General features: G+C 39.1%; 1 protein-coding gene and 1 long non-coding RNA gene across 2 annotated transcripts; one reads left to right on the plus strand and one right to left on the minus strand.

Annotated features, from left to right (window-relative positions):
• The first annotated feature begins 2,450 nt into the window (after positions 1-2,450).
• On the plus strand, positions 2,451-20,979 carry LOC123967189. The gene is made up of 2 exons (XR_006824204.1): positions 2,451-2,522; positions 19,554-20,979. It is a non-coding gene; the product is annotated as an uncharacterized LOC123967189 (long non-coding RNA).
• On the minus strand, positions 18,626-42,343 carry LOC123967188 (heparan sulfate glucosamine 3-O-sulfotransferase 2-like). The gene is made up of 2 exons (XM_046043222.1): positions 41,737-42,343; positions 18,626-19,947 (listed from the first exon to the last, which is right to left on the minus strand). The coding sequence occupies exons 1-2, from the start codon at positions 42,246-42,248 to the stop codon at positions 19,329-19,331; spliced, it is 1,131 nt and encodes a 376-aa protein (XP_045899178.1). The 5' UTR covers positions 42,249-42,343; the 3' UTR covers positions 18,626-19,328.
• Positions 42,344-61,867: the final 19,524 nt, after the last annotated feature.

Raw genomic sequence — 61,867 nt, forward strand, 5'->3', positions numbered from 1 at the left:
ATCTATTTAAAGGGTTTAGGTTAGTTCAATCACTATGAAGTCTATGAAGATTCTCAGTCATCCATGTCATAGTTATCCAACGAAGGTTAAAATCAAGGGCAACTGGACTTGGTTGAAGATACTGGAAGATGTTTCGTTCCTCATCCAAAGGACTTCTTCAGTTCTGACTGACTGGCAGGGAAACTCAGCTATTTAACCTCAGTGGGGTCGTTATCCCGGGTCATCGATACCGCTGGTTCGTTAGTGTTCCTTGTTGCTGTGACGACAGTCGTTACAGTCGTTAAGACTACCTGTGGCCAAGACTGAACGACCATCGTTGGTATCTTCACCTGAGGTCAATAGGTTACGTTTGTTGAGTTTCACTATGAACTTCACTTTTTCTTACATTTTCCAATTGCTTGTAATGTTGGTGATGTAAAGAACTGAGCCTTCTTCTGTTGCACTGAGGGATGCGGGTAAGAGCACTAGATACATTTGTAAATTCAAATGTTTTTAAACATTTTGAATGTGAAATAAATAAATTTGAGTTTCTCCTTCTAGGCAGCAATTAAGTAAGCAATTAAAATATGCAATTGATGTGAAAAATATATTACTACATAAATATCACCCTTTCACAAAAGTCTAGAAACAATAACTTAAACTCTGGTCTTCATAAGTACAAATTAGGACACATTAGTATGCATGTTTGCACACTAGTAACAGGAAGCTTCATATTAACTGTATTAAGCTAGAAGTATTAGCTAGCAACTTAACAGTTTGAAGTCCCATTGTATGTTTTTATAGTAAGCAACATGGAAGAGAATGGGAAGGAGCTACCTAATTGGCTACAGATAATTCCCCGTTGAAATCAAGCTATGCAGGGCAGTCTCAACACACCCACAGGCAGCAGTATGTCTCCTTTTTTCCAGGATGTCTCCATGCTCATTCACATTCTCCTTATACATCCATGGGCATACTTGGAAAGACATCAGTAGAACCCAGTTGTAGCAATCAGCGGTTTGACTGCAGCATGGATTGTTGTATTGTTTTTATGTGACCAGATGGCAAATTATTTTTCCGTAGTGATGAGGGCTAATATTTTTTCTATTGCAATCTCTCAAAAGATACTGAGAAATTAACGTGATAGAGAAGTGAAGTAATCTGAATGTCTGTGAAGATTCTCAGTCATCCAGGCCATAGTTATCTAAGGAAGGTTAAAATCAAGGGCAACTGGACTTGGTTGGAGTTATATGGAAGCGTACAGAGGACTAATTTCAAATTATCATGCAAACTTGAAAATGAAAAGGGAATCCCACAATAACATTATCATTTTCCACGCATATATGTGTTATTTAGGTAAAAATGAAAATGAAAATGCAATCATCCAATTTTCATTTTCATTTTCACACACTTGTGTGGGCATTTTAGGTCCATATTGAAATGAAATTGGAAACTGCATTTGACATTTCATTTTCAAAGACTTACTCTGCTCTGTAGTGAACTTTATTCAAATGCATTTAGCAAAACAGCTCCCCCAGTCTATTGCATTTACATGTCCATGTCCTCATGGTCTTTTTAGGTCAAAATTAAAATTAAAATGCCATTTTCTAACTATGTGAAAATGAAAATGAGAACAGCATTTGACTTTTAATTTTCAAAGACATACTCTGCTCTATAGTGGACTTTATTCAAATGCAATGAGTGAAACAGCACCCCAGTCTTTTACATTTGATTTTCCATTTCACCATGGTCTTTTTAGGTCAAAAATCAAAGTGAAATGCAATTTTCTAACTATGTGAAAATGAAAATGAGAACTACATTTGACATTTCATTTTCAAAGACTTACTCTGCTCTATAGTGGACTTTATTCATATGCAATGAGTTAAACAGTGCCCCCAATCTATTGCATTGCATTTACATTTACAAGCAGCTTTCCAAGGGACACAATGCAAATGAAAATGCAGTCTGTCAGTCCTCTCATCAAGGCGGGTCCTCAGTTAAGACATCACTTCCTCTTCCATTTGGAAGGCCACTTCAGGTTCTCATGGTTCAGTAGTGTGTCTACCATTACACAACACTAGGCTATAACTTCACAAATCAAATGAAACCTGTCGACTGAACAGCTTAAGGATGAATCTATACCGACTTCAAACTTGTAATCTGTAAGTTCTGCCATTTTTATGTTGCTTTTTTTTTTTTAACACTTACCTGTTGAACTTGTCGTTAGCAAGTTCTGCAGCTAACGTGCCTAACTGTAACGTCAGCTGTATCTAGTGTGTATTGTGACATTAAGCCCACACGCCGTAGCCTGTATGTGTGTCTGTTACTGCGGTAGCCAATCAAAGTTTACCTGATGGATGCATGGCACGTGTAAAAAACAAACGGTAAATTGCTTGGCACCATTGTGTAACCTTCTGCTTACGTTAACTTGCTTATACCTGAAAGCTTTAACATCAGTGTTTCCTGTATACAGGCCAGCAGAGGTGTTTCCTGCCAGGCTGACAGAAGACAACAGACGACTCCTCACTCCTCCTTAAGTACAGGTTTGTACTTAGCCGTTTACCTAATGTCAATAATGCTATTAACAGTGGTTCTTAGTTGTTTCTTCGTGTATTTTTCTGTAATATAAGCTAAGAATTATTTCCCACTTTTACCACAAGAGGGAATATACTGTTTAGTTAGTCATTTTAGTAGTCACAACACGGTAGAGCATTGCTGTAACATGGGTCTGAACAGACCGTGTGCTGGTAACAAGCTACTGATCTGCTTGTTATGTTGTTGTTAAGCAGACATAACTCTCACTCCTCAAGTACAGGTGTGTACTTAGCTGTTGACCTCATGCCAATACTGATATTTATGTCTCTAACACGTTGTTAGCTTAGAATCTATGCATTAACTCTCACTTTAAATATACACTGTCTTATTTTTGTCTTTACAGGTATCCTGTATTTGGGAGAAGTGGTGTTAAAAGATCAGTGAAGTAGAAAGTATTTGCTAGTAGATAGAGAAGTAATGTATGTAAACACGGAGGCCTACAGTTATTGTTAGGGTGGGGGTGTCAAGTAAGATTTAAAAAAAACAGTAGATGTGAAACTATAGTCAAGTACTTTTCTGGTAAAAAGACAGATATTAAACAAACAGAAGTATAGCGCTTACTGTAGCCACCTCTTGTTTTATACACATGTACACATTACTTAATGAAGCAGAAATGAGTGCAGCAGACATGCTGTAAGTTAACCATTTCAGCACAAGTGAAGGTTACTGATCTTACAAAGTCTTATGCACTTTCTCCTCACTTCTCTTCCTATGTACTCACTAACCAAAGTATCTGCAGCTACTGTACGGACTGTACTGTGTCCATGTTTCATAGAAATTTGGATCTTTTTACAAGCTATTTGTCCTAGAATGCCCACACAAATATGAAAATGAAAACTGGATGATTGCATTTTCATTTTTACCTAAATAACACATACATATGTGGAAAACGATAATGTTTTGCCTCTCATCCAAGGGGCTCTTTCAGTTCTTCAACCAAGTCCAGATGCCTTTGATTTTAACCTTCCTTGTCATACATAGGTGTAATTTGGCGATTGTGGGAAACTGAGTTCACTGGCTCACGTTTCATAATAAAAGTTCAGTTTAGATCACACAAATGAACAACTTCATCTATGGAGCTCCAGTGGCCCCAACACAAGGACAGAGATGTATTAAAACAATGCATGCTTTCATCTGCTTTAATATGACGTGAAGTAACTTTGACAAAAACATGAACCTTCAACTCAAACTATTCTCTTAAAGTTTATTTTCATAACATACTAAACATTAACTCAGATCACTGGCAGGTAGAAAATACTTGACAGTAATAATAATTATGTGATTTGTACTTTAATGACCGAAACTATGCAAAAACTCCTGTGCAGACCTTGAATCAGCACATTCTTGTGTTCTGATTCTTGCTGCCGGATGCAGCACACAAGTCATTTATTTTGAGTGTGAGAAAAAGACATTCGGAAACCTTGAGCTTCTTGAAAAAGTGTGGAAGCGTTGGCGTGTTTAAAAGAAAAAGACATTCGCTTCAAAGTCGAACAATGATCTCGTTCTGTGTCAAAGCACCAGCACGACATCAAAAAACAGAAGAAAAAAAATCAGCAAACAGAATTGCACATACTTGTTCTTGACACTTTTGTGATAAGTCATCACTCGACACTTACAGATAACAGAAAGTGGAAATGTATTCAAAATCCACACAAGTGCGATGGTAGCATTATAAAAAATCTCTTTCTCAGTCAGTGCTACAGATCTATATTGTAGGATGTTTTCTCTCTCTTTCTGCACAATATTTACTGAGGAGTTTGGAAATGTTTCTCGAATTGCTAGGCTATTCACTGTAAGTGAACATGTCCTAAATGATTGATTACCGTCTGATTCAGTCTATTACAGTTTTTGTATACATCAAGATCGCACTGCGGATGGATGCCTTTGTGTTTTGGTGCGTGTTGATTCGTCTTATTCTGTTTGTAAATTCAGTTTTCTGCTGTGACACTCGGAGCTCTTTCACCAGAGAACAGCTCATGAACATCAGGGAAACAACACTAGCGGATTTATTTACCACTTAAGTGGTATTATTGCACATTCTGGTCAGAGGTGCTCTCACCTTTGCTCATGCAGTGAAACCCCGGAGGAGAGGGAAACGTGCCGGTGCACTTGTGCATCTTTGTTTATGAAAAGCCCAACCAGAGAGGATAATATTCTAGATTGCTTCACACAGGCAGAAATTAAAGCTTTGTTAACCTGCTGTCAGGATATCAAAGCAGTGGACACAGAGACGGTGATTGCCTGTAATCTGCCATCTCACCAGGACCTGTACGCCTCCAGGACTCTGAGACGAGCAGGAAAGATTGTGGCTGACCTGGCACCACAGACACAAACTGTTTCAGACCCCTGATTCTGAACTTTGATATTAGAGTCATTTACGAACCTCCTCTGAAGATGAAAATGTACCTGTCTGAATCTTATGGCCCTTGACATACTTCCCATAGTTTTCTTCCTTTCTGTGTATAAAGCAAGATCGTTAAACTGAATTGATTCAGACTTAATATTGTTGATAGACTAGTTTCAGTAGTCAAACAGCTTTGATGCTGTGAAACTCAAAGGCTGACAATTCCAGCAGAGCTCACTGTAAGTCCCAGTTATGTCAGCAAACATTAATAATCCTCTTACATTTTGAACCCTTGTAGTGCAACTTGTCATGCATTTCGAGTGATTCTTTTGTTGGCTTACTATAGCTTTAGTGTCCTTGCCAACCACAAGCCATTACGCTGTGATGATTTTACATGCTGATGAGCCTTGTTATGTGTTTTATTTTTCTCAGATTTCAAGGGGGCGGGTGAAGCAATTCAACTGTAAATTACTGTACTGCCACAAGAAAAGACCTATTAAAATGTTTTGTGATTAATTTTGTGCAGGTGACAGGCTGGCCGAGTGTTGTTTTGAAGGCCCAATAATAGACCATTTTCAACTGTTGTCTCTCCCAGGACATCATTTTGAAACATGCTAAAATGAGCATTTTGTCTTTGACAGATAATCCATCTTTGGGGTGGTAATATTTCTCTGAGAACAAAAACATGTGAAATAGCCATATATATAGTCAAACAGCGAGCCGATGCAGGACTTCATTCACTGAACCCTGGATTAATATTGCCTCTTTAGGAGCCATGCTCAATCGTTTTGTGTTGCTTCACTATTGGTTCACTCTTGTTAAAACTGGGTTCCCAATTTCGGCTATTTATAATTATTATTGTATAATTACAACCCCCTAGCTAAGTTTACAGTTAGCCAATGTGCTGCCCCTGTCTTGCATCTCTCGTGGCTAGCCGAAAACAATTGTTAGTTCTAAGCCTACAACAGAAATGTACTCATCAACGTCGGAAAGGGACGCATAGGGATTGGATTAAAGGGAATATATGTAGTTTTTCAATGAAATTACTTCTTAATAAATCACTTTTTACTTCCTTTTTGCCAATGGGCTGTAGCCTCACTTACAAATGAACCACACACCTGTTTTCTCTGTTGCTTGAACCAGCAACAGAGCAACAGTTCACAAATTGGCAAGTTATTAATGCCTGGTGCACACTAGGGGATTTTCAAATCAAATTAAAATGTGGAATACCACAGACATAACGTCAAAATTAACTGATTTTTTAATTTTAATATTAAGAACGCACACACCAGACGATCAAATCAAGACGCAGGACCACACACTTGGCATTTATACTAAATCATTTCAGAGTGGTGATTCCTCGGACTTGGGATCTCACGGAAATCTACATGACCAAACATGTCTTCAGACATAAACAAACATGGAGGCAGACTGTCATTGTCAGTTTGTTGCTGGTAGTTGGCTGTTACGGTTTTCTGGTTGGAGGCTCCCATATTTCTATATCTATATCTCAATATTTGTGATTTGAAATCAGGCAGCCTCCAATCCAGTTGGTGACTTTAAGATTATATCTGTAAACCCCTCACACAACAAGATTAATTCTGCCGATAATCTGTTCTAATCAGCCACACATCGGGAAAACCCCAAAGATTGTTTGGAGGGGTTAATTGGACCCATAATTGGCCCAATAATTCTGTAGAGTAGCCAGCTAGACTATAACAGACTATTTCTTGGCTGCATGGGATCAGTGCCTCGTGGAGTCTCTCCTGGTTGCATGGCAATTACTCTTGGCCAAAATAATAATAATGATCCGCTGTATAACAGCAAATTGTAATTTTTACAATAAAAAGAAACTAGAAATTACATGTTGAGCTTTAGAAGTGGTGGTAGTTATATTATGTAACCTCTGGACAGAGCCAGGCTTACTGTTTCCACTCTTTCTGCTAAGGAAACTGTCTTCTTGCTGTAGCTTCGTATTTAACTAAAAGATATAGTCAACTTGTGAATATTTATCTGTATTCCCCAAAATGTCAAACTATTCTATGGTATCACTTGGATTTTATAGCAATGGCAGACTCTTTTACAATGAAAATATAGTTATGTTTATTTTCTATCAGAAGCATGCATGCAGATTCTCCAACAGTAAAACTCTATAAGGGAGAGTGATCAGTGGAGAGAGCTGGCCGGAGTGAGCAGCAAATATCTCTAAATATTTAACATGTGGGTTGAGGGTTCATAGCCACGGTAAGGGGAGATAGTAAAAGACGAGAGAAGGACTTAGACTGATACTGACTGAATGAGCCCATTTTCTCTGAAAGCATGAAAGTAATGACACAATGGAAATGCTTTGATAAGTCACATTATACTAAACCAGAACCAGTGTGATTGCAAAAAGCTTTGCTACAATCTATGATAATTTCCCATTGAGAATCTATCCCAGGCAGGCAGAAGCAATCTCTGTGGTTTTGCATTTGCTCTGATTATTGTCTCCTGTTCTCCAAAGTAAGCCATTAGTTCCACAGTTACAGAGAGTTATATTCAAGAATGATTCACCATTTTTTCCAAAATGCTTACAAATTAAGGGTCAATGAGGCATTAAATCAACAGAGCACGTCCTCCATCCATGTTTACGACACTGATGGCATTTTATTCACACCCTAAAAACAATCATGACAGCTTTATGGTTCCATTTCATTAGAGATGCATTCATAAATCCCAAGCCTACATTAATAATTATGTCTGAATAAGCAACACAAATGTGCATTATCGATCAAAATGCAAAACAGAAGCATTAATCCTGTAATAAATAGCTGTAACACAGACACTGTGAGGGTTCAAATACTGTAAGTCTCTGCAAACCTTTTGTTATCTTATCATGTCCACAGTTGCTCATGCACCCGAGGTGGTTGGGAATATATAATAGAGATGATGAGCACAAAATCTGGCATTTCAACCAGAAAACAGGAAATAGCTGCACCGTTATGTGGAACTTATGAACAAGTGCATGGCAGATCAGTGACTCTATGTAATGGCATTCAGATTACCTGCTTACTTTTTATTTTTTCACCCATTAGTAGTTTAGTGAGCTCACAGTGTTGTTCAGATTGAAGTGCTGTTCATTTTCACCACCTGCTTGGATGTTAAACGTTTCAGGATGTTTGTGCTTGAGCTGCTTACAGCCGAAGCTGGGGGGCTCTGGGATTTGGCATGAATGACAAAAGTGGTGAAAGTTTGGGCAAGTGGTGGTCATTTGGCAGAGCTCCTTATTGTGTTGTACTCTCCTTAACATGCCGCCAGGCACAGTCTCTCAGTTGAATATGGACTTAATTATCTAAGTTACAGACTCAGACTGACTGCATTTATCAGGCGTCCTGGAGAGGGTGTCTGTTATCACTGCACACTCCTTTTCCTCTGAGGGTCCCCTGGGCGCAGTCCTGTACATTGAATTGACTTCTTCTGTGATCCCACATTTAAATGGAAGACAGCAGGCAGAGTGCAGTCCTTTGCCAACACTGAACAACTGCGAGACTTTCAAAGATGCAGCCTCGCAAACAGTGTTGCGTTATAAGGCTTCAAGGCATTAAAATAATCATAGCGAATGACCTTCATTTCGTAAGAGGAGTTTCACACTCACTTAAACTGCAAACTAAACATACAACAACAACTAAGTACACACATAACTAACAACTATGCATACAAATGAATGAATAAATACAACCATGAACAAGGATAAAGGCAATAAAGACACACACAACTATTGACTATTGAATATAGGAATAGCTCAAATGAATGTACAAAGGCGACCAATGATAGACTAGAGAAATAGGATGAATCGTCTCCCCATTAAGAAAGTTGCTGTGCGCATTTACGCACGAGGTACAGCAGCATAACATCACTGATTGTTTGACACTCCGACAGGATTGGTCAGGATGAACTGACAGCAGCCTCTCAAATCATGAAAGTAATTTGTTAAAACACAAACACATAACCTATAGAAATCTATTTATACATGATCCATCAGGGGAGCTACTGCTTTCTTAAGAGAAGCCGAGCACCCCCGTAGTTTGCACCTTGCCTACAATCTCGACCATCGGATTCTTTTCTGGTACCGAAATGTTTCATGGTGTTGGTGAATTATTAAAAAAACAAAAACACCACTTAGTTTTGGGTAAAAATGCATTGTAATGCGCGTTACTGAGATTGTAATGGGTATAAGATTACTTAATATTACTTCAGTCAGGACAACTTTCATCAAAGACTGATATTGCAGAGTTATTTTTGGCGTAATGGCTCTGTTCTGGGATCTCCCTGCCCATCCACGCGTCTACGTGGAAAGCCATGAGGCAGAGAGCCGCAGTAAAGAACCCCTTACAGAACAGAGCAGGCATGCAATTTACATGTTTAATCAGATACTAGATGGGCACTGAAGCATGGTGTTTAACGGGCCTGTGGCTGAAGACCGTACTGTTTATTATCAGGATGCAGCCTCTGCTGCTCTGCGTGCCAGCTAGAGTTGCTATTGCTAAGTATTATGAAAATCCAGCAGTTATGACGCATATACTCATGGCCCTTGACCATAAGGATGGCTTGATTCTCGGGCCAATGGTAGCGTTCAGAGACAGATGTTGACCAAAACTCATAGTCTTGGGTGCTTTAAGGTTAAGCTATGGCTGCTGCAGTGATTGGCTCCTATCAGAGAGAATGGTGAAGTGCTATGCAGGAGACCACAGAATTGCAGAGGAGGCAAGGTGAGAGGCAACCCGAGCTCGAGTCATGGTTCCCCTCATCAGAGACACTGTTTTGCCAGTGGCATTAGAATCAGAAGAATCAGAATCAGAAGGAGGTTTTATTGCCAAGTAGTGTTTTACACATACAAGGAATTTGCTTTGGTGTTAAGGTGCTACACGCATACATAAAGCTGACATAAAGAGATGTAGAAATATATAAATATAAAAAAAATAAAATAATAATAAAAATAAAAATAACAATGGAACAACAACAATTTACAATTAATAACAAATTAACAACAAATATGTGCAATGTGCCAGTGCTGTGATTTGGAACTCTCTGCCCTGACTCAGGGAAATATTATGGCAGCAGGGGAACCCCTCCCAGGAGGAACTGGTCTGCGCATGTCTAGTGCTGAAATGATTCATCGATTAAATCGATAAAATCGATTAATAAAATTCATCAACACCTGAACAAAAAGCAGCCGGTGTTCTGCCAGCGGACCACTAACAGCAACTTTAGCATTTAACTGAAATCATGATTGATTGTTGAGTTGAAGCTATAGCCAAAGTAAGCCGCAGACCTCAGCTGAAAATGTACACACGTGCGTTTGTTGTTTTGCTTTTTGGGCCGTGAGTTGTAACCTCACAGTCACGAGTTAACTGGGTGTCGGGGGAGCTGCACCTTTTAACTCACCTCCAGCTCTCTCTGTAGCTGAGACAATCCCTGCTACCTGCGTGGGGCAGCCAAGCAAAAGTACTTCTTAAACGACTCATCTATGAATTGTTGAAATAATCTATCGAAGCTTCGAATACTAAAATCATTGTTAGCTGCAGCCCTATGCATGTCCCAGCGATCCGCTGTAGGGTGATGCCATCGAGGCCGCCGGAGTGACGTCATCAATCGGCGTCGTCGGCCTGTGCCAAGATAGAGAAAAACAAAACATAAAACAGCCAGCTGTGCCAGGAAAACTTAACTTTGGGCTAGTGGCGAACCGGACTCCAGTGCTTGGATGCAGAGTTCATGCTAGCGACCGATGGCTGGATGCTGGACAAGCTGTGGAGATGTTTATCCACCGCAGAGTTGGCTGCTGGGCTGGGCCTCACGGAGCAGCGGCTAAAGCAGGACTGTGGTTGCGGGAGTAGTTTTCCCTTTGCTCGGCGGCTTCCCGTGGGATCGAGGAGTTGAAGGAACTGCAGGTGGTGTTTGATACGGAGGTTTTCCTCAAACTCGAAAGTCTCTTTGTGAAAAGTCCCGACTGGAGCTGAATATCGTTTGAAATCAGTCATCCAGGAGCCTCGGCACTGCCATTCACGAATACTGACTATTGGATATTGCTTGCCAGATTGCTTGCTTATGAGCTTGCATAGGCTTGCATAGGAAGCAGCGAGGATGGGCAGGTAGGCTACGGCAGCTTAATAGTGATGGGAAAAGTCACTCTTTTGAAATACTCGAGTCACCAAATCTTTGTTTTCCAAATCTTCTCTTTTTTTGTGTCATTTCGTTCATTTTAACTAGGCTGGTTATTGCGGCGCTGCAGCCCTCTAGTGGGCGATTTAACAAAAAACAGCGCAGTTCACAAACACAGAAGGCTGCCTGGCTTGCTCTAATTGACAAAGTATAATGCACAAATTCACCTCTTGATCTTTCTCTATCATGGTTCTGTAAAGCCCCATGGAGCCACAACCAAATTCAAACCATGTAAAAACCATGTTTGTCAATATTGTTCTCAATATTCAATTAAGCCACTACTCCGGCTAAATCCATCCATTTCCACAATCTTTCCTGAGTATACAACCAGCCATATATATAATTATAATTACTATCACTATATCTCTAAAGTGCTCATTCATACAGCAGCCTAACGCCTAACCATGAGTAAAATCTATATATTAACATCAGATTTACAGGGAATATATTGAAGTAATAAGCTTAACACACTAGTAAAACACACTCTTATTAAAATTTAACAAATTTAATAATAATCTCGTACACTGCAGGTTGTTCACCAGTGAGGAGCGGTGAAACAACAGCACGGCTCTGTCGATAAATAAAAAGTAAAAGTTAAGTTGCGTTCTCTGGCGGACCGGTTCAGCTGTTAACTGTAAACAAACCACAGGGCTAACGCTAACATTGTGGCTTTGTTTTAATGGTTTAATGTCCAGGTCCGTTTGTTTTGGAGAGGAGACGACCTCTGTGGTAATTCAACTCCTGGTAGAACTCTGTCAGGGCACTGAAGTGGAGCCGACCCAGAACAACTGTCATCAGCTGTTGGCTGTAAACACTAGCAGGACTAAAGTTACGGTGCGGCTGTGTTAAAACTATAACTTAGCACAACATAACTGCGCTGTAATAACGTTATGCTTTATTAAATGAAAAATTAAATGTAAAAATTAAAAGAGGAATCAGCTGAGCCGTTAGCTGATGTGCTGCTGAAGATGGCTGCTATGGCTGATATGCTAGAATAATATGTTGCATGCCTGAACTAACGCTATGCTTGATTTTTGTAACTAGTTACTCCAAACACTGCATTTAATTGTGCACTGTCTCTACTTCACAGTAACAACTTCATTTCTATTGACTGCCTGGAAGGTATCTAACACTGTGTTGGGAGGGTGGGGGTGAGGAGAGCAGCGGGTGGACATCTTGTTGTGTTTTCTGCAGCTGAGTGTGTTACTCCACCAGTGTTTTTCAGGGCTTGCTACACTAGCTGCTAGGCAAGCATTATGATGTGTGTTATATAGTGACTCAGATAGGTTACGGAAGTAATAGCTGGACTACAATCGAGCTGTTTTCAGGCCGTTTAAGACTTTGCAAACCTATTACATGCAAAAAAAAAAAGATATTTAACACAGTAAAGGAAAGGGAAAGAGCCAAATTTTAGCATGAATTTTTTGTCAAATACATTAGTAAGTGTAAACCGGAAGACAAGTGGAAGGAGTTAGCCAAAACACGGAAATTTAAGGCTCTGATCAGCAGCTGAGAAGTTATCGGGAAGCATAAGTGAAATACTTAACAGCTCCTTCTCATAATTAGGCCTATATTGAAGAGTTGAGAGATCCTACTCCTAAACTAAAGTTACTTTTAGTAATTTGTAGAGTCAACCCTGATATCACAGAGAAAGTGTTTCACCAGAGTTGTACTTGACCAGAGGAGAAGTTGCGCTGGAGGGGGAGGATAAGGCGTGTCATTTCTCTGTAAACTTTCTGTGTTTCTTTTGTTGAGCTCCCAGGAATGTGGGCGCTTTCAGGCAAGGTCGGTCCCGCGTGCCGACTTCGGCTAGACTCGGCTTTCTCCGCTCCATTCGCTCTCAGTGGGCTGCAGGATGGCAAGGTTTTCATTTCATTCATACAACTGCTTGACTTGGTTGTGATGGCAACGGGTGCATAGTGTCTGCCAGGTGATGACTGAGTTCAAAAGTTCGTACAGGTCCTGGCGGTGGTATCGTTAGGATGCAGATGTTGAAGCAGACTGGAGCTTCTTTAAGTTGAAAGCAGCAGCTTAGGAGCTTTAACAGGGTTTCTTCCTTTGAGGGTTTGGTGGAAACCCTCTGTGCAGCTCCCGATTCCATTAGTCTGTAGGCATATATATATATACACAATACATTAATGAGAAAAATCAAAATCAAAAAGGTAGTGTTCATTTCAGTGATCTTTGAATACCAGGAATGTGTCTGTTTGTCTCTTCCCTGAGAAGAGTGTAAAAGGGGGTGGGGTGCATGGTACCTCCCTCTCTCTCTCTCACACACACACACACACACACACACACACACACACACACACACACACACACACAGGCATTCTGAGGGTATGTGAGTTTGTAGCATTCCAACCAACCCTTTCTATTATATGTTGACATGATATGTCCATTTCAATTCTGCATTGCAAAGTCAGTCTCTCTGTCCTTTGTGAGTGGTATTGTTTAGTGGTATGAGTCCTGAGCTCCACTTGATGGAAACCAGAGCTCATATGAGATGTCCTTTAAAATACGGTGGTATCAGGTTATCCTAGGCACGGACAGGCCAAGCACGTTTTAATTTACTAAACTGGCTTAGGTTGCCAGAGTTGACTCTCAATCATCATTATTCATGCTCAGGGAGGTCTTGCAGGCCTGTGGTAAATCACAAAATTGTCATTCAACTTTCCATTAGTGACCTCCTGAGTCCTGGTAAGGTCATAGCTGATGTTCCTGGAGAAAAGTTTATCAATTTTCTGGACAGACTTAAAATTCTTCATCATCACACCATCACCATTTTGATCATGCTACGACTGTTTATGTTTATGTTTTTATCGTTTGTCTTCCAATTTGATTTTCAAGCAAAATAGTATTTGAATATAATGCTGTTTAGCAGATGTCTTGGAAGTAACAGCACAATCTTCTATGGTAACAAAAAAAGATCACTGACAAAAGATAGTTAGATTTTTTGCTTTCTTGCAGAGAGATGTGAAGAGTGATACCACCCTGTCTTTATGGTAAATATGAAGCTAGAGCCACCAGCTGGCTAACTTACAGTAGCTTAGCACAAAGACTAAGCCTGTATTCGAAATCGCCTACTATATTTGTAGTACGTACTGATTTGGCCCAAATGTAGTATGTAGTATGCAGTATGCAAACAAAAGCAAAATCTGCAGTATGCCAAAAATACCTGGATGGCGTACTGATTTGGGAAAAATCTCCAGTATGCCTCGGACCAGTCTACCTCGAGTAGACGCCCTATTGGCTGCTGGGCGCAAGAAATGCGGCCGCCACCTTGAACCGGTCATACAGTTTTGATCTCGGACATCTGGTCACTTTATATCATATATCAGAATATTCTATTACTGTTGATCTCAATATGAACTGTATCCTGTGTCATAGCTACATGTATGACCTTTGCAGCAAAAAAACCCGCCTGAAAATCAGTTCGGTATTCAGTGGGGTATGATTAATTAAATGTGCTGACAGCTCATTGCACCTGCCAAACAGATTACACTGAGTGGAGCAGGTGACCGGTTCAAGATGGCAGCCCCATGGCTTGTCCGCGCCAGTATGCAGTAGCGGTCGATGGGGCGTCTATCTCTATATATGTCTATGGGCAAAACAACCGGTCTTCTCTTTAGAGGACAACAACAGAACTTGTTTTACCATTTTCACATGCTATTTCATCACTTCTAACAAGTATCGAGGCGAGATATCAACTGTGTAGATTTCAAATATGGGCAGTTTTATGAAAATTGTTGGCGAACTGAAAAAGTACTTGAACGTTTTCGGAGTTGAGAAGCTCCGCAAATGTGGTGGGGGAAGCTAATAACCCAGCCCGCAGGGTTAGCTAACAAGCCGGCCAGTCAGCTCACGGAGCCCCCCTGGTCCTCACGCCAGCTCATGGAGCTTACAGCCACACAGAGCCGAGGGACCGTAGCTGTGAGAGAGTTTAAATGTTCGTACCTCTGTTATTCTGTAACATTTTAACTTAAATCAAGAGACATCTGGCTCGTGATGGACAGGCTTGTGTAACGTAGAAGCACTTGGATAAAAAATTTTGGTATGAAAGAGGACTGTTACTTACAGTTGTGGTTACAGTACTTGCTTTTTATTTGCTTTTATTTCATATAATTCTTATTTATGCACCAATATACCAAAGCAAACATCTGCTACAGATCGGCTGCAGCCTTTTTCTCCTTACATACAATTAAAAAAAAGAAGTTTTAAGTTATATTCGTCTTATTGTTCCGATTTTGAAAACCGGAAACTGGCTAAGCCTGGATAGCATGCTGCAAAATAAATCAAATATGAGTTTCATACTGCATACTGTATGAATGCATACAGTATGCAGATCCATACTTTTCCATTTACATTCTAAAGCTTCATTTCATGGTAACTGTATCAAAATGCAGAGACACAATTATATGTTAATCAATTAAATTGTTTTAAATGTTTAGCATTTTTAAACAGGAAGAAGAAAGACTTGTACATTTTATATCATACAGTTGCTTTCCTTCCTACAATAATATAGAGTTATATTTTGCATGAGAATGTAATGCAAATCCCTACCTCACTTGCATGTGAAACAATATGTTGGTTACCCCTGAGGGTGGCTACCAACCGCTGCGGTATCCCAGGAGCTGGTATGCATCTTCCACCCCTACTGCTTAATTAGTTGAGTGTGCCTGGAGACCCATTTTGCACTTGACCTTTCTGAAGGTAAGGCAAGCACTGCATGTTCGACAGACCAGAGGAAATAAGGTGAGGAGAAAAGTTTTTGCATTGGTTAGTGGTGTGTGTACATACATGTAGACTTGGCATCTGTGGCTGGCTGACGTATTCCTTTTTCATTAGTGTGACACTGAGCTCATCAGGAACATCAAGAATGAAGCCACATTGCAGACACGGTGACACATTCTGAGAAAAGACAAACATCTGCATAGGATATAAATCCATTTTTTTGGGTACATCTTTTAATTTAGAGGAACAGCTTGAGGTATGGTACACAGTGATAGAACATGTTCCTGGAGAAACCTTGGAGAATGATGACATATTCAAAAGGTGCATTGATGCAGGTAGAGGTTAGCTCATATGCGATTTTAGTATTTAATGAGATTTCTTCTGGGGGTTTCTGGCTGCCAAGTTTCAAATCATCTAAAGGGAAGTCTGCTCTTCACATTGTCCATTGGAAAAAAAGGAAGATCCTCATTATCCTCCATAGCTTTGGCTCATTACAGGGGACAAGGAGATGTCTCGATATAAATACTTTAACACTGTCCCCCGAATGTAAGTCTTCTTGGGGAAACTACACATTCCAGTAAGAAACAAGCTAGATTACATCTTAAAATTTCAAGTGAAATCCGGAAAAAAAATAGCAGCAAACTTGGTACATTATAATAACAATAAATATTGTAAGATATTCTCAGCCTTTTTCTATCATTGTATTTGAGCATTTTGATGCAGTTTTTTGAAGCAGGTTATAGTCACTGTGCTTTCTGGGACACAGCACATTTGCAGCTTTTTTTTTTCTTCAGATGTCGTCCCCATAATACAGAGATTACAGACAGGCTTGTAAAGTTTCAGGGTTGGAGCTTCGGTAGAATTTCAATAGGTTTTCAAGGCAGGAGTTACGAAAGACCTCTACAGCTTTGGAGTCCATATAAGGTGACTCAGAACACATATTTGAATTTTTTAATGAGAAGGAAAATTATTGGACTCTGTGGTAATTGATTTTATTGTGTACTGACATTTCTGATGAGTGGCAGAGGTGTATTTGACCTCAGAGTCTTTCAAAGTTCATGACATTTACAACAGCTTCTATGGTATTTACTTTGAAGGTTAGAATGGTCAGTCAGATACCCAGTGAACACTTTGTTCTTTCATAATGAGGGGTTGATACATTAAATACATCAATAAACAGTGTGTTTTCATTGCCACAACTGCATGTTGTGACATTGCAGGCGTAGGACACCTTCGATACTGCAAAGAAGCATAAAAATGAAATAAGCACAAGCATTTGAGAAAAAGTTGTGCAGAACTTTTGAAAGCTGCCATTTTTCTCTCTGCAACATGTCTTGCATTCTGCAGACATGAATACTCCCCAAAAAGTTCATCTGATATTCATCAACAGAAGTTACGTGAAAGTAGCCATATGCAGGGCTGATAACACATCATAGTATTCATTGGGTATCATACGGTGGCAGCGGTGTGGGAGTTTTTTCTCAGTGCCATGTCATCAAGCCCTAAGCATTCTTGGGGAAAAGTTATAATTAACTGAACTGAGATAAAATTGAGCTTATTGCTAAACTGGTGTGTCTGCTGATGGCTCACTAAATAGCAGGCAGCTGCAGACGGCATTGGCAGGTTAATCAAAAGTTAATGGAGACTATCATAAATGACAGTTTAAACTGCTGTTGGCTAAAACACACGGGCTGGAAGAGCACAGTTGGAATGCAAGTGAATATCTAATTTCCTTAATATAGAAGGTCACATTGTCACATTTGCACATTAGTCTAGCTGTGATTAGATAGGGCTGCTCACTTCACAGCTGTGCAACGGGAGATTAAACAATGAAACTGTGACACCTATGGAAGAAAGTTTTCAAATACGGTTTCATCATTACCATAGAAGCTTAACTTGGCAGTTTCATCCATTGTGCTTTGCGTAGATTATCATAATAACATATATTTTCAATAAATTACCTCTTAGAACAATTAATTACAAGTGAATGCAGTTTTGGAATCTTTTGAATTGAGGAGGTATGTTTTTTCTAACAGCTGCTGTCTGTATTGCATTGCATCAACACTGCAACATAAAATTGCACATTTTTAATTTGTAGTTTTATTATATTTTTATAGATTCCTTGATTTTCTGCACTTTTCTTCATCTTTTTTTATGGAGGCCTGGAAATTATTAATGACAACTCTGATTGGTTTCAGGGCGCAAATTCAGGAGGTTAATCTAGCTGGTTAGCATGAAGACCCATTAGGAGAGAGAACGATCAAATCCATCAAAAAGAGGAATCTTGAAAGTTAATGAGATCAATGACATGCATGGCAGCATTTGGTAAGGAATGATATATCTTTCAACAGGCTCAATACAAAAGTTAATTCCTTGAAATATGGCCAGGAGATGGGGGTGAAAGTCATGCTCAAATGTGCAGGTAAATTCCTAAATCACATGAATTCTGAATGTAACTTTTGTGTGAAGAGAACTTTGAAGATGGGGCAGGTTGCAAGCTTTGATATAGACTTTAGTAACTTTAGCATGAGTCATTAGGTTATGAATTAAGTACCTGTCACAGAGACTGACATCAGGTGTTATGAAAACCCCAAAATGTATGTGCTGCACTTGTTTTGTTACATTAGAAACTGACCTATATTAGGAGGACAAGAATACACCACACATTTAGGGAATAAATATCACTGCATACTATAACTTGGCATCTTAAGAAAAAAACACTACTACTTACTTTACGTGTAGGTATGTAGTAGAAAATATTTCAAATAAATACTTGAATTTAAGAATTCTGCCTTTTATTTGGATGATCACAACAAAAATACTGACACAGAAAGAGCTGAAATTCAACAAGCAGTAAACCTTTATCAGTGTTATAGCATCTATCTTTACATATCGAGTTTTCCTTCTCAGTTATAGTACATTTATTCAGCATATTTGTCACTGCTGCCTATGAACTTTTGTCAATAAGTTTCATTGCAGAATAATTAACAGGCTGATTTGATTATTCATTTGACATTTTGCTGGAACTTCATGTTGAGAGCTCATTTTAATGGCAAAGCTGCTGGTTCAGTTTGAGCAGAAATTATGAATAAATAAGCAATCTAGGCAATGAATATTCAAACGTCATTAATGTAGGTCTGGTGTGACTAAATGACATGAAGGCATTGTGATTATTGCTTGCTATTGACTTGGTTAATCAATTAACCCTGCCTGTTGATGAATCCATATGTCAAGAAAACTTGGTTTTGTATATATATATTTTAAAGAAATGGCAATTGTTGTGACCCAACTCCAGTATGTAACACCTTTCATATGTTTTTATTTTAATGTCTGAGTTGTATCTTATTCTATATAAATTCTGTCAATCTATACATAGCTCAATTCAAGTCATTTGAACACATTTTGTTGAAGACACTCATTTGTATTTCAATGTCTCCAGAGGTAGCCATTTTAAAAACAGCCCTGTTTCTGTACGGCACTCTTAATCCCACTTGAAGTCTTGTCCCACAGTTTCATAGAATTTGATATTAAATGGCCTATAAAACTCCTGCAGCTGATCTATGACCTCCTGGTCGATCTGTGCGTGAGTCCTGCCCTTGGATTTGCCGAGGCAGCGCGGCTGGCTGCTGCTCTCCGGCTTCTTTAGACAGGGGAAGCCTTTGGTTCGATTAAAGTAGAAGTGCTTGTCTGTGATTATTCTTTTCAGTCCTAAAAAGTCCTGAACGCGGCCCATTTCCCCTGCCGGATCCGTGATCAGCCGCTCCCCGCTCACAAAATGCATCTGCGAAAGGTGAAAATACTGCAGCCAGTTCTCCAGGTGCAGAATATACATCCCAATCCGAATAGCGTTCCAGGAAGAGTCGACGAGACCAAGGCTTAGGTTCTTAAAGGCCAGCTCTTCAAACGTAGGGATGTCGGGCTTCTTGGAAAGAGTCTGCGTGTAGTCGGAGATTGCTCTTGTGACTGGGTTACGCACCACAACAATCAGCTTGGTCCCATGGGACATGTTGGAGATGCGTCTGGGTGCCTCTCTGGTGACAAAGTAACTTGGAGTCTTTTCTAATGTGATCTGGCTGTCTAGTGTCCGTGGCATTAGTCCCCTTGGGAGAAAAACAAAAAAATAAAACACACATGGATGAGTCAGCAAGAGTTGTTATTTTCCTGTCCAGGAGCGTTTGCACATGACTTTAGTAAGAGGAACATTTTAGCTTAGGAATGCAAACATGATGCCCTTCTTGTATCACAAATACCAAGTATTAAAAACAGCCTGTGTGACATTTAGCTTGTTAACAGCAACACAACAATGAAGAAAGGACAGAAAATACTGAAATGTAGGTTATGTGTGTTAAATCTGTCAAAATCTTGGTATTACAGAAGCAAGCAAATACAATTTCATGACATTTCAAAAACTATGGAAGGAAAACTAGGTAAAGTATGTGATATTATTGTGGTAGAAAACATATTCAGATCTGCTTCTTAAGTAAAAGTGTAATACTTTTCTTTTATATTGTAATACTACAATATGAAAAAATGCACCTTTATATGTAAAACTTACTTTAAGAAGAAAACTTGCAGCAAAATGTACTCATGATACAGCAGATTGATTCCTGTCATTGTTTTGTTGGATTTTTGTTACTCATCATGTATGCAGCATTTTAATATTGTAGCTGATCGAGGCGGAGATAACTGTTTTATCAACTGCTGGGTAGGTAGAACAAAATAACAATTTATCATATTTCAAATCTATAGATATCTTGGTATTACAGAAACTATAAAATACAGTTTGATGATATTTTTTAAAGACATAAGAAAGTAAACTGTAGGTATGCAGTACTACTGTATTTCAAACATTTAGTTTCCCGCTAACATAGCACAAAGTACACAGTGTCAAATAAAGGTAGACAAATCCCAAATAAACACAATGTGAATGTATTTGTTAGACGTTAATTGGTGATTGTACAGCTTGTACAATAAAAACATGCATAATAATTATCAACATCATGCTGCCAAGATAATGGCTTTGCAAACTACAGGCAATTGTCATATTTGTCATGTGAGTCTTCCTTCCCATTGTAATATGTCATTCTGCTTTGCCACTTTGATTCAATAAAAGTTGATTAATGAGCCTCTGATGTTGTTTGTTGAGACAATGAATGCCTTGGCCACAATTCAGAGACTATCCATACTTTGTTCCTTGTTTCCTTTCAACAGAAAAGGGATTTGGCATCAGCTCAATAACTCTGCAGTTTGGTGAGGATAATTACAATAGAGTAATATTAAACTGGTCGTTTACTTTTATGATTAAAGAAGATTTAGTCCCTGAATTCCTCTCTTTCACAGCATGTGAATCAGTTTCTGGATTTAGGTACGTTACCACACAGTTCTGATGATTAAATACCGGAGTTTCTTTATTATTACTGGGGGAAGGCTTCGATTAAAACCTAACCTTTCTCAAAGCTTTCTCTCTCAAGGTAGGGGTAGCCATAGGTTACCTCTAAAGTCTTGAAAATATTGATCCATTTAGCTTTATTTATGAATCCTGCGTTGTTGGCTTGGGCGCCTCAGGGCCACTAGGCGTCTATTAATCTTTTATGAGAACAGCACCTTTTCAAGCAAACAGCTTTGCTACATACTAAAAAACTTGCTGACATTTTCCAGGAGATGCAGCATTTAAACAGATCTTTGGTTGTGTGCTGAGGAAACTGTCTTCATTATCTGGCTTGTCAATTCCAAACATTTTCACCATCCTCTGAGATGAAGATTGTGCAGATCAGAGGATCCTGCATTGGTTTTAAACTGCAACTTGTCACATAACTGGGATGACAATGTGAACACATACAGTGTAAGGTCACAGATTTGGCTAAAAATAGTATATATAGCTTTCTGCTGTTCTCTATACAACTGTGTACAGCATTATTCTGCTGAGAGCATGTTTACATATACTCCATTGCATGAGGACACTAGGAATAACGTGTCCATAAAATGCTAATTATGTTGACTTAAGAGATTTCACAGCTACATTTTTCCCACTTTTTGTTTGGAGCCTGTCTATCAGAGGAAGTTGCAACATGTGCTATCTGGCCATGAGTTATTGATTCTTACCTCTGTTCTGTTTGTTTACTCTCAGTAAGTCTCAGCAACGGATAACTTACATGACTGTTACACTGACCTTATACAATGCAGAAGGACTGACAAGATGGAAATGGGGGTTTTAAAAAAAGAAAGACTGATGCATCTCAACTTGAGACGCATCATATAAATAAATTATTATGAATATAACATGAAGGTGTTATTCTATTCTTCCCTACAATAGATACTCTGGTTCTTTGACATATTTCTGTCCAGTTCCCCAAGTTGTTTGAGACTAAAGTTTTGACTTGAAAGTAAATGTAATTTTTTGGATTCACATATTCATACACACATGTAATCACAGTCCATTCCATAAGACCCCATTTACATTGGGTATTATTTTACTACATAAGGAAAAACAGATACTTTTGTGTTTTTAGGTGTAAATGAACACACTGCAATTGAAAGCACCTGGATGACATCTGCAGGTGGTCTGACTTGCACTGTGGTGTAAGTGCAATCAGTACAGTTAGGGACAATTCTTAAAAAGAAAAACTGATATCTCAAGCTGCATGTCAAAAAGCTACAGATCGGAAAAGAAAGATTAGTAGTGTCCATACCAAGCCACCAGGAAATGGTGCTGGGCTTTGAAGCTATTTTGTAGTTGACACACCGTGCATTGCAACTCTGGGTTCATCATGTGATGCACACTGGCTATTTTTCTCACATACAATTGTCAGAAAAGGAGAAGCTGTCAAATGGTAAATACATTTTTCTGAGTATCACAGACCAACCAAAATTATTGGATCTATAGGGTCCAATAACGTTTGGAAAGTCTAGATGATGCATATAATGAAATTATTTTATCACATTTGTGTGTGGTGAGCCACATGAAGTCAGCTGGCTCAGCCAGCAGAAGTGTCAGACATGCATGCTCTCAGCTGACTTGGCTGGAAAAGGACTCTATGCTCCGTGCCCCAAAAACACTAAAGCCTGAGGAAGCAGAGGCTTTTAACACAGCTAATGGCCGTATGTGATATAACAAACAGAATGCAAGTGATGAGCAGAGGTTTACTGTTTTTGATCAAATATTTTATTTGCTCAATCAAACACATGGTAGCAGCAGCCTCATTTATGTATCTGTTTGTTATGGAGATAGCAGGAATCAGTCCAGAAGTGGAACATGCAATACCTGAGGCAGGTGTCTGTACTAACCAACCATCAGCATTTTTTTTATCCACATGCCCCCAAGAAACTACCAGCACTGCACACAGCATCTGAAATTAAAAGATAAAATTGAGGGTCCTTATGGCAGTGGGTTCTGGTGTGCTTTTACTAAAAGCTGTTCAGTCCTTGCTTGGTAATGATTATTTGCAGTTAGAAACTGTACATGATTGTAATTCTAATGGAATTGCTTCAAGGGCAATCACTGATGTTTCTGAAACTTTAGCATCTTTATCAGTATGCATGTATCAATAGAAAGGAACTTTAAAATGCACTTTTATGTGAATCTTGCTTTGTAGGAGCGACACATGTATGAGCAGACACATGCACACACGCACACACGCACAGCCTTGTGGCACTATCTTCTTGGGGACCTGTCATTGACATAATGCATTTCCTAGCACCTTACCCTAACCTTAACCACTCACACCGCGCTCAACTACATGCAAACTGATGGAGTTCAGAATTTTGGTCCCCACAAAGCTGTCTGACCCCACAAGTATAGTGGAATACCAGTTTTTGTCCCCCACAAATAAAGTAAAACAAGCCCACAGATACACGCACACATACCTAGACACACACTTTGATTAACTGACATTTGAGTGAAGTGCTCTGATTGATTACCACCTTCTCACTCAGAGTCAACACTAAATTCTTCAGGGTAATTTACAGATTTCTTCCCAATTCTTGATGAAACTTTAAGTCAGAATGCATTACAGGCTTGGCTGTGACATTTTAATCACTCTGGGAAAGTGAACTCAGGTGTGGAAGATTTGCTCACAACTGTAAATGAGACCTGTTCTTGGTCAAATTTGTTCTGGATGCTTCAGCATTGCATTTGATGCTGTAATTACACAATTCTTGTTAGTAATTTCTGTAAAAAAAAAAAGGGACGCAAAACTCCTAGGGTAGGTCCAGTTCACTGCACGTAACTCAGGCGCAAAAATTCGCACACTTCTACCTCTAGGGAGCACTATAAGCAAGGTCAACACGTTTGGCCTTGGAACTCCCGTCTACGATGGCGGATATCAAAAACCTTATATCCACGTATTCGGTGGATCGAGCTGAATCTCGTGGTATAGGCCCCGCCCATTTCCATTTTTTTCGCTACATCTTGAAAACTGAAAAACCTATTTTAATTAACTCCTCCGAAGCTGCAAGTCTGATCGACACCAAACTTGGCACGGATAATCTCTGGACCAAGCTGATGAAATTTTTTAGAGGAAATTTTGATTCGACAAAAAATGTCGCAATTATATGCTAACAAATATTTGTGAAAAACGCTACTAACAGGAAATGATGTCATATCTTCGCTTTGGAATGGCCGATCCACACCAAATTTGGAGCGTTAATGTGGGACGCCCCCCTGAGGGCCTGTGCAAAATTTGGTGCAACTCGACCCTAGGTGGTGCTATTGAATCCCCAAAAATTGTTCCTCTATAACCACAAGTCACATTGACATGAAACTGGAACCGAATTGTTCAGCATAGCCCCCTTACAACAGGCACCAGTCTTCACCCAAATGTGCCCATATGTGGCACTGTTATTGCAGATTAAAGATGTCAAAAAAAATCCCATTGACTTACATGCATTTTATATTTCCATAACCACAAGTCCCATTGACACCAAATATTTTCAACCAAAGGACATTTTGCCGGATAACTACGGCTCACTACAGTGCACATTCATAAACCTTACGTCTACGTGTTTGGGGGATGCTGCCGATTCTAATGGTATATTCTAATGGCCTCTGCGATTACGTTTTCATTTTGCGAAAACTGGAAAACCTATTTTAACTAACTCCTCCGAAGCCGCAAGTCCGATCGACACGAAACTTGGCATGGACCATCTCTGGACCAAGCCGAAGAAAGTTTGTAGAGGGAATTTTGATCCGACAAAAAATGTCCCAATTACAAGCTAATAAATATTTGTGAAAACGCTAAAAACATGAAGTATAACATATCTCTGGCTTCGAAAGGCAACACAAAACTTGACGACCTTATGTGGCATGCCCCCCTGAAGGGCTGTGCAAAATTTGGTACAGTTAGTCCCTAGTTGGCGTTATTGAAAAGAAATCCCATTGACTTACATGCATTTTATATCTCCATAACCGCAAGTCCGATTGACACCAAATTTGGCTCAATTCTTCCCCACGGGCCTCTGATGACACCTGAAAAATTTGATTCAATTCGGATTCTAGGTGGCGAATAATCGAAGCTGAAAGGCTGTGGAAAATCTCATTGAAATGAATAGGATTTCCAACCATGCCATATTTTACCTAGGTTTGGAATGGCGGATCAACACCAAACTTGGGGTCCTTATGCGGCACGACTGCGGGGCACCCGGGCCGACTCCGCGGGGCCAGGGGGGGCGGCTTGCGCCAGGAGGCTTGGACCCCGCTTACAACTGCTTGCAGTTCTAGTTTAATTTAATTTTGTATGTTTGAATTTAAGGCAATTTAAGATTGCCTTGAATGGTTTGTCTGATATTTTATTATAAATATTCAAGCAATTCCATATTCTCAAGTAACTAACATAATGTAAAAGGACCTGGCTGGTTAATCATAATACTAGCAGCTTTATTAATTAACCCTATTATTTTTGTCTTTGTGATGATTATTTCAATGTGTGTATACCGTACATAAAGGAGAAAGTGTCTTACTCTACTCAACACATTGCTCTGTCCGTCTAAACACAGAGGACATCACAGGGAGTTAATAAAAATGGGTGTAAGGCAGCTACTAATGGGTGTGCACATTGCGTTCCTTTTATTGTGAGGTTTTTGATTTTTGTCCCTTCACAACAGGGAGACTTTACAGTATATGACAATGATGTCTAACGGCCTCAGTATGATGCACTGTAGAATGATTCTCTTTGTGAAAACAGATGAAGCAAATACTAAAATTAAAATGATTTATTTAGAAGTTGCTTCAACATTGCATGTGTCCATTATTAAATATGGCTTTTTACTAGAATTTGAGCAATGAATAAAGTAACCACTTTGACTATTCTAACAATTATGATCTATATTGATTGAATGTTATGTTTTAAGTTAGCTTTATCGCCCACTCCATAAGAAAGAAAGAAAAACACAAGAACTAGCATCCTTCTGCATCTCTCACCTACAGGTAGTTAGGGTCAACAGTGGAAAGCATGGCAGTCATTGCCACTCATTAATGAGCTGCAGTGTGCTGATTGCTAGTCTGCATATTATAGTGACCCTGAAAGAGCCTGCTGGCTATTTTGTTGAACAATTTATCTTTGTTGGCGCAGTAGAGGCAGGAGGTCTAGAGTTCACACTTAGTTCCTTCTGGATGCTGCTATATCATTATGGAGGAATAAGTCAAAAACATGGATGTCTTTGTTTCAAAGCACCAAGGGCTCCCCATTAAAAGCAGATACACTGTTCTCCTGCAGTTTTCCACTGGGAGAACATGCCACACTTTTTACAGCAGAGCCACTGCAGGACAACAATTAGAGTGTTGTTAGCCAATCAAGGGTAAAGCTCAAAACAACAATAATCCTATTACAATTTGTTCCTCTGAAAATTAAAGCATTTATGCAACATTTAAAATATTTATAAAGCACTTCATTAGAAATAGATTTATAGCTTTAAATTAATCCATGTAATGATGTCTTTGACTTTTACCAGCCAGTTAGTATGTCATTTGCCCAGTTGTTCTTTTTCACTCAGGCTTCAACTTCTCATTGGGTCCTAAAGATTTAGTCATTCAACATACCGAATATCTGAATCTTTTCTATGTGCAGGTGAGCACTTTAAACCCTACAGCATCTGCCCCTGCACACAGCCAGTTCTCTATCTCATCAAGTTAACACAGGTCTGGAGAAAATCTCATCAAAAAACAGATTACACAGTTCTTAGGGAGATATTCATTATCCTTTGAGTTTGAAACTACCAGCCTGGACAGCACCTCTGGTTAGTTTTAGGTTGTGAAGTTCTCTGCTGTGCAGTGCTGTAGTGAAACCTATTGTGAAGCTGACTTTATGCTTCAATTTAAGTAAACCTGGACTTACATCTATGTCTTTTAGTGACAGCACTAACAGAGGACTGCATGAGACTCTGATAGTCAGCTAAATCACCACAGTTAACCTGCACAGACAGTGTGTGACGCACTGGTTGCTACAACTCACCCACCACCTACCACTCACCAAACCTTTTGGGACTACTGTGGGTGGCAGTAGAGGAAATGACCAACCTGACCATTACATTTTTTATTTCTTCCATAAAAGATATTTTGACCAGGTGGTGGTGCTGTAGTAAAAAAAATAGCGGGCCAACAAATATAATAGGATTTGTTCAGATGACATTCATATCTATACAAATTTCATCATCATATCAAATTTTTAGGGAAATGGCCAGTAGGAATCAAAATCGCTCTTTCAAACATATATAACAATTTACAGATGAACAGACCCCCAGTAGAATCCAAACAAACCAGTAAAACCATAACCTCTCTGATACAAAACTAAATAAAGATTAGATATTAAAAGCTTTTGGTGCTGTTGTATTACATTACACACTACAGACTGTGAAGATCTAACCCCTGTATGTGACACTGCATATATATAAATAAAAAAGCAGCAAATCACTGCATCACCTTCAGTATGTACATGATTTATTCCACAGTGTGAAAACAAGAAATGCAGTGAAATAGTGGACTGTTCAGCTCCAGACAAGTGTGTCTTATTGAACTAATTTCTAAAGAGCAATGTAGGTTCATCAGGGATGCAGACCATAAGAACAGGTAAAGGTCAGCCTTGAATCATCTCCATGTGAACGATCAATGAACTCGGAATTTATTAGTGTCATTCACTGTGATTGAAGTTAAAACAGAATGTTGCCTATTGTTTGTTGCAGCACAAATACAAAATTGTCATGCAACAAAGCCACACGTCGACAATGCAGGTACCTTCCAAAACAACAAACAAAATTAACCAGTGTGTTTCTCTCAACAGCACCTTTTTACACATAATTTATCATTACACATATATTCACATATGTATTAGGCACATGTGAATTTTACAAGTGTGAAGCAATGCAATGTTAAATGTAGACATCACATATGAAATCACCCCTGTAAAAACTAACTAAAAATCTATTACTGCCAACCTGTCAGAGGTTCATTCATGCTTTCACAGTCTACAATCATCCAATAATCTATCTGTAAACTAACCAATGTTGAATGCACATCATCAACCCTATCACTTGTAATTGAGCATATTGAGTATATTGTGGCAACACACCACAATATACAAATAAACAAGTTTAATGAGTTGGAGGATTTCAGGCAAACACTGATTGGGATTTAACTTAGAAACCATTAATCACAAAGTGAAGTCTATCTGAGGCACAGGGGCAGAGGGATTTAGAGAATGGCCTTTACCTCCCGCTGGAAATGTTTGTCATTACAAGAACTAATAATGAACCCTGCCTATTAAACAATATGCAGGCTCACTGGCTGACCATGGAGAGGCCCAAATCAAAGTATCAATTACATGCTGTGTTTGTTCGGTCTCGGAGTAACTTAACAACAAAACGGTTACACAGTAAATTATAAGGAAAAGTCTCCTGGGCTCTCATTGCCAGTGTGTTATCACAGTCAGCAGCATGCAGAGTAATGACGGTCACAGTCCTTGGCAATACACAAAAAGCTTGGGTGTGGAAATAAAAAGGTGACATTTTCCAGAAGAAACTTTATCAGAGGTACTGAAAAGTAAAATAACACACACAATCATGAATAATTTTTTCAGGATGGGTGGTAGACCCCCCATAGTTTTGTGGAGCAGATGTGTAAAAGATATGTGGTGTCGTCATAGACGCGGCGCACTAATTTTTGTCTGTTTAGGTTCGTCTTTCTCAATTCCTCTTTGATATTTTTACTGCTAAAGTTACTACCTCCTGATGGAGCTTACAGTTATGCTACATTCACATATTGGGCAATGAGATCATGGATAGGGCCTTATGAAATTCAGTAAACCTCTCTCCATATTTCTCAAATCCATGGTCTTAAGGTCCATGCGATAGATTAGGTCATTGGTTTGCATCCTCTTTTTCTTGTTTATTACAGCCATCTGTAACTTCAACTTTTTCAACATTTTCTTTTCTTCTTTTTTGCGACATTTCAAAGGTTTGCTTAAAATTCGCTTGACAATTAGATGGAAACATGGCTTGTGTATGGATGGATGTGTGTCTGTCTGTATGAGCCCCACCCCCGCTGAAACACCGACACAGAGAAGACAGAAGCGGAACCTGTTGACACCAGAACCACTTTGCGCGACTAAAGTTCAAATTAATTGAACTTTTAATGCGACAAGCGAGAAGTGAATTGCCTGTGTTTGTGAAAACAACTTTATCTTGTGTGTCCATATCCCCCAAGCCAAAACAATGGCAGGGGAAACACTGATTAACACTGATAATTAAAATTGCATCCTTATGTTTATATTGGTATCTTTAGACTTAATTATAGCTGCACAAAAACATGCTACAACAGTGCTATCATGAGTAACATAAGGGTAAATCATAGTAATCCTGAACACAAAAATACAATGCAAATACCATGCAAAGCTGGGTTAATGTACTAAAGTATTATGGTCTGGTTAGTAAAGCATGTGCACTGTCCCAAGAGCCTGTCATAGTAGCTTCAAGGTAGTTTTTTAAGCACTGAGCTTTTGACTGTTTGAAGTTGCAGCAAATTCATTTTTGTTCATAATATTATGTATACTGTATTCTTCTTTCAAATAGCTTTGTTTGCAAACTTCCTTTCCATACTTATAGAAACTGGCTAGGGTAGAATGTATTTCATGCAAACCATTTGTTCTGAAATGTCCTGAAAAGCCAATACAACACACATACTTGCTCCCTGCCATCCAAACCCATTAACGATTTGTATTACTCAGGTAGACTGTGCAGAGAAAATTTTCTTATGCTGCGTGATTCTCATAATGTCTGTGCCATTGCACTTCCTAAAAATGGCATCTTCTTCTTGCTTGATATGACAGCAGAGATCCAGTCTCCACTGGAGAGGCTGCTCCATTATTAAAGTATCACTCACTTAGATTACAGTTGTGATGACATCTGATCATTAATCACCAGCAACAGAGGTCTGCCGTCTTGAAAGTCTATTAAGAGTTAACAAAGAGCAGTCCAGACAAATACAGTGGCCAATTCAGCTGGGTGAGGAACAGAGGTGAATAACAATTCAGCTCTCTGAGAATCAAGCATCTATTTCTCTAATTTAATTGAAAACAAAAACAAAAAACAACAGACTGACTGAGCCAGTCTTGCAGTAGAGGATCTTTTTGATGTCAGGCCTGTCCTCAGCCACTTAATAGAATCAAGACATTTTCATAGCAGAACAATAAAGTCCTGCAGTACTGTAAAGAAATTGCATAATGTATTTGACCTTGAACCAAAACCTATTTAATCGCTGTCATTTGAACACTAGGCTCTTGTTTTCCTTTAAATAACAATTATTCATGGTTCGGTCTGCAGAGGGAAATGACTGACACTTGCTCTCCTTGCACAATGACACGTTGAATTGAGCTGAGCTACGAGCTGTCACATTAACATGTGGCACAGGAAAGTATCCACGGACATCGAAATGAAGACACTCAGACAGACGGGAAACCCTCTGAAATCCTAAACAGCACATTCTCAGATGAGGCTAAATGCATTTTTTGTGTATTTTGTAATGATATTTTTTCTATTTCATTTTTCCATTCATGAGAATAACTTTGCGACATTGTGAATGTCTTTATTAGTGATGGGCAGATTTTACAGCAGCATCTCAACTGACACAAATGGAGATTTCTTGAATTTTCATCAACACTGGCGCTCTTAGAAGTTCTTTTGGGGTCTATAGCCTATAGCAATGTGACAGTCAAGGATATTTATAATGTATAATATGAAGAGCGGACAGTCCACGCACCTTACTCTTCACACAGATGGTGGGAAAGTACAAAAAGATACAGAATTGGGGAGACACAGGAGAGAAAGCTCAGAGAGGATTTGATCGGGGACTGTAGGGACAAATTGGGTTCGCCAAGGGGAGGAAGTTAAGAAGCTGATAATCTCTAAGTGTGAGCTAAGGATGCTGACTGCTGGATATTTCCAGAACCACAATGTCCTCAAAATGATAGAGTTACAGTTATTTTTAAAGTATCAGTTGCTGCAGGTAGATAGCTGTCATCAGTAGCTTTTGCTTGACCTACAGCACATTTATTGGTGGATCTCATAGAGAGGCAGTACTGTGAGGTGACCAGATTTCTGAAATGAAAACTGGGGACATTTTTGGTTTGGTGGTCAGTATGTCATTAAGAAAATTAATTATTTTAATGTTATTATACATGAAATAAAAAGGATTTTGCCATCTGTCAAATATAACTCTTCTGAATGAAATCAAGTCATTTTGAGGCACAAACTACCTTTCAGTCAATAAGTAATCTCGCTGCAATCACTTTCTGGCAAGTAGAATACTTCATTTTATGTGTTGTTTTGGCAATTTAGAGGTATTTTAAGAGGTGAACAGTACTAGGTGAATTATAATCTGTCAAAAATAATCCTCATGAATATAATCAAGTCATTTCAGGGCAGAAATAACCTTTCAGTTAATAAGTAGAGGCTGCAATCACTTTCTGGCAAGGACAATACTGCGTTTTATGTGTTATTTTGGCCATTTAAAGGCATTTTTGAGAGGTAAAAAGTAGTTGAGTTATAATCTGTCAAATATAACTTCTGAATAAAATCAAGTCATTTTGAGGCAGAATCTCCCGTTCAGTCAATAAGTACAGGCTGCAATTACTTTCTGGCAAGTGGAATTCTGCATTAAGTGGGTTGTATTGGCCATTTAAAGGTACATTAACAGGTAAAAAGGACTGGATTGGTTGGTGCACAGCAACTAAAATAATGTAGTCATAAGGATAATTGCAAAAGAGATCATGTCTTTATTTTATATATAACTCAGCAGTGAGTCATGTCAATTACAGGCTACAGTCCGTTTACCAAATATAAACAAGGATATTAGACATAAGCCTACCAAACACATATTCCATCGGCAACAACAGACTTCAATTATTGCCTAAAATTATTGCTTATTTGCCCACAATTGTGTTTATTCTGTTAAAAGAAATGTTAATGTATCACAAAAATCTGGGGACAGGCCACAAAAACCAGGGACTGTCCCTGGAAAACGGGGACGTTTGGTCACTCTATGGCACAGAGGAAAGCCAAAACCTTGGCTTCATACCTGGGTGGGTCACTAACTTTCTTTACACTCCTGCTCTTCATCCTGTTTTCCTGTCTGCTGGTATTCAACCTTCACCCTTCAACCTAGTCAGCTAGCCTTCTTGTGTCCTAGCTTCTAGTGTCCAGCCAGTTTCTCTGTCTGCTTGCATCATGGCCACTGGCAGCAAACCTTCACTCTGGCCTGCGAGCAAATTATTCCAATTGCCACCTGTCCTGTCTGGCTCCCTGTCGGCAGCCCAGCCGAGACTAGCTCCTGGTTCCTTGGCAGCAGGGGCAGTCCCATCCGACTCCCACTACTCTTGTTCTGTCAGTGACCTGGCTGACACCTGCTGCTCATGTCCTGTCTGTAATCCAGCTACCTCCTGTTCCTGCTGAGCTACAGCAACCTCCTGTCCCTGGTGAGCTGCAGCAACCTCTTGTCCCTGCTGAGCTGCAGCAACCTCCTGTCCCTGCTGAGCTGCAGCAACCACAAGTCACAAAACTGCAGCAGCCTCTAGTGCCTGAGCTGCAGCAACCGCCCGTTCCCCCCGACCTGCAGCAATTTCCTGTTTGAGAGCTGCAAATGACTCTAGTTCCTACGCTGTAACAATCCAATGAGCCCAAATTGCAGGTGTCTTCTGTTTTGGAGTAAACCTGAGCTGCGTTGGTCATCTGCTCTTCATGAGCGCCAACAATCCTCTGCTCCTGAGCATCAGCAGTCACCTGACCCTGTTGAGCTACAGAAGCCCCCTGATTCCAGCCTGTTCTCATCTCAGTCGTCATATACCCACACTTTGAGATAGCGTAGTTATTTTACGTTTTGCGCTGCAACACAAAGGGGGCTAACCCGACCTGCTAGTTGTAGGGTTAGCCGGTTGACATGCATAGATTCACTGACTTAGGCTTAGACCAGGACTCTTAAGTTTTATCAAAAGTTTGGAGTGCGATAACTCGTGTTAGAGGAGGAGCCACTCAAATATTTGCAACAGTGGCCCCTCAGCCCCAGCCAATTCTCATGAAATCAAGATTTTACTAGCAGTTAAATTTTACCTATAGTTCATATTTAACCCGAACAAACAGAATGTATAACAATAGGTAAATCTGATAAGAGTATATATATATATATATACTTATATTTCAAAAATACAAATGTGTCAAACTAAAAAGAAATTTGGGCCCAAACGAGCCCACTGAGCAGCAGTGCCGTACACATAGGCCTACAGTAGGATGGCAGAACTTGCCCTACGGATATATGCCAAGCTGTGTGTGTGAGCAGGCTACAAATTTCAACTTGGTGAATTGAAATGAATGGAATGAAATGAATGAATGGTGATTGTGTTGTAATTGTTTGATGCACATTTTAATGCCTTGATGACAGGGTTAGAAGGTTCCCACTTAGAGCCCTGTGGCTCAAGGCCACCCATTTTCAGCGTCATGATGGATAATCTGTCCAGAGCCAAAATATAGAAAAACATCTCCATTCCTTTCCTTAGTTTCACGCAGCCAAAGCTAAGCCCAGTGGTGGACAGTAACAAAGTAGTACTGTACTTAAGTACACAAGGTTTGTACTGAACTTGTGTATTTTCTTTTCATGCCACTTTCTACTTCTACTTCCCCACATCTCAAAGGGAAATATTGTACTTTTTACTTTATCTGAAAGCTTCAATTACTAGTTACTTAAAAAAAAGAAGCTTTTTACACACAAAATGAAGAGTGTAAAAAAATAGGATGTTTTAATATAAATTAAATTACTTAACAGTTTAGAAAAGTCCAGCTAGTAGAACTACAGTTAGGCTAATTGACAGAAATTTAATTGGTAACTTGGTTTTAGTCATTTTTTATGTAAAAACATTTCATGGTTCCAGCTTCACAAATGTGAAGTGCTTTTACTTGATTATTTTAATGTATTTTTAATCAAGCATTATGAAGATGTCACTTAGGGAACTGTGAGAACATATCTTGCTATTTTCAGAATTTCTTACAATCGATTAATGGAGAAAATAATCAGCTGATTAAAATAAAAATAGTCATTAATTGAAGTCTGATACAAAATAGTTCAACCTCAACCAACTACTTTAATGTATGATGACTAATAATCTAATGAATAGTATTACAGTCAAATGGGACATTTTTCTTTCTGCTTTGAGTAGGCTACTTTTATTTTAAATTGGCTACTTCTACATTTTCCTGCTTATAGCCTACTTACATACTTTTACTTAACTTTTTCAATGCAGTATGCCTACTTCCAGAGTATTTTTACAGTGAGGTATTGGTACTTTTTTTTTTTTAAAGGTTCTGAATTGGCCTCCCTATGACCCTGTACGCAGGATAAGCGGTTGACGATGGATGGATGGATGAATAGGCCTATGTTACTTTGCTCACCACTGGCTAAAAAATCCAAAGCCTCTGGTTGCAAAGAGGTTGGAGAGTTTTTGACTGCATCAATAATAATTTAGCACGCATTTGGCTACACTCCCCAACATCAGCTGCTCTCACTCTTTGATCACAGGCAAGTGATTTCGTCCAGGAATCCTAAAATGAAAATGCTGAAGAAAAAACACCCTACATTTACCGCATTCAACGGGTCTTGCGCTTCCAACTTCCACTCCGTGTGTGCGCATGCATCAATGTTGCCTGGTAACAAACGTGCGTCACGAATTCACCCGAAAACAACGCATTTTAATTTCTGATCAGCTTAACGGCTCTGGAATTTTGTAGGCAGAAGGCTATGAACTCAGCACAAAATGATCGTCCATTAATTGAATATAGCGGGACAACTTAGAGGACGTTATCACTTAAATAAGCGTGAGAAATACAGGGTGTGGCGTGTGAGCGTGTGAACTGGCTGAAATGCGTGTGTCTCACGGTGAATGCGTGACACTTGAGAGCCCTGGTTTAGGCACAAACTTCTGTGATGGTTAAGGTGCTTCAGGAGACTGTCAACGCCCTAAACACAAACTTTGCTAGTTAGCTAGTTAGCGACCAGAAGTGCTACTAGAGTTTCCAGTCACCCCAGGGCGTCATATACAGAAGTGCCTGGAGGCGTCTCATACACACGCCAAAGTACCTTGTGCATGAAATAACTACGAGATGAGAACGGGTTGCTGATCCTGTTGTCGCTGATCATCTACCCCTGTGCTTCAACAGTCTCCGGTTTCCATGACTCCCCCTTGTTTCCTTGCAGTCCTCCTGCCTTGTGGCCGGCCTCTGGTCCCGCACTTCAGCCATCAGACTCTGGTCCTGACCTCCAGTTGCTTCGCTGGCCTCCAGCCCGACTTCCAAAAGGGTTTCACCTTCTCTAGCCTCCAGAGGGGGTCTGCCTTAACAGCCAGCATCCAGAGGGTTTTAGCTTTCACTATCGACTTCCTGGTCATCCTCCGGACCTGCTCAGTTATTCAGTCTGACCGCCTGGCTCAAGCTTCGCCCCAGTCCTTCAGCCATCCACTTTCCAGCTACTCCCCTGTATAGCCCTTGGCCATCCGCTTGAGAGCACCAGCTCTTTTCTACATCCACCTGGACACTTGCCCCTGGTTTGGTTCAGGCTACTTATACACTTTGGTTAAGAAAAGATTTTGGTTTCTGCAACTAAATACATCATGTCTTGTCCTTTAAGTATGTCTTGACTTGTTTAATATTTCAGTTGTTAAGTGTCATGTAGTGTCAGTGAATCATGTGCGGATAGGTTCAGAATGAACATTTTGCTCTTGTGTTATGTTGATTAAAAATGTTTCCAGGCTGCATTTTTTTTTGCCAAAACATATTTGTTGTTGCAAAATTGTAGTATATGAATGTTATTTTATGAGACACGGTTGTTATCAAAGTTAGTGCAACTAATGTTACAAAAATTAAACAGAATAATTTGCGTTTTGCCCCTTCCTGGAAATGGTCTAGTGCCTTTAACCCATTCAAACTATGATCAACACCAGTGGTGGGAATATGTACTTAATGTGCAAGTTGCATCCATAACTCCGAAGAGGTACCCCGGGGAGTTACATAATGTACAAAAATGATGATGCTAACATGCTGATGCTAAGCATAATGTTTATCATGTTGACCATTTGGTGTTGCGTTTTAGCATCCTAACAGTTGCTACTTTGGACTTATCACTGTACAGCTGAAGCAGATTAGGTATGTATATGTATGTATTTAGTCATAAATCATGTACTTAGTCATAAATCAAAGCATTGGACAATTTGAAATTTGTACCTTGCGCTAGAGAAAAGTTGTGAGATCCTCAAATTTTTTACAATTCATCTTGAGGGGAACATTGCCAACCGCTTATCTTGCGTACAGGGTCACATGTGGGCTGGAGCCAATCCCAGCTGACATCGGGCGCAAGGCGGGGTACACCCTGGACAGGTGGCCAGTCCATCGCAGGGCCACACATAGACACCTAAGGACAATTTAGGGTCACCAATTAACCTAGCCTGCATGTCTTTGGATGGTGGGAGGAAGCCAGAGCACTTGGAGAGAACCCACGCAGACACGGGGAGATCATGCAAACTCCACACAGAAAGGCCGGGGAAACCGGGGTATGAACCCACTTCTTGCTGTGAGGTGACAGTGCTAACCACTGCACCACCGTGCCACCCGTGTGTACCACATATCATGGCAAATTATCCAATAGTTGTTAAGACATTTTCACTCAAAACCACAACTGTGAACGTCTTTGAGGAAATGTCAGGGCATCCCTTAAGTTATTATGATGAATCATCTGGGTACCATGAATGTCTGTACAAAAATTCAGTAGCAATCCTTCAATTGTTGTTCAGAAGCGGTAAAATTTGTGAAAGGTTATTGTTTTATATTAAATATGAGACAAAATCAAATTTGTCAGATTTAACTGGCAGTATTGGTTGCTTAATTGCATAGACAGTACTTGAGCTTTAGGATGTGATCGGTCCATAATGTATGTATGATAACATTATTTCCTAAATGATTCTATTAAAGGAATAAAAGCACCATCCCTGTGTTTCAGACTGGTCTCACTAAGGAAACGTCTCAATAAGAGATGTTTTGTAATTAATGTTAACCACTGCATGTATCTGAGCTGCACTGAAATGAAGACAGCTCATTAATAATGCAGAGTTACGCCTTACCATCCCTTGCTGTATAATGTGCAGTTTTCTGTGTTAAATGAGAAACGTCTAACTTTCTGTCCTCATCAACCTTTCTGATCATACTGTTCCATAGTTCCCTGCCTCCCAGAGCCAATTAATGTGGACCTGGAGAATATTTGTAGCTGCACACTCTCATACAATTTCAACCCTTCTCAGGAAATCTACTGGAAGTGCTTCTGACTCCTGTGAAATCAATAGAGCTGAGATGCCCTTTTAAGTCTTGATGGTGTATAGTGACGTGTTTTTTATTTTATTTTTATAAGTCTGTGGAGAATGGAAAAAGTGGCGAGAGAAGTAAGAGGAAATCGGTGGCAGCAAAATGTTTGTTTTGTCAGGTATGGTTATGTGAATACACTCGCACAAAATAAATGAGGCCACATGTGTTCTGTTTAGGATGTACAGTAATGAACACTGCACCATTTTTCTTCTTAGGCTAAATGACCTGTCACACGCTTAATGTAACAAGACAAACTGGCCAGTATACTGAAACTGACAAGAGTTAATTTGGTGTCACATGTTGTGTGTCTGTCTGTTCAACAGATATAAGCTACTGGCACCAGAGCCAGTTGCATTTGTTGATGAATGCCATGAGATGTCATTGAAGTTTTGAAAAGCTAGTAAGTGGACCATGTGTTGAGATTATTTTGTCACATCCCAAGATCAAATATAAACGTCCGTGCCCGAATGAATTAGAAACAATAGAAACTTACAATTAATCAATGCAATTTCAATTAACCATTGTTGGATGGATGAGATGCAATAGAGAGATACGTTTGCTATTAAGAGAACCTTGAGTTGTTTTGTTAAACTAATGTCCCCAAGGTCAAGAATGAATCTTTATGTTTAAACTCAACTGTTTTCATATATTATATCTTTATGGTAGCATGTTACCAGTTAACAGCCAAATAGTTACTATGTAAGGTGCTTATGTTAGCATGCTATGAGAGTTAACACTATGTACGACTTTAGACTGATGGGATAAAATCTTTAGAGATATCTTGCTTTTTACTGAAGTGGAAAATTAGGGTGAGTTGGTGGCACTAATAGAAAAGTCAAGGGATGACCAAAGTCATTAGGATTCTCCCTCTGGGGACCATGGATATCTGTAACAAATGTAATGACATTTCAGCCATTGTATCTGACCTCAGACAAAAGTTTTAGACTGATTGACCAACATTGCTTTCCACAGAGCCATTCCACTAATGTGGATAAAATATAAACATCCACAACTTTCCAAATATTAATATTTGTTTGATCTTCTCAGTTTTATGATTAGGAATTGATTTTTACATTTTGTTATTTGATACAGAGACAAATGTGACAGTTTATCACAATGGAAAGACACTTTATGTGACGTTCTGCCAACAACACGAACATTGTGACAGATTATCACTGAGGGCTGGTCTAATACAATAATCACTCAGTCACTCGTCAAGTCCAGCCTGAATTAAACCAGCAATTGCATCCATGCTATTGTTTAAGATTCTTGAATATATAAACTGTCAACTTGTGACAAGTGTGCAGCTTTGTAATTTTCCACAAGTGGTAACATATAAGTGTGGGACCTCAATAGAAAAACAAAATTGAACTTCTGTAAAGCTCAAACCTTTGGTCTAATAGTTGACATCATTAAGCTGCATTAAGATGGTAGGTGTCTATGATGGAGGCCTGCTGGTGTAATGAATGGCCTAATGGTTCGGGCAGGAAGATGTGTTGACGTCTGATGTGCTCTGTTGGAGGGAAAAATGCACCACAGTTATTTCTTTCTGCATACGCTGATGTGCTCAGGTGTTCAACTGGTGTTCGGTTAACTTGTGTTACTGAAGGGTTTTGTGTTGATGCTTGTTAATTTAAAAACAATTCCTACGAATACACTATGTGCAACTGACTCCATTACACTGTGTCTACATTTGGCTTTGTGTGCATGTGTAAATGAATTAACTGACTCATGTTTTGAGCATATCTGTCTATAAAACAGCCCTTTAGGAAGCTTTACATCAGAGTTTAAAAAGCAAAAAGGCTCCTTCCTGTGCATGCAAATAAAATTACATCACAGTCTAAGCTTGATAACCACGTATAATACATGAAAAATTAAGAATATCAAAAGTTGTAATTAAAAAGAGCAAGTGTTTGCTTTTTAACTTACGACAAAGGGACTCTGGAGTGTTTTTGTGTCTTACATTAATGTAATCATTTTTGTAATATTAGAGCCTCTGGTTCATTAGTTTGAAGATGAAAAGGACTGATTCTCTTTTCATGAGTATGATGCAGCTTTTGAGATAACTCTATTGTACAGCCAGTCTTTGTGTGTATGTGTTTGTTTGTGTGTGTGTGTGTGTGTGTGTGTGTGTGGTGGATTGTCTTGCATCTGCATGAGTACACGTCTTTCATACCAGAATTATTTGCAATGCATTTTCTTTCTTTGTAAATGTATTTCACTCTGAAATTAACAGTGACAGGACAAGCCTGACTATGAAGCTCAAGTTAAAACAAATGTGTAAGTCACAAAGAATTAACTAATTCAACCTCTTTTTTTCTTTAAGGACTGAGCAAATTTTCGGTTCTACAGAACTTTCTCTTCAGGAAAAAGCTGGATTTTCTTGTCTGAAATGAGGCCCTAGAAACAACTAAACTGAGTAATGGTGTGATGGCTGATTTGTGTGTGTTAGTTACAATATTGTTAGAGAAAAGGTTTATTTATTAAGATTTACCTTGAAAAAAAACCTCATTGCAGAAAGGTCTATCACAGCCGTATGTCAAGTATAAAAAACTATATATGAGTATTATTACAAGTGTACCATATGTCAATCAAACTATAAGACATAGTTAGTCCAAGAATGAGCTGGACAGGGCCCAACTTTTTGGAAACTGAGCAAAACAGTTTAAACTGGTCAGTCTCATTGTAAACAGCATCTCTGAAGCAAATAAATATTTTGCATAATTATGCAGAATTTAGAGAAATAAATTTCAATTTGATAAAGCTAAAATCTGAGGTTGGTAAAAGCCAAAAAAACCCTATCTGTGTGCATGTCTGACCGAGATCTGAGCAAACTATAAGCTGAGACATGATGGGCAGGTACTCGTATACATGATAATTTGCTGCAGCCTCTGCTGTTCATTCCTGCAGCGCAGCTTGAGGACAGACTTCATCACTTGTTCCATGTTCTTGGAAGCAGTGCTCTGTGGTCTGTTCCTGCCACACTGGTGGCACTGTGGGTATGTGAGTGGAAAGCTGTCGGCAGCTCCAACAATCAGACATAATGTAACACAACACCGTCAAGCCTTTTTGCAGGGCATCTGCAGATAGAGCAACATTTTCAGCCACTGCATACTCAGTTTGGCAGTGATCTTTACATTGTTTTATTGAGAGGAACCTTGAATGTTCTGCTTCAATTAAAGTTCAACAGACAATAGGTTAGAAACAGAAAATATGAACTAGAAAGGTGCCTTGTCTGTGGATTAGATTCAACAGGGAACATCTAAATAGAAACCTTGTGCAGAAGTGACAGAGTGAGACAGAGGTGGGTGGGGGTGATGCTCTGAGCTCAGTGCACCTTGTGAGCTCCTTTGCCTTCACTAACCATCATAAGAACATTTTGTGCCCTGGTGAAGCCTGTTTGAAGCCAGCTGGTAACCTGCGGGCTGCCTGTGTCATCTGTTGTGTTGGCTGTGATTGTTTGTGTGAACTGATCCTACATCAGCCTCATAGAGCTGCCTGTTCAGCATCATGGAGCTCTGCCAACAGTTAACATGCAGCGCTGAGAAAAAGAACATACTGACTATAAAGTAGAATTTAACTTGTGATCTTAGTGGTGGTATGCTAATTAGGTTTGTGTGCAAGTGTGTTTACGTGTGTGTGCGTGTGTGTGTGTGGGTGTGTGTGTGTGTAGTAGACCCACCAACAGACAAGGTATCTTTGTGTAGACAATACAGCCAAATGTGCCCCTTAAAATTATTAGCCGCTGAGAAATTGTGAAATATCTATATGACTGTGAAATGCTTTAGACTATAATCTTCCGTCCTTGCTTGTCAGAAAGAGGAGTTATATTAACACTTTGACATGGAAGTGTCAGGACCTCACATCACACCAGTCCCCTGCCCAGCAGCACAGTGGGGTGACTGCACTGCACTGCCTGACAGAAGTGATAACAGTGCTTCTATGCTGAAATATAACAAGGAAAAATCAGCTGTCAAAAAATGTAAAATAATGTTTCTTTCTTTTTTTTTCCTCACCTGTACCAATCAAGTCCTCTGTCATAGTTTCTGTCGAAAAAGTGCGGCTCTGTTCCGAGAGCGCGCACATCTGGATGTATCCGGATGAACTCCAGCACCGCCCTAGTGCCTCCTTTCTTTACACCCACTATTAACGCATTAGGCAGCTTCTTATTCCCATATTTTTGCGCAACGCTCATGTTTCTCAATTTCATGTCAGCCCAGTGACTTCCAGATGAGGCTGGGGCTTTAATGTGGTCGCGGAGATCACTTGATCCTCGCTGGGCTGCGGACTCATCCAGAGCGGACCTGACTTCCAGCGAAGCGCAATTGTCTAATTTTCCAAGAAGTTTCTTCCCTCCTGCGTTCTTGCTCGGCGGGCACTTTTTCCCTTCATAGCCCTGGTTTGTCATGATTGTGCTGCGACAAAAAAGAATACTATAGCATAAATAGGTACAGGACAGTGACACAGTGAATATGAAGGCGAATCTGGCGCTGAATCTGTTCGTAGATAAGAGGAACCTATGTGCCATGTCTCCATGGGTTCAAAGTGCTGCATGGTTTTCCATCGGAGTCTTCCTCCTCTTTTGGTGTGCAGCCGGAGTCTGGTGATAATATAGGTTCTAAAGTCAGACAGACTGGCATATGAGGATAGGGGTGGCTTCTCGAAGGCATCAACTGCGCGTAAGTCGCATTGTTTCTTTTCATAGGCTGCTGAACTGTGCGAGAAACTTGGAGCAGAATATGATTACAGCAGCTTCCAAGAGACTCTTCCTTTAAACAAGTTTTTCTTAAGTAGTTTGAAGTGAGTCACTTGGTTCAATTACTGATGGCAATGTCTTAAAACGAATCCCAGAGGAATTTGACGCCCATCGTTATCCTCCTTCTCCATGCTGTGCGAGAGAAAAGCAAAAGTCTAACCTGTCATCAGCGCCCCGAAAACTCTCACCAGCCCGATTGTTCCGCTCTCCTCCGAGGGGATTTCGATGCTCAACCCACCTTTCCCTTTCATAATGAAGTTGTGAAGATATATGCACTTATGCTACCGGCTATAAATATTTAATCAACCCTCTGACGTCACGCACATGATCATAATTCTATATGCGTTTTGTCTTTTAAAGGGACATCCTGAATATTGGAGGTAACATATCAAATTACATACATACATATCATCATATTTGGAGATTTAAGGATGCATTATTTGGCTTTGCGCCTGCAATTTATAGGGAATAATTTCAACTTCAGGATTTCAGAGCTGCAGTATGTGTGGTGACTTAGCTTTATAACAGTGAGTATCAGAATGCTCAGTGTGTTATGTCTAAATTTAGAGCAATTCACCCTAGGTTTTGAAAGCAGCCATCAGCCATTTTCTAATAAATGTTCTTCTGTGAGCAACACTCTGCTTTTTACTTGAAACAGAATGATTCATCAAGGCTCAGCATTCTCTACATGTTGAGTGTTTTCTTTACACACACCTGGGCATTAGCAGCCTCTGAAAGTCAAGCTTACACTCCGTCCTCTGTGTTGCTATGATGCAAGCTGGATAGTGGAATGAAACGTTTTAAGCTCTTTCAATGTCAATGTTAAAGTTTGGTTCAATGTGGAGGAGCGAATAGCTCATGCAGTGTCTGGAAAAACATAAGCTGCAATATTAATTTCACTTTCTTCTCTGGAGACTTCTGACTTATGTGTACTTAATATTATTATTATTATTATTATTATTATTATTTTAGTGCCATTACGCAGTTGCAATTGCAATTCAGTAGTATCCTATATGGGAACAAGAGCAGAATAAACCAGGTGTATTCCAAACATATAGAGGTGGCCTGGTCTTACTATATTGTCCAAATGCTTGTGCCAGCATATTGTGCCAGCGTATTGTGCCAGAGCGATGAATAGGCTGACCTAATGATTCCTGTGTCAGTGTCTCTTTAGGTCGTCTTTCTCTCTGTGATCTGTATGGCTGCCTCTCAGAAAGTTGTTGTGATTGCCGTGCAGGTCTGACAGTTTGCTTCACGTCTTGAGTGTCATGTCCAGTAGTGACATTTCCGGAAGCGACATTTTCAAGCATTCAGCTGAATTTGTGTCTCCATTATAAACACCTCTGCTTCAGCACCACGTTCAGGCTGATGTTCTGTAGAAGGAGTAATTGGATGTGCAACATTTTGCTCTCCAGAAAGTCTCTGAGCCCCATCATCCTGATGTTTCATTTGATTTAGTCCCCCTGTGTGTCTTTCTGTGAGGAATATGATGTTTTCACTTTGGGCTATGGAAAAGTGGCAAAAAGCATTGTATTTCACCAACATGTAAAGAGGCCTGTCTCTGTGCCACATTCAGGCTTTATGTTTAAATTTAGCTGTTTTCCCCCTTTTGAGAGACCACAGTATGTATTTGATCATCCCAATGTGAGTGCAATTATCCAGCTCCTCCACGCTCTAACATAATCTTCACAAGGACCTGGAACACCTAGAGAAAGTACTGAACTTTGCCTTTTTTGCTCATAGTATGTTTTTCCTCTTGCTCTATTGTCTTTTTGATGGTTTTGGGTGCAATTTCATATTCTTTTTTCAGTTGCTGCAGCCATTTAGAGCATTTTCCTGGTGTGAGTTATATCCTTCCTAATTATTTATCCCAAAGATTGAGTCAACTAACAAATGGGGCTTCCTACCAAAAAGCAAACAGAAAGTAGAGTAACCCATTCGCTTCGCTGGTTGTGCAGTTGTAAGTATGTGCAACTTTATACACACAGTCACTCCAATTTCCCCTTTTTCTCTTCATCTAAGGTCCGCAGCATAGATACCAAGGTGAGATTATTTTTTCAGATGGGTTCCCTTGTGGGTGGTCAAGAGTTGTTTCTGAGTTTGCAATAGCAGTGTATTTTTGTAGTTATCTCAATGACTGGTGCTCAAATTATTTGTCTTGATCATGGTGTATTTTAGCAAGAAATCCAAATTTCGAAGTAACATTTTTCTGCTGCTGTTTGGCTTATTGGTTATGGGTTGAATAGGGTTAGTGATGTTGTCAAGAATCACTAAAATACCTCTCATTTTCAATATGCTGTGTGAATAGTAGACTAAGGCATTGTCTACATATGAAACGCATATTTTGTCCCTGAGACTTTATAGGTTGTCTCCCATATTAAGCTAGAAAGCTATGTTAGTGAGGCCTGTGCTGGTAAGCCGAGGTTTTCAAATAAATAGCTCAAACAAACACACTTGTCTTTCTGTGAATTTTGTTCAAGTCTTCTGCAGAAGGCCTCACAGCAACACACATACGCCATATACATGTATGCTCCAATGAGTCAGGACAGCTAGGGTTAATCATATCATCCCACAGAGACACGTTGTCCCTGAAGTCTGGATAACAAAGAGAACAGAGATATTTGGACTGTTACGTTTACACAGATTAAGTGTCAGATCACACAAAAACCTGTTCCATTCAGCCACAATGAAGACTGAACTACTTGGAGTTCTTGCAGATGCTATCTTGATGGTAAGCTTTGACGTGGTCCAGTATGCTGAACCAAGCTTTTCCACCAAGACCATCAAGTCTCTCTCTGGAATTGTCTTTTTAGTAAGCCCGCTTTAGTCAATACACAGTCTTAGGCTTTCATCTCTTTTCCTTACACAAACCACTGCAGATGCAAATGGGGATCCAGATCTGCAGATGAAGCCTTTGTTCCACAAGTCCTGGATGTGGTTTTTTTTGCCTCCTCATACAATTTAATACAAGGGTTTAGCATTATATTTTTTTGCTATTGGGACATCATCAGTCAGCTTAATGTCCATTTTAAGGTTTTTTGTCATGTAGCCAATGAAATATTTGTGCTTGGCATACGCATCTGATTCCTCTGAGCATTTGTTTAACCATCACTTGTTCACTGCTCAAGTGGTCCACATTTGGGTCCCACAGTTTGTCTTGGAGATCACTCTGAGGCTATTGTGGGGTAGAGAAACAAATTTTTGTTTTCAGCTACAGCTGAGTTATAACCTAGTGTTCCTCTGGGTACAGTGACAGTCTGTTATCCTCTTTGTGCTACCTGTCAGAGTTTTAGCTGGCATTGTGATGTCAGGGTGCATGGTATTTCTCACATAGATGTTCACTTTCCGTGAGGAGCAGTACATTTTTACCAGCTGACAGGTCATTTTGAATCCATAATCCAGTAAATGGTTCTCCTCTTGGGGATTTGTTTTGACAGTGCTATTAATGCACTTTATTTGTCCCCCTGGGACTACAACGGATGTGTTTTCTGTCTTGACAAGGTAAGTAACATTCTCATTAGTAGCTCCCTGCATTAGGTTTTGCAGCACTTCTGCCTTTCCTGACCATAGTGTTAGTGAATTTCTGAGCAGAGCTGCTGTTCCCTCAATGGGATTCAACTTTTCTATGAGCCTTTATGTCCCAATTCATTACTACTGGAACTAGTATCTCATCAGATCTTGTTGTTTTAGCTTTTGGATCATACAGACTGAGAGTAATCTCAGCCTGTCCCTGACAGAGAATTTCTGAGCTGTTGATACCTCTTCCAGCAGTTCATCATCACTTAACAGGTCACTGATGGGACTTAGTTTTGCATCATATAAGTTCTGGGACTACCATGCCTCACTCATGATAGACACTTATGCTCCTATCTTGAGTCTTAATGCTATTCATTTTGCACCAAACAAGACACTTTCTGCCTACCAGCTGTGCAACTTGCTTGCATTTTGTGTGAGGGGTGTATGAGTGAGAAGGTTGGTCTTACAGGCTCTGTTGGTGAATTCAGTTTGAGTCTCAATGTCCAGTTTCCAGAACTGGAGAGGATCTGCAAGGAGGAATGGCAGAGGATACCCAAATCCAGATGTGAAAAACTTGTTGCATCTTTCCCAAAAAGACTCATGGCTGTATTAGATCAAAAGGGTGCTTCTACTAAATACTGAGCAAAGGGTCTGAATACTTATGACCATGTGATATTTCAGTTTTTCTTTTTTAATAAATTTGCAAAAATTTCTACATTTCTGTTTTTTTCTGTCAAGATGGGGTGCTGAGTGTACATTACTGAGAAATAAAATGAACTTTTTTGATTTTTGGAAAATGGCTGCAATGAAACAAAGAGTGAAAAATTTAAAGGGGTCTGAATACTTTCCGTACCCACTGTAAATGTATTTCCTCATGTAACAAACGGCAAACCATTATTGTTTGTATAAAGTTACTTAATTATCACATTATTATCCTTAATATTATTTGTTATTTTAATAATTGTTGAACATTTCTACTGCTTGTCAAAAAGCAAGACATATTTTCAATGTAACATATTTTGTGTTTGTTTTTGGTTGTTTTTTCTTTAGTTTTTATAATGTCATTTCATGGTTTATTAATTATATATTTTTTTATTGTTTATATGTGAATTAGTGCTCTGGCAACATTGCAACCTAAACAACCTAAACACTCACAACATGTGTATGTGACAATAAAGGTTTCTTCTAGAGGAAGAGCTGTCCAGGCTTCTTGTTACAATAACTATAACAATAGAAAGTAAACTCAATCGCACGTGTCTTTATTCCACTACAGCGCAGACATCAGCCCAAGAATCGGTACATGATGTCACCGTCACGCGGAAGCGCTTCTGCACATACAGGTCCTTGTGTGGCGGTGGCGTCACTTACTGATCCTTCAGAAATGCTTGAGAAAATGTAACGTGTGTGCGTACTCGGCCAATAAAAGAGCTACGTTACTGAAAAGCTATTTGATTCAGAAAATAGCGACGCTACCACAAAGCTACTGAGAAATGTAATAAAACTAGCAACGGTGCTACTTGTAGCGACGCTACTGCCCAACATTGGGTACCACACTTGCCTGAATCTCCCTGTTTGCGTAAAATTAGCTTTTTTCATGAAGTTTGGGATCCATTTACTGTGTGTTTTGTATGGACGTCTTTTGCAACAACAATGATGTGAAGCAGTTAGAAGGGAAAGCATTCAGAGCAAAGTTATGTGGCAGTGTGCTCTCACTGCTTCAAAGTTCTTAAAAAAACGGGTAAAGCACAAAAGTGAAAGAATTTGGTTATGTGAATTTAGTACTTATACTCTATATAAGCTAAAAGTGAAAAACAGAAAAGTTGCAAGGAGGTGAAGGTAAAACCACTATTAAATTTGATGTGCAGTGGTGGTATGGAGCTAGGCCCATAACCCCAGTGGAGCTACTCAGTGGCCAGAATATCAGACTGTGGTTGTACTGGGCAGCATCCAGGTGTGGAATATGTGTAACTTCTAATGTGATCAGGGCATTCCTGCAAAAGAGAGTGAACCTTCCCTGAATAAATAAAGTTTTAAAGATACTGAAAAACCTGCCTCTGTCTAACTCTTTACTATTTCAGTACATCTGCACTCAGTGCTCACAAAAGTCACATTGACATTAAAACAACAGCAGTGTCCTCTCACGTTAACAGAAAAAAAACCTACACTGAGATCTATTTTATGCACAACAAAACATTCATTATTCGGCATCTGTTGTTATTACTTTTATTGATCATTAACATTTGCTAATTACAAATTAAAGAAAGATGAACGAAGAAATAAGTTTTACACTGCATTGACTGACTGCTTTCACCGGGGTAAAGTGAACCCTTTTTAGAAGAACATTTAGATATGCTTTGTCAATATTGTCACATTATACAAGCAGCATATCTGAGGTTCAGTGCTGCTTAAACAGACAACAGTCTTGGCTCCCTGGGGTTTACTGCCACACTGCTGCACCGTACTCAAGGAAATAAACAAGTGGCTAGAGCTTATACACTTTTTATGAAGTCATCTGTCAGGCCCCTTGAGCTGGCCACAGCATTGTTTTACCTGCAGCTCATGTTAAATGATGTCAGAAAATGTAACCAGCTCCAAAATGTTGGATGATGTACAGCCACTTCGACACAAGCAAGTCCTTTAGGTCTGTTGTTTTTCATTTATTTATTTTTTCTCTTGTTTTATTTCAAAGTATTAGAAATAAAAGTAAACAAATAATATAAATAATATTAGATTAGAACCATAACCCCTTAAACCTACCACTAAATGCTGGAGTGAGAAAACACGCAGAGGAATGACACAGAAATGTATTTCCTAATTACATATACAACTCAAATATCAAGTCCGTCAAGGTCAAAATAGCTGAAATAAAAAAACGTAAAAAAATACTGGAGCCCCAACCATTTTACAATTTAAAGGGACTGTGAGGCAGAAACTGCAAGAGAGCTCCAACTCTTTCACACTTATGCTATTTGTATGTGTCACAGCTATGTGTGAGTGATTGGCCCTGGACTGCAAGGGCACTCATATTTGTAGCTTGTATGAATGAATATAGACTCTAAACTGAAATTCAAGGACACAAAAGGAGATGATTTTTAATATCTGGGTATTTTTTTGCATTACTATTAAATCTCTTTTCATGATTCTTACTGTCCATTTTGAAAACCTTTTGGCTTTTTGCTTTATAATCTGTCTGCATTCATGGGTGAGTGGTTCACATTTTTGCCATTTGCACAGGGGTCTCGGTCTCCCGGGCTTCCGAAGCAATAGAAGTAATTTGTAGTTAATGACTATAAATTGGCAATCAATCCTTTTAAGCGACTTGTTGCTTTCACAATAACCTCACACAGTGACTTCCCTGCTGTAAAGCTTCAACTTCTCAGTCCACACACAGAGAAACACACATTTTGCCCAGAAAAAAACTCCTTCACCTATATAAAGTCTGCTCACATGGGCAGCAGGTACTGAAAAGGCCTTTGCAAAACACTCCTAGAACACAGACAACTACTGCACTTGTCTGCCCTCACATCCTTCACAAAATGAAAGATGAACTCCTTCTCTTGGAGCAGCATCTCAAAACAGTGGACTATAAAATGATTCAGTTGTGGGTTTTTGTGATTTCCCCCCAAGGAACGCTCACACACATGAACACTACAGGAAAGAATGATGAAGCTCATGTTTGTTAAAGCTCACACTCATTAGGGAAAACCTCAGGTTTTAATGATAGAAATCACTGAAATTACTTGTGCACTGCAAACCTCAGGGATATGTGTAAATACCACTATATGCTTGTCATCCCCAGCTGGGAGGATTTTAAGTTTTGGGTATTCTGTGCATGTATGCAATTCCAATGAGCAATGAGTAATAGAGCAGAATATTATAAAACTTGTGTTTGATGTGTGCAGGTATCCCAGAAATTGCTCCTATATTACAAACTTGTGTGTATGATAGTTTGTCATGCAGCAAGTGTTCAGAAAATATGACATTTGTAGGGCAGCATCCTGACTTTCATGCTGTGCCTTCTGTACTTTTGTTCATACAGATCCTGCATCACAGTGAACACAAACACAGTCCAATCACATGCTTGATTTTCTCCAAATACTCAGTCTTTTCAAGTTAAATTAATATTATATCAACATAGCAATCAACATCAACACCTTCAAATAAATACTTTTTTTCTGCTGACTTGTGTTGACCACTTGCTGCTAAATGCCAATTAACCTCAAATTGTATGTCTTTGCTGCTATATTAAAACTGCTAAACTGCCAGCTGTGCCCTGGCTGAAACTCATGTTTCCAGCAGAGAATATTGTCCCCAGAGATTCAAATAATCCTTTCCTTTTAAGTTGATATAAACCACAGAGAATCTGCAACCTTGCCAAGCTTCTGCACTGTGGCGCAGCGGCACGCCCTGTGGTAATGAAACACCTTCCCTTTCTTCTTGCTGTCGTCCTATAATGCCAAGGATATCAGGATATCTCACTTTTTCATTTAGTTTCATGCTATTTAGAGATTACAGGATCACAGTAGCAGGTATATCAGGACTTGACAGCATCAAGTTATTCCACCCACTCTACGTGGAAAACCTGACATTATACCGTTAAATTATGTGGCAAACAGTAGGCTGCAGTTTTGTAGATAAAGTTGAAAAACATGCGAGCATAAGGACAATAACTATTGTTTCTTGAAAAAAGTTTGACAGCGACAATGACTTTGAGAATTGGTTATACAGAAAAATCTGTCATCTTTATTTGTGGTAAACACCCACTCCGTGTTTCTTATCAGATTCCTATTTGTCTGGTGGTAAATCGGATCGAGAGTCAACATGACTGTGTGTCTTCACAATCCTGCTTCAACCTAAAAAAAACATCCACTGGAGATAGAGTTAGTCATTATCTCAAAAATATACCACAAGGGCTGTAAAAGCCAAAAATGGTTAGCTAAAAATATAAAGGTACCCATGCTATGTGAAAAATAGCCATGCTGAAAATCTTCTCTTTGTTCTTGTGGTCGATATTTATTGTATTTCTTGGTTTATTTAATAGGGACAGTGCACATTAATAAACATTTACATGTGCCAGAGTTAGCCAATACACTATTTTTCATCTGTAGTCCCTGGACAGATGTTAGAAAGTCACACTAAAAACAGAATATCCGATAAAAATGTCAAAGCTATTGAGAAAAGCATGCAGAACAGTAAGAGAGAGAGAATATTTAGTCAATAAAAAACATAATTCAAGACACCAATATACATTGTCAGGTATATTTTAAAACATGCAGCGCATACGCAAATAATACAAGACAAAACAATCAAATGTGGTATATTAATGTTAATAGAAATATGGGCAAAATGAATGCTGTGTTGGGGAATGGCCGTAATGAGACACTAATTGAAACATTATATAGCAGAAGCACAAACATAAAAAGCACATACAATGTGTAAAATACATAAATCACTCTAGCACAATAAAAGCAAAGCCACAATAACAGACCTGCATGCAGGTACATGAGGACAGACTGTACCATCAGATTAATAACTATCTGCAGCACTGCGCTCTTGGATTGGACCAGTTAGGAAATTATAGTTCAGGGAGAAGAACAGGGAACAAGAGACACAAAGAAACCCTGGTAGTTACAATACTGTTTTGTTGCTTTAAGAGTGCACTGTTTTCTTTGAGATGCACGTAAGTATCCTGGATGTTCATTCCCGCTGAATCTATAACACGGTGTTATACAACTACTGAACAAACCCAGTTCATCAAAATGTCCATGCAGGGACATAAATGTGGCCTGCTGTAAATCAATCTTTCTGTTTTAGTTGAGACTTGTCTTTGTATGCCATCAGTCACTCTTGCACATTTCAAGTAATTAAACTGGACCCAAGGACTGAATAAAAAAGTTAGAGGGCCGTAAAAATAGAGCAGTTTCCACACCAAAGGACCTCTTTTACTAGCTGTTATACTGTGCCATCAAAATTAATTTCACAGCGACTAATTGAAGTTCATTTTCTGCATGGAGGTGTTTAAGGACAGGGGAATTACACTGACCTGTCAACAAACTTTATGATAATTGTTTATTAACAGTTTTTACTTCATCAGTTATTTTTACACTTACTGTAATTAGCTAATGTGCTGAAGCTTTGCTTGGCAGGAGGGAGGTCTACATGAATAAATAACAGGTTCACAATTTTTCAATATTTACAGGCCCAAAAGTGCATCGAAATGGTTTTCGGTTGCTGTAATCATTCCTCCTGTTCGCACTGGCTATTTACACTCCCTGTCGCTAGTACATCCATTGCAAATGATAAGGGCCAAAATCTACAGGCTTCTGTTCTGTGCAAAAATATATTCAATCTTAGCTGAAGTTAATATGAAACTTCAGCAGTCTGAGTTAATCAAATAAACCTTCCAAAATTTGTTTTAGTACAAAATTGGCAGAGGGATAGTCACACAAAGAGGGAATCTGGTAGTAAAAAGACCTTAACTGTGGAAGGTAATCACTTGATTTGTCTAACTGTGACTGCTGAAGCCTCATATTAGCTACAGATAAAGTTTGGAATGGACTTTTGCACCGAACGAGAGCTGTGGATTTTTTCCCCATCGCACATTACAAAACAGGAGGAATGATTACAGCAAGCAAAATCTGTTTCAGTGAACATTTGGGTTCCTGACCATGATTCAAGACAAACTGTTCTTTAACATGAAAGAAAATTTGCTGACTTGCACAAACTGCTAAAGACATGTAGTTAATTGTTTCACTTCCACCATACTGTCTGGTGTACAAATGCAGACTGTTTTCTCTTATGCAGGACTCTGAGCACTCTGCACTGCCTAAGAAGCATATCGTGATAAGATGTTTGGTGCGTGAGAAGTATTTTGTGTGGAAATGAGAAATCACCCATCAGGCACATGCTGAGCTTTTGCACATAAAGAGATCTTGACTATGAAACCTGTAGCGTGATGAACGTCAGTTAAGAAAATCAGCATCACATTTAAAATTTTTTTCTCATAACTGAGTTTTGCAGGCTTGTTTTTGGATAGCACTGTTACTACTAATTGTTTCTTTTGCCTTTTTCCTAATGTTCTTATTTGTCTTCTCCCTGTTTCACTGTTTTTGTTTCCTGATCCACTGAGAAAAGACAAGAACAAAAGCCATACACCGACTAAAGGCCATTGACCAGCAGGTTTCCTCTCTCCTCGCCAACTATGGTGTCAGCTAATTGCTGTTGACATTTTACCCCGTGTTGTTTAAATCAAAACTATTCTGATGCATTGCTTTCTTTTGTTTCTTCACAAAAAAGGGGATATGGTTTAGAAATGCCATCCTCTCCACCATCCGCTGAGCATCTCGATATTTGACAAAATTGTCTAATTATCACACAGTTTGCTTTGACAGTACCCAGCGGTTTCCTGAATACGGCAAACATTTCTGTTCCTCTTGCCTGGAGGTTAAAATCAACACCCACAGATCTGGCTGCCACCAGGTAATAAAGACTCTTAACAGTCAGGAGGAATCCCAAATTTCTAATTAGTTACAAAAATGTGAGAAGCACAGGAGCCTGAGTGCTGTGATCCCTCTGCACGTCATTTCTTTTGCCTTATTTCTAATAATGGAACAGGCATTTGCTTCACATTTATTTCAGATAATACGAAGCATTGATTCTAAGCATCTATAGCTTACTTGCATTAGTAAATTACTAAGATTGAATGATTTTAAAAATAGAAATTATTGATTGCATGTTGTTGCCATCTTTGTAATTTTTTCCCAAGTGCTTGTCAGTGACACAGATGCTGTCTGTTTTTACATACAACCAAGTGTCACTGTATAATTAAAATAAAACACCTCTGTCACTGATTTCCATCAACTTTAATATGATGTAGCAGCTCTATGATGATGGACAGCCGCCATCAGAGAAGGACATGAGCACTGTTAAAAATGAAGCCATTTATTTGCTCTGAGTACTTCTGAACATAACTTCTCATTATTGATTGAGACAAACCACATGGCTCATGGTGCGTTTTATTTGGGTTTTAATGACACAGACAAAGGGTTGCTTCGGTGAGTGATTGATCACTGTGTACAGAAGGCTACACCCCTGTTTCTGTTGCGTAAATGCAACAAGAGTCGATTGATGGCTGTGAAGTGGATTTCAATGTCCTCTCAGTGGCTCTCACATTTGCTTTCTGTGATTGCATCTCCACCGACTCTTTATTCTGGATGACCAGTACCCTGTGAATAGCACATAAACAGGGAGTACCTAATCCCTGCTGTTATTCTGAGGCTCAACTAGCCTGAATCCAAACAAAATGAGAACTGTCCCTCAGTGGGACGCTATAGCACAGAACAGTCTCGGACTGGAAAATAGGAAAAAGCACTGATAATGATGCTGGACACAACAAGTAAACTTGTTGCTATTGTTTGGTTAGGAGATTGTATTGTTAACCTCCATTATGTTCTGGTATGAGATAATATGGATTCAATCTGTCAGTATATTAATTCAATCCAATTAATAGGTAAACTCCTCAGTGTCAAAGCCAAGAAACAGTGTTGTCACAGAAACATCAAATTTGATTCAACACATTTAAGTGCTGCAACTTTAAATGTCACCTGTTGCTAGCATCCCACATTTCAGTGTTAGTTGTCTCATTTATGGCCTCGAGAGAGAAAATAACGCTGACAAATATTGATTGGAATGTCCTGAGGTGTATTATGTCCAACAGAGATGAGAATATTTAATTTGGTGATATTCTGCTTCAAGCCAAACTGTGCAGTGTTTAATTTTTACACAGGCTGATGTGACCGCATGCGCAGAATATTATACGAGGCATATGAGGAAACACATTTCTGTAGAACAAAAACCAGAAGGTAAATACACAGGTTAGATTAGCTGTTTTCAAATGGGCCTCCAGTGCTGCACATTTTAATATTGGTATGACTTGTGAAAAGATTTTGTGTATGTCGTTTTGAGATGCATTCATAATACATTTTTTCCCCATAATTTTGTTGCTATTTCTGGATAAATGATCTTTGGGGGCTTTTTTTGGATTTGCTCACATTTGGTGTGTGTGTCGATGGTGAAAACCATTCACCTGTAATGTCAAGTCAACGGAGCAAATTCAAATTCAAATTTAACCAAATTTCTAGAAAAGCAGCAGAATAAAATGCAAATGAATGCATGTTTTCATCCACTACTGTTATGAAAATATTAAGAGTTGGTTCATCGACATAAGCAGTTGGTGGCGCTAATTCCCCAGTCGGGTGCCATTTAACCATTGCAGAAGAAGAAGGCGCAACAAAATGATGTAATTAATAGAACCTCACACAGTTGAAAGCAATGTAGATATATGCCATATGGCCATCGCTCCACAAAGATGTAATGTTTTCATCTGCTGCCATGTTTAGTCTCTTGAGTGAAGTTTAAGTCACATTCTTTATGTATGTCATGATTTATTGGCTAAATCTGCTTCCATTGCACTTCGTGTGCACCAACAATTCCACCTCAGCCAACTCTGAAAACATTTATCAATATAAGTTTTATTTTTAATTTCCAGTGTCTCCCTTCATGTTTTTTGCGCATTCATGTTCTATTTTAACATATATAAAACATAATTGTTGATATATGTTAACACTATAGTGTCCCTTATAACTATTAGCGCACCATGAAGCATATTTTTTATGACTGAATAGTGAACAGATGTCATGCTTTGATGTCCTGTTGGCTTGTTTGGTTGTCTTGCGGGTAATTGGTGGGAGGGATGTCACTTTAATGCAACTGGGAACACATGGGTGAAATACTCCTCAGGTTCCATAAAAGCTTTGATCATATTTCCAGAAGAAAGACTTTCTCCATGTGCTGTGTTTTCGTTTCTTTATCCTTTGCTACTTCCCTAACATTCCCATGGGCGTGAGTACTTTAAAAAGACAGAAAAACAAAGTTACCACTTTTTAGCAGCGTTCACAGCTCATGTTTTTGCCCAAACTTCAGTGGGTTTGGCAGTGTTGGAGGTGCTGGTCATGTTGACTGTTGAAGAGAAGGGAGGGGTAATTCCTAAACTGGCTGTTGATCAGAACCTATCCTCACACTCTTTCATCTAGAATGACAAAACAGCATACTTGCTCCTCCATGTTCTTCTGTTTCTTCTTTGGTCTTAATCTCATTTGAGGTTGTTTGGATTCAGCAATTTATGCTGTGTGGAGAACTTGGATAATCGTTTTTTCTCTGGTTGTGGTCCAAATACATTTTTCATACAAAATCTGTTGTTTTTAATCACATTCTTTAATTTTATGTCTAGTTTTGGCGCAAATCATCAACTGCTGGCTGTGCAGCAATCTTTTTACAGACTGGTAGGCAACCAGCTCCTTGATTCTGTCCCTGTGGACTTAAATCTACTAAAATAAGCAGATTTGCTTCCTTATGTTTACAGGTTAACAGCTAGCCTACATAAGATTAAGAGATGCTATGTTCCAATAACAGATTTCAGGCAGGCATAGACACTGTACAGTAGAGGTACATATCGTATAGTAACCAGGAGTGTATGCTTAAATTGCAAAAAACCTAAAAACAAATTCAGTACAATTCACAGATTCACTTTTTAAAGATACCTGGTACGGACTCCCCTCTAGCATTCTCCTCCTTGAACAGTAATTTCAGAATTTTCCCGAGGACACTTGCAGTTCATCTATCAGACATCTCCGCATACAAGTGCTGTCAGTGCAGGAGGAAGCAGCTGTGTTTTTACTAAGTGTCCCACTTTGAAAACAGAAGTGAGACCACAGCTTTCGGCATCTCTTTTAGAAGGTGTTTGTGAAAAGTAACTTTGTATGTTGTGTTTCTCACAGATGTCTACACCCAGCAATCACACAAGGAGGTAACAGTGCAGCACTCAATCTGGGCTGTACTATATTTCTCAATACCATATTTAGGAATGTGATTTTTTTTTTCTGATGTAAGACACAATATCATTCCGTCTCTGATCCTGCAGAGGTTTATGCTCTTGAAGATGCTCCACCCAGTCACAAGCAAAACAGGCAAGTTAGTAACAAGTGTTTTCAGTATCAAATTACACTAAAAAGGCTGAGCTTGAAAATCAAACAAAGTGTCATGACTTTAATTCTGCTTTACAGGAAAAGGCAGAACAATTTCGGAAATATCATCCGTCTCCTGTAAACAGGTACAGAGATTATTTGGCATTACTTTCACAAACAGCAGTGTATTAATGTGGATCCCGTATGGATTGGCAGAGCACTAAACCATATCTATTATTGAAGCGTGAGGGAGAATTTTTAGAGCACTCTGGATTTCTGCCGTATTCATAATTTATATTTAAATCCTTCTTGGTCCCCACTACATATTCAGATCTCATTTACTGTCATCCATGCAGACTCGTCGCCTTTATCCTCCAGGAATCTAGTCTATTAATGTTCTTATCAAGATTTGGGAGAGGATTTGAAAGGAAAGGTGCTTGGCAGTGACCATGGAAACATGTAGAACACACAGACTATCATTGGGATCATACTACGTTCACCATGTTGCCTAGCAGAGCTCTATATGTTTCATCACAGCTCGGTCTGATATGGCACCACATACACGATCCACAGAGGAGTTTTCAGCAGGAAGCTTTAGAAGCAGTGCATAAATAATTCATTTAAACAAATTGATTGTTGCAAATACTGATGGAGGTGTTCAATTTTCTGCCTAGTTTGTCTTTGACAGAGGGCTGACTCCGCATCCACACCATCCCTGCACTGCTGAGGGGAAACTCCATACACAGCCAGAGTCTGTCAGGAGAAAGTGTTGCCACCATATAGAAGAATGAAAAAATGTGGTGGTGGTGGTGGTGGTGGGGGGGCTTCAATCATTCATCACCCCTCCCTGCACCAGTGTCACAGGGGTGGGGATTCAGAATTCAAAGAACAAGGTTAAGGGATGCTAAAACTGCAGAAACAGAAGGGGATGTTTCTGGTGATTTGTCATACTTTCTGCATGGTAGACAGAACTGTAAAGTGCTAAAATTTGGCTCTCGGAAAGATCTTCCAGGACCACAAGATCAGAAGTGTCAGATTTATTTCTTCTTGTGTTTTGAGTTTGTTTTGAAAGTACTGTTTCTGTTGTTTTTATGCTATAATAGTAATGAACTGCAACACACAACCAAAAGGAGCAAAATGAAAAATGAAAGAAAAGAAAAGTCATGTCGAGCATGTTTCTTCCACCAACTTAACTGTAAAAAACTAGTTTTCTATCATTTATTATGAAAACAACAACATAGCATATCAGCTAATTAAGATGCTATTAAACAGGGACATTTCATTATATGATATTCACATTATATTACCATTTAAAATTTGTATTTTAATTTGATTTAGACTGACAAAAATCCTATTAAGAAACAAAATGTAACTGAATGCACAACCACAATGTCTGCCAAGTGTTAAACTGTGCAGCAGCAGACTCATACATCCTCAGCTTTTAGTTTTGTTTGGGCATAAAAGCTCAGTCTGAAGCTAATTTTCATTCAAATGTCTTTGTTTTTGCAGATTTTTGTATTTTTTTGTCAAGTCAAAAGAGTTTGCTCTTCCTCCCATTTGCTTTGTTACTTATAGCTGTTGTAGGGCACATCAGTGATGTGAATTAAATATTAAACATAAGCAAATGTTATACAGTAGATTTAATTATGAATTAAAGGGGATACATATTTGATTTATCCTTTTTCTTTCTAGTTTAAACATTTGGGCTCTGCTAGACAAAGAAAGCTTGGCAAACACAAGTTGCAATGCAGGCTGGCACTCCCTCTCAGGGCACTCGTGAAGTGACCAGTCAATACCACAGTCACGTCTTCCATACGGTTGCATTGTGAGATTTATTAACTCAAAAAATATTCTTTTGCTTGTAGCTGATAAACCAAAACTCCCCAGTTCAACAAGAAGCAAAGTTTAGTTCCCCTGAACACAACTGCCAGGACACATCAATCATCCAAACAAGCACGAGTGAAGTGATACAGCTAATGCCAAAAGTGTAGTAGGTAATGAAATAACATTTTTTTTGCCTATGATTTAGTTGTTTTTTATGGTGGCTGTAAATAAATGTATTTATTTTATTTTATTGTTTATTTAATGGGGGCAATGCACAACACACATTTGTATTGTGCAGAAGGCAGTTTTAGTAATTGTATCGTAACATGTGGTGCAGAAAGTACAATTTTAGCCCATAGAATGTCCCTGTGTCCATTGCATGTGTATTTCAGTGGATCTGTTCATATAAAACATTGACCCCCGACATACACAGCTGCAACATAGAGTAACGTCAGCATTGGCATTACCTTTCAAGGATATCAGAAGAAGGAGAGATGGCTTAATCCCTCACCTCAAAGAAATAAGTTCAGTTTGTTTTCATAAACATAGGCTTGTGACTAATAGCAAGGTTATGTGCTATGTAACCAACAAAGCTCCCACTTTGGTAAAAGCCCTCAGGGACCTTCTCCATGACGGAGATATGAGAGCTGTGCGCACACTGTGAACTTCAGTATGAAGAGGTTAACTTGAGGATATTTATCTGTGGACGGCCTGTGGGATTCGTGCTGAGTAGAATTACCATACATGCTCTGGGGGCAATGAAATAAGCTTTGCGCTCTTACAGCAGACAGTACGGTACTAACTGCAGTATAAAGTGCACAATAAACCTTTTATATCTGTATGAATCACTCTGATACAAAAGCACAGCTCAGTATGTTATGAATAACCTTCCATGTTGCTGTTAAAATTTTAGTGTAAAGCTTTTGTAAAATAATATTGAACAAAAAAGTAATTAATGCTGTCCTCATTTAATAATTCAATTCTGAATACAGAGATTGGACAAGATGTGAGTTTATTGAATTAAACATCATTATTTATGAATAAAACTGTAAATATAAAAGCCTACACTGTTCTTACACTGCCATTGACAGTCAGAGCTGATTCCATTAAGTGATAGTGAATGCATTTATGATCCTTAAAACAGTATTTATATCTTTTAAAATCAATTAATTGCTGTGAAATCAATTATAAAATCAAATGACAAATAAAGTGAAAACAATGTGACAACGTGAAAGAGGCTGGTAATGATGAACCTACAGAAATTATCACCTGAATCTGCAGCTCTCCTCGGTCTTACAAGCTTTATAGTGAGTTTCAGCTCACTGTTTAGCTATACAGCCCACAACCATTTTGAGTCACTCTCACCGCTTTCATAGCCATGATTTCGGTCACCTGTTTTCAGTAAAGAAGCTCTAAAACCCACTGTACACTACCTGCTTAGCCCCAAATGGCAGAAAGACACAATTAATGAGTAGACGGTTACCACAGTGGAGCACTTGGCAGCTGAAGATCCTTGTATTTCCCTCAGGAGTTTGTTGAAGCCAAAAACAGAGCTAAAAGAGTTAATATTGGACTTAGACTCTCCAAGTGGACAGAAACAAGTCACCAAAAGAATGATAATGTTGCTCCTTAACTGCTGTATGTGTACATGAGGCACCGTTTGCTAACAAGTTCACCATATCAACTGACAAAGTGGTGATATGTCAGTGTTGTGTGTTCATAATTTGTTTCCACTGGCCCACAAGTGGCCAAAACTTAAGTCACTGCAGGTTTAAACAAAGCAGGATATGATTTTTCCTTCTTGAAATGATCACAAAATAAAGTGTGACAGCTATGTCTGCCAAACTTTGCAGTTTGTACAGTCACCAAATTATCATTACAACAACCCAAACAACTGAAGTAATGCTGGCTGTTCCAAAAAAAGTGTAACTTATCCATCAAATGTCTCAAAGGATCCAACCAGTGAAAACAATACACAAAGGTTACAACTTGCACTTACTTTGGAACTTGGCTAATTATTAGTTTACTGCAGCTGAATATGATTTACATTAGCACTGTCAGTTTTGGAGCACATAATGCAATCATGCAGTTGTTTTCTCCTTAATGGGAAAGTGAAGGTCAGGCAAATGAAGTTCTATATACCCTCAAACTAAGCGCACTTGATGTCCTAATACACAGACAGAAATACAGTTCTCCATTCCCTATCTTAGTCAAGCTGAACACTTCTTATTTGAAGAAGATGACAACTAAGAGGCTCCAGATGATGTGAGTGCAGGCTGTGATGTCCTGGTACTGAAGCTTGAATTTTTGCCACACTATCAGTGTAAGACTGCTTTTGAAGTGAGTTGAAAGAACTTAAATCCAATGACGACTGGGTGCACTTCCTCATCTGTGACCAAACTGTGAGTGAACGTCAGTACACAGTAAACCTAATGAGGACGTTCACTTTTCCTCCAAAACAGCCGTCAGACAGACAATGATTTGTTTTCATCATACTTGCATAAATTTAATATTATTAAATGACAAGGGTTGATCTAAACTGCAGGTCTGAGTGATAAAAAGAGAAGAGGAAGTATTATTTTTTAAATCTTTAAATAATAATTAGTTGGTTTATTAGATTTTTTTTTTTTAATACAATACATATTTATTCGTCCTTTTTTCAATATGGACAATATAAACTTTTAATTGATCTGTAGTGTCTGAGTGGCAGGTAAATACCATTTTTCAAAGCTCTGTGCGACTTAATCTGTTGTTATCAACAGCCAAGGGGAGAGAAGCAATGTGACACATCAGTAGTAAAAAAAGACCGGCGATGCGCGTGCATGTGAACGTGCACGTGAATAAATATTTGATAAAAAAAAAATTATTAATAAAAAAGTTATTACAAAAAAGTTATAAAAAAAAGATTTAATTAAAAAACAAAAAATTATTGAAAAAAACAAAATTGGGGGTCATAGCGAGGTTGAACAACAAAGAGATGGGGGTGTAAAAATGGGCGTTTGTATTTAGACACATCCGGCCTTATCCTCT

Source organism: Micropterus dolomieu, unplaced genomic scaffold (assembly GCF_021292245.1).
Source record: "Micropterus dolomieu isolate WLL.071019.BEF.003 ecotype Adirondacks unplaced genomic scaffold, ASM2129224v1 scaffold_119, whole genome shotgun sequence".
NCBI classification, from domain to species: Eukaryota; Metazoa; Chordata; class Actinopteri; order Centrarchiformes; family Centrarchidae; genus Micropterus; species Micropterus dolomieu.

Coding starts and splice junctions, on each gene's coding strand:
- LOC123967188 (XM_046043222.1), bottom strand. CDS start 42,248: ATGGCACATAGGTTCCTCTTATCTACGAACAGATTCAGCGCCAGATTC. Junction 19,948..41,736: donor AGAGGACTTGATTGGTACAG/GTGAGGAAAAAA, acceptor TTTTCTCCCAAG/GGGACTAATGCCACGGACAC.